At 32.5% G+C, this 72,089-nt stretch overlaps 2 long non-coding RNA genes across 2 annotated transcripts; one reads left to right on the top strand and one right to left on the bottom strand.

The window, feature by feature from the left end:
* Positions 1–7,831: 7,831 nt before the first annotated feature.
* On the top strand, positions 7,832–10,549 carry LOC143043480 (uncharacterized). The gene is made up of 3 exons (XR_012968419.1): positions 7,832–8,001; positions 8,967–9,061; positions 10,351–10,549. It is a non-coding gene; the product is annotated as an uncharacterized LOC143043480 (long non-coding RNA).
* Positions 10,550–28,855: 18,306 nt separating this feature from the next.
* LOC143042417 (uncharacterized) lies at positions 28,856–55,237 on the bottom strand. The gene is made up of 3 exons (XR_012967980.1): positions 55,149–55,237; positions 34,493–34,690; positions 28,856–33,871 (listed from the first exon to the last, which is right to left on the bottom strand). It is a non-coding gene; the product is annotated as an uncharacterized LOC143042417 (long non-coding RNA).
* Between the last annotated feature and the right edge of the window lie 16,852 nt (positions 55,238–72,089).

The raw sequence follows: 72,089 nt of genomic DNA, 5'->3' as shown, positions 1-72,089 counted from the left end.
TGCTATACAACTATACAAACAACTGATCAAACACAAGCTTTGTAACTCACTAATTGCTTTATCTTTTGTTTTGCTTTAATTTACTCATTTGGCCCTATGTTGCTTCTAGCCTTTTTTTTTGCTTGAAGATAAAAGTTATGCTCTATAATAACAAATTTCATTACATATAAGTCTGTAAATAAGGGAAATACACTTGTTGTATGTTGGTTCGAATCCAACTGCAGACGTACAAATGTAAGCTAGTTAAGCTTATGAAATCATTTTTTTTTTCATCATTTTACAAATAACAATGATTTTTAGGATAATAGCTTCTTTACTAATAATTGGAAAAATAACTCGTATATTTTCCTTTAGACTTTTGTTTTTTATTTCAAATAAATAAAGAAACACAATTCATTTAATTGGCATTTATGAAACAAAAATAGAAAATAAAATATAATACATGTATATTGATATTAAAGAATGCTTTCACATTTTGCTTTTCACCTCTTATAGTGTTGAAATCACTATTATTTTCTACATATTGGTGTTGGTGTTTAAACTAAAAGAAAAATATACCAAACTGGACATATTTTTATCCTGTAAAAGTTACTCTCCATCTGCATGAGATAGTAGCACAGACTTATTTGTAGATTTTTAAACAAAATGCATATGATAGAAAAACAAAATCATGTACCATATGTGTAGCATAAATTAAAATGCACAGACACTGCAAAGTCATATAAACTTACAGTTTGGTTAACAAATTTTCTAAAAAGGCTGTAACTTATTTGTTTTCAATAAACAATTACTGTAGTGGTAGCCATAATTTGCCACCTGATGAGTACCCTTGGCAGGGACGAAACAGTCAACCTACATCTTGCGTTAAAGAAAAGATATTACTTGTTTATATATTGATATTTTCAGTAGGTGTTGATTTTTTTTATATATATTATTGTATTTTTGGCTAAAATGAATTATCTGATGCACTCCTACATAATGCATTTTAATCAAAATATCTAAAATCTGTCTTTTTTTTTCTTCAAATATTACAACTTTAACTTTTTGATTCGGATCCCAATTGTTGTTTCAACACATTTTTTTACAATTATGAATAGACTTATATTGCCATCTTATAGTCAATAGGGAAGACTTTTAACTGCAGAAACTGAAATTGAAATACAAAATGGTGCATATTTGTTGGTTCTTAACCTGATTTTAAAGACTGTTCCTAACTTTCTAAAATTTAAGTTTTTGTTACTCCTCAGGTCCATACATGTAGATCATATGCATACTATGGACAGGAAGCTTGAGATTGATTTGGTCCCAATGGTTTAGGAATTAGGGGCCAAAAAGGGGCTTAAATAAGCATTTTTATTTGTTTTTGCACAATAACTTTAGTATAAGTGAATAGAAATTTATGAAATTTAAACATAAGTTTCATGACCTCAAAAGGAAGGTTGAGATTGATTTTGGGGGTTTTGGTCCCAACTGCTTTTGAAAAAAGGGCCAAAAAGGAGCTCAAATACATTTTGTAAGCAGTTGATTTTGGTTTTCGCTCAATCACTTTAGTATAAGTAAATAGAAATCTATAAAATTTAAACACAAGGTTCATGACCACAAAAGGAAGGTTGGGATTGATTTTGGGGGTTTGGGTCTCAAAGATTAGGAATTCGGGGCCAAAAAGGGGCATAAATAAGCATTTTTTTTTGGTTTTCACCCGTTAACTTTAGTAAAAGTAAATAGAAATCTATAAAATTTAAGCACAAGGTTCATGACCAAAAAAGTTAGGTAGGGATTGATTTATGGGGGTTTTGGTCCCAACAGTTTAGGAATGAGGGACCAAAAGGATCCAAAATTAAACTTTCATCTAAAATTGAAATATATTTGCATAATTTGAGATGCTGAATCTAACTGTGTAATTAGATTCTATTTTTTTTTTTATTTTGGTCCTGTTTTTTTTTAAACTGGTCTACATTAAGGTCCAAAGGGTCCAAAATTAAACTTAGCTTGAGTTTAACAAAAATTGATTTTTTGGGGTTCTTTGATATGCCAAACCTAAACATGTACTTCGATTTTCGATTATGGGCCCAGTTTTCAAACTGGTTTAAATCGAGGTCCAAAATTAAACAAAAAATGAATAGATGGATATATACATTGAGGACTAAAAGGTTCAAAATGGAACTTTGTTAGATTACTTCAAAAATTGAAATCTTGGGGTTATTTCATATGCTGAATCTAAAAATGTATTTTGATTTTGGATATTGGACAATAATAGGTAAATTTCAAATTCAATTTAAGACCACATTCATTCTGTGTCAGAACCTATTTTGTGTAAACTATTTATTCACAATCCAAAGTCAGTGCTCAATCAAGCTTGAATGTTGTGTCAATACTTGCCCAACTGTTCAGGTTTCGACCTCTGGGGTCTTATACAGCTGTGCCCTGCAGAGCATCTGGTTAAATTTATACTTATTTTATTATTTTAGCTACTTATAAAAAAGTAGATGTGGTATGATTGCCAATGTGACAACTATCTACAAAAGACCAACATGTCACATACATTTTCAACTATAGGTCACTGTATGGCCTTCAACAATGAGCAACGCCCATACTGCATAGTCAGCTATAAAAGGCCCCAATAAGACAATGTAAAACAATTCAAACGAGAAAACTAACGGCCTTATTTATGTAAAAAAATGAACAAAAAACAAATATGTAACACATAAATAAACAACAACCACTGATTTACAGGTACCTGACTTGGGACAGGCACATACATAAATAATGTGGCGGGGTTAAACATGTTACCGGGATCCCAACTAACTTTAACTAGTTTGGACAAATTTCTAAATGTTTAGCATTAAGATGACTTTTAAATTGGCAGCAATATTAATTTGAGTCAAATAAGGGTCTTTTTTGCCCTTACTCCTTTGAGATATTGAATTAAGTGTTGACATTTAAACGGCTGGATTGACAAACAATGGCATACCATGTATATCCCTTATCTTCAAAAAAACCAGAAATTACAAAGATAATTTTTTTTTTTATTATATTTTCAGATCACAATTATGTTAACCTGATCATAGGAGGTTTATCTAGAAACATGAGAAGCATTACAAGCCTGCATAGATTATACACCCTCTCACTTTAAAAGAACTTACAAAGTAGACTTAAGAACTGATAAAAAAATGATTCATGTTTCAATTAGTGAATTGGAGTGATTCTAATTGCACATGCAAATGTGTGTGCATTTAATACATGTATTAATTACAATGAATTTTATTAATTGTTGTTTTGAAAATTTTGTATGTCTTCTTAAATCTATCATGAACATATTGTTGTTAACAATTAAAATAGAAATAAAGAATACATTTTATCAGTTTTAGCCAAATAGTATGTTAATATGAATGTCCTTCACATTGGTTACATTTTTAAAAATCCCAAAAAGCCTTTTGCTTTATACTACTCATAACTTCAGTAATGTTCAGATAAAACTGATTTAACTTTTTACCTAAGATTTAAGATTTAAGCATATGAATTCAAGGAAATAATTGGTATGAGTCAATTGGACAGCATTCCAAAACACAAAAATCTGAATAAAATACTTCAGTTACAAATAAAGATCTGCAATCAACAAAAAGAAAACAGTAATAACAGTTGTCTTGCAAATAAATTATAATGGGTTAAATGCATCTCAAACTGGATACATGTCCATCATGTCTGTGCTTGATTAAATGGTTGTATATAATGCATAAGAAAGTTCAGTATTATAACCTCTTACAATGACAATTATTTCATGACCCCACACAATGAACTTGCAGAGGGGATAATGTTTTGATCCATGCATTTGTCTGTCTGTCTGTCAGTCCTGGTCTTCAACAACTTGTCATCACAACTCCTCTGAAAACACACTTGTAAGAGAACTCCATGAAATTTTATAGATGTGCATATCAACAGGAAATTGTCGAAATTGTGATTTAATTCTTTTTCTAGAAGTTATTCCCCTTGAACTTATTGGCCTCAATTATACTTCAGCAATAGTTTTTCATTGAAAATTATATGAAACCTCAAAAGAGAATCTTATTAAGCTTTGTAGACAACAAGGACATACTAGGTACATTGTAGATGTTTGTCCAGTGACAATGTGGGGACATGTGTATGTGCTAACAATGGTTTTTGAATTTATTTTGAATTCAATATGGCATGTACAATGTTTTACTAGATGATAAATTTAAGCTCAATGTAGCTTCCAGGTTTTGTTGGCTTACTGAATAAAAAATAGGAGATGTGTTTGTTGCTAGTGAGAAAATATTTTTTTAGCAGTGATAATGGGTCCAGAATTTTTTTCAACTTGAAATAATAACAATTGATTAACAGTACATACATTCATCACTGGCTTAATGCACACAACTCCAATACCAATTATTGATAATGCCAAGAGTATCAGGACATAATTTGGGTGTAACAGCTACCAAGGTATCTGTTAGCTTAAAACCCAGTCCCCAATCATGTATATTAAATAATAGACATTGGTTAATGTGCAGTAAAAGTCAAGATTATATGATACTAGAGAAGGGGTCAAAATGCAAGAATAAAAGTAGAGTAATAAAATCATTGTCATGTTTTATACTGCAAGATTCAGAATTTGAAAGAATTATTTCATATACATGTAGGTGTCTATGTACTGTAAAATGCTTGCACAAGAATAGGCTTCATAAAAGAAAAGCAATATATTTTTCTCATTTGGTAGCAAGAACTTTTATTAGGATAGGAACAACCCTACCAAGCTATGAGAGGCTTTCCCTCTGACAAAGGGTTATGCTGTTATACATGAGGTTTGTTAATATTTGCCATTTACCTTTTTTTAATGGAAGTTTAATGGATTCCTAATGGTATGGATACATTGGGCCCTAAAAAAGAATATGTTTGCTTGCCCTAATCCTACCTACCCAGAAAATAGCTGCCTAATCAAAATCTTTTATTGTCCTGATTTGAAGAAGTTTGTTTTTTTAATCAGATAGGCAGAAAGACTAATAAACATCTGATACTTCAATTTCTTTTTGTTGGAAAAAAAGGAAATCAATGCCTACTTACCTACCCACTGTCTCAACCTTTGAATGTAGGGTTTGGGCAAACCAAAATATTTTTAAGTGTGGCCTTGTAGTAATATATAGCACTTTATTCCAGATTTCCTAACCTTAGATCTTCTTAATTTCTAAATTGTTCTTTTTGCAAAAACTTTGGAACACAGGGAGGGGGTTTTGTTACAATTTGCTGGGCATGTTGGGTTTACGGTTTCAATAAGACTTTCACTTACATGTACTTTGTTCCCACTGGATAATTTGTCTCCTCAGTGGCGGATCGAGAACTTTTCATAAAGGGGGGGGGGTGTATCTGACTGACCTAACGGGAGCCCACTCCAGTCATGCTTCAGCGATTCCCTATATAATCAACCAATTTTTTTCTCAAGAAAAGGGAGGGCAAGTGTGATTTTTGGGGGTTTCTTTTGTATATATGAACCCGGCAAATTGTAACAACCCATGTGGATTACACAGAGCTGCTAAGTGGACAACTACCTTCAAGGACCAGGATCAAAGGTGCTAACCGAGTGATAAAAAACTTGAAAGACTCAAGCCGTGCATGTAGCCTGTCGGCAAAATTCATAGAATTTCTTCTTTTTTCGCTTCAAATATACTCCTCATAGTTACCAGGATTGAAATTTTGTGTTTGCGTCAGATGCACGTTTCGTCAAAGTAATTTTAAATCTTCAATTTGGCGACAATCCTAGTTGAAGGAGATGAAGCGATGAGATGATTCTCATAATTTCCGCCATCGCCACTTTACCTGATTACTCCTAACCTTCCGCATAAAAAATTTCGACAGTCCTCGCTAGGTTGTGTATCACGCAAGGGACTTTGCAGAGAATACCGAATGCTTGTCGGCCATGAGGAAATTTCCTCATGGGGTCGGACAATGTATGGCAGAGGTCATATTAAGTGCAGTATTGCGGAGCATGTATGGAACGGATATGAACTCTGCGCCGGAGATTGTCATATTAAGTGCAGTATTGCGGAGCATGTATGGAACGGATATGAACTCTGCGCCGGAGATTGCCTGGTCCCCCTTTTCAAACTTATCGAACCAAAAATGAAGTGCCCACCACCCATATAATGAAAAATCTGGATCCGTCACTGTTGATTACAAGGCTTATCCTAGTCCAAATAATTATGACGTCTGGCAAGGCTAGTTTAATTTTTTTCGCGGCCACTTCATGTATATTGACATACACTCTTTGTGTATTATATCAACAACATCGGGGTTTTAATGGGGTAACGGTGGGGGTGGTACACAAATCAATGATTTGTCAGTATCAATACAATAACGAATATTATCTTTATCTTGACAACAACTGATAGTGCTTTAACCCAACCCCCCCCCTCCCCCTTTTCCACTTCGGAAAGATGATTGAGTTGTGGTTAGGAAAATAGTTCATACATGCATTGTCAACAGGATGCAAGCTGTATATGCCAAGCAGCTATATATATATATACCGACGGTATTGGTCATAATTGGTATCAAAAATGATGTTTTACCTTTGATTTATTTATTTTCTTTCTTTCAAATTTCAAGATATGTATACTTTGACTGTGACGTTAAACCAAGGAGTTGTATATAAACTTTCCTGCTGGAAAATGCATGCACTATTTTTTCTACCAACAAATCAATCATCTTTCCAAAATGAAAAGGGCCTTAGTAAATAGTTAAACCTCATAGATTTAATCATATTGACTTTATTTTGTTTTCAGTTTTGCTATTATCCTGACACGGTATAAAATTGAACATAACTGCTATACCTCAAATTAAACATCATGGTGCTTTTATGGGTATATGATTACGTAAAATTAATACTGCTGGGGAGGTGGGTTGCATTTGAAATTAATAAAATGAATATTTTTCACATTTACATATATTAAGATTTAATAAAACACTTCGAATTCAATATTGTAAACCTTTCATTTTATACGGATTTCTTTTGTTTGTTTGTTTGGGTTTTTATTATTCGGCTTCGCCGCGGTTGACAATGTTTTCTCGGGGTACCAATCTGCTCTATCCCCCACTCAGCTATGTGTTGTTTTCAATTGTTCAACATGGACTTTGAACACACATTGTACGACGTTCAGATAAATGTATCCAGTCTAGATTTTGTGAGCTGTAATCATTAAGCTAACAATGTTCTGAATAGAAAAGCTGCATGTGCTTTTGACATGAACCGTCTTCGAGCGAGTTTTAATTTATTAATAAGATGTTGCAGCGATTGGAAATCGGCAACAGCATTATGTACCTCGTAATTTATGCCAACAATATTCCTGTTCATACTTTAGAATTTTTTGCTAAGATTTGCGAAAATTGAGAAGAAATACGTATAGCAAAAATTAAAACTATATTTCAATTTTTTTATAGCAGCATTTGCACATGTATACAAACAGTATCAACTGAAATCGAAATAACTGTAGTTCCGAAATTTTGCGCATTTTAAAATGAATTGATTGATGCACGCAGACTTTTTTTTAATCTTCACTATATTATATGTACTTTGCTAATTATTTTATTTTTGATGTGTCGGTAAAGAGTAATTTTCAATCAGCGGATCTCTATTTTTCCCTTGCCGCTTTTTCATTGTTGGAAAGCTTGTAGATCTATTCAAATTGAGTGAAAAGCCACGTGTAACATTTATTTTTAATGTTCGTTCATTTTGGAAAATCAGTTTTATTCCCGTTTGTCCGTGCATAAGGCCCCATCCCAATTCCGATTCTCGTTCATGTGTATTTTCTCTTGCTTACCCGTCTGTAGTCTCGATCACCCAGACGCATTATGAATATAGCGTCTGGATTTTTGTGTCTTTGGATTTCGTTCATAGATGGCGTTTTAAAATTTGGTAATGACCTTGACCACATGTTCCCGGAAGGTAAAAACTTCAGGAATATGAACGATAACATGCGGCAGTGGTTGACCAGACATGTGAGTTTCAGTGTAAAATTAATTAAACGTTTAAACAGCATGGAAACTAGACAATTAACTTATCAAGGTTCATGTTTACGAATGTCTCTTTTAATAGGATAGGGAAAAGGTAGTTTTTACACATAACTCAGAAAGGGGGGAAAGGGGGGGGGGGGTTGTTGTTGCAAACTAATCCTTGGTTGTCAGTACAACCTACTGTTTTTGTACACCTTTATGTACAAAAACAGTAGGTTGTAACAACCAAGGATTAGTTTACAAAATTGCAAAATCCTTGTAGAACAACTAGTATCATAAAATAAAATGTTTGACAGTTTGTATTAGGTATGTAGTTTTAAATATTTTACCTCATGCATCGATCATGAAATCTTAGACTACTATAACACAGTAGTCTCAGCTGAAATCTCAATATAAAAAAAAACAAACTACCACACATTTGACTCTTGGGTCTTGAGGTATTATACTGCAAATCACAAGCTAGGATACTTAATAAAGGATATTTAATAATTACTAATCTGCAGTAAGCACCAAGAATTGATGCTTAAAGGCAAGTCCCTTCTTGTTCTTAATGCAGATGAGTCAAACTCCTAAATTATTTAAAATATATTAAAAGCATATTTTTTAAGATTATAGATTCTGTGTCCAGCCAGCAAAGATCATCAAGGGACGATGCAAGAGAATATGAAATTCTTCTTACAATAAGACAATTTATCCTCATGCTATATAGATTATGCCATTTAGAATGCACTTAATGAAACTAAAAATTAAATTAATACAGGATTACTGTTGTAACAATTGTTGATTGCCATAAAAGGCTGATTAGTATTGAGAATGAAATAAAAAAAATATGACCAACAGAATACAGTATATTATAACTATATATAATCTATGTACATTGTAATCTACGTATAAAGTATCTGCATTGAGTTTCATCTGAAATAATAAAAGACATATTATATCTTTTCCAGGTCAATTATCTGTATTGAATGGCTGGATAATACAAACCTAGTACAAATGTATATAGAGGAATGAAGAGGCCTCACATATAACTGACTGTCATTGGGTAATTTTATTATTTATAAAAAAATTGAGAATGGAAATGGGGAATGTGTCAAAGAGACAACAACCTGACAAAAGAGCAGAAAACAGCCAAAGACCACCAATAGATCTACAACACACTGACAAAATCCTGCACACAGAACCATGCTTCAGCTGCCACCTTAACAAAAATGTGTACTACTCCTGGTAACATGGGGTCAAGGTGATAATGAATGTTATAATACATGTATACTACGAAATATATAAATGAACTAAAATTAAAAATCATACAAGACTAACAAAGGCAAGAGGCTCCTGACTTGGGACATACGCGAAAATGTGTAGGGGTTAAACATGTTTTGCAAGATCTCAACCTATCCAGCTAGCCATTGTAGAAAATCAAAAACAATAGGCACAGTAAATCTCAGTTTAAAGAAGTCATATTTAGTCCTATGTCAGAATAGGAAACAAAACAAACTAAGCAAAATTACGATACATAAATTTACAAAGGACTACTAGCAGTTACTGACATGTTCCTCAGACATATGTGAACTTAACTAAATGTCATACACTATATATGTTTTATCAGTTTTTTACTTCTTTTTTTCTAGCATATGAAATATATCTTGAATATATTGTACCAATGTTTTTTTTTGAGAATATTTTTTTTGTACCCTAATACCAGTAGGACATGAATTACATGTACCAATAAGAAAAATAATTTCTTTGGTTTTATTCCAATACAGATGCATGAAGTCAGACTAAATGTTTTTGAACCTTGCATATCTACTTGAACTTGTTTCTTAGTTTTGCAAAATTACTTTATTCAGTAAAATTTCTAAACAAATGTATAGTTTTGTAGATATTGGTCTCATACAAATTGCATTTTATTAAACTTGGGCAAATTATATTTCAGCAAAAGGCTTTGGCCATCAAATACATGTATTTCATCTCGGAAGAAAAAGAACAACAGTCCTGATGATGGTGACACCGTGACAGGTCAAATTAATCTAACAGGTAACACATACATGACATATTGTTTTAAGGATTTTCCATTTAAACATACATGCATGCATATTGGAACCAGGGAAGACACTTAGAGATCCAAAGTTACAATGTGGAGTGCGGTTAATTCCAATGAAAATGTTAGTGAAATTGTCAATTGGCTTCTATCAGTTGATTATTGATTGACTTTATTAACTTAATATTTCTGTAACAATTGTACATGTAATAACAATTAGCAACTTCGTGATATCCATTACCAAAAATTTTGTGTAGTCTGATTATAACCACAGAATTTACTTTGCTTTTCAGATACTAGTGAAGAAATGAAAAAACAAGAGTAGACACCATTTGACCAACTGTGCTTACAATACTTGTGCAATAGTTGTAATTGATGTCCATACTACATTGTAGTTTCATACATGTATGATAATACATTACAGCATCCACAGAATTATCATCTTGGTCGACAATGCCTCTCATTTCTTAGTAAATTGCATTTGTTATTTTGGTTGTATGATTTTCTAAAAAGACTTTATTGTTATTAATGGAGTAGAATGTTGAAAAAAACAAATGACAAAGATCATTATTGAATGAAATGCAAGTACTTTTTTAAAGTTTTAAATAGACAATTAGTATGGTTTTTGAGCGATTTAAAATAGATATTTCAATTTGTTTCCAGTACACTAATAAGCACTTTATCACACAATCAGTGGCAGATCCAGAAATTTTCATAAGTTGGGGCCCACTGACTGCCTAAGAGGGGGTCCGGCCAACTCCAGTCATGCTTCAGTGATTCCCTATATAATCAACCAAATTTTTTTTCCCAGAAAAGGGGAGGACTGGGCCTCCAGGCCCCCCTCTAAATCCGCCTCTGACAATACCATGAAAATAAATTTGCTGTAGCTATTTGTTGTATTTCGTTTTCATTGTTTATTTTTGACATAAAACCCCCTTAAAAAAATACAATTTGAAACTAGAAACACTTATCCTAAAAATTGCATTTTAATATTAAAACCAAAGCGAATGAAGAAAGAGCACTATATCAAGTGTACCTTAATATGATTCTGAAAAATATTCATTACATTGAATGCTTATAATTATCAGAATAATGAGATATGGTATGATTGCCACTTAGATTTATATCCACCAAAGTTCAAATATTGTGCATTCAATTTGTAGGTCAACTTTCAACCTTCAACAATGAGCAAAATCCATAGCCTATAGTAAGCTTTAAAAGGCTCTTAACATGGCAAAAAAAAACATTGTTTATCTAACTGATATTTCTAAATTACTGAATGTTCAATTGTTATGATGGAGAAAATAAGTGGCATTACAGTTTATCATGTTTCTGTCATGGACACAAAGACCATCTAGAAGTTTTCAAAATGCCTACTTTGGACATTCAAACAACAAGTAGGAATAAAAGAATCTACTTTAGTGTTGAATATATTAAATTGAGAACAGAGATGGGGAATGTGTCAAAGAGACCACTAAGGAGAAGAAAACAGCAAAGGGACACCAATGCGTCTTCATCACAGCGAAGAAAATTTAGCTCACACAGGCAGGCTTTAGCTGGACTCTAAAAAATGTGTACTAGTTCAGTGAAAATAGATGTCATACAAAACTTCAAAACAATGAACTAAAATTGAAAATCCTACAAGGCTATATAACATGTATAAAAATAAGAAGATGTATAATTTCCAATGAGACAACTCTCCACAAGAGACCAAATGATGCAGAAATTAAACGACTATAGGTTACTGTACATCCTTCAACAATGAGCAAAACCCATACAACGTAATACCAATATACAGTTGTATAAAGATGAAGGAACAACAAACATGAACAAACGGCAACCACTGAATTAGAGGCTGTTGCCTTGGGACAGGCACATACATACATACATACATACATACATACATACATACATACATACATACATACATACATACATACATACAGAATGTGGTTGGGTTAAACATGTTAGCGTTATTCCAACCCTCCTCCTAACCTAGGACAGTGGTGTAACAGTGCAACATAAGAACGAACAATAAAAAATCAGTTGAAAAAGGCTGAAGTTATCAGATGGATACAAATAGAAATACTACATAGAGTGGACGGGAACTTGTATATCCCAACAACAAAGGTACATTTGAGTATGATTGCCAATGAGACAACTCAATCAAAGTTCAAATAAAGTGGATGTTATCAATTATTGCCAACTGTACAGTCTTCAACAATGAGTAAAACCCATATCATATAGTCTGCTGTTAAAGGCCCAGACATAAATTATATGAACAATTCAAATGAGAAACTGACGGCCTAATTTATTACAAAACCAAAATATCGAAAATTAAAAATGACATGCATGAACAACAACCGCTGAACTAAAGCTTAAGACATACATATAAGACTGTACAAGGGTTAAATAATACTATTAATTTGAAAGCATGCCTTTTATGGCTTGATTTGTAAATACCCAGCTATCTATCTAATTGCCAACCGCGGAAATTTACTTTTCAGAAAATACACAATTAAGGAGCCCCTGAGATGAACCATGGTTTTTGGTAGGGTTTGTGTTGCTTTCTTTAGTTTTTGTTGTTGTGTTGTGTCCTTCTTTATGACTATAAATACTAGGAAAAAGAAATAACCTAGTAAACTGAATTAGTAAGTCTATCAAGCCTCTAATCCTTGTTGTTGGAGTATTTTTAAGAGTTAGTTAAGTTAAAATAAAATTGCAATGAATAACAATACAGTAGAAAGTACATGTAGGTCAACAAATACTATCTCATATGATGTGGCTATATATGTATACATGTAGATGTATGTTAAATTGAAGGGCATGTAAATAAAATAATCAGATTTTCCTGTTCTTTAAGTTAAAATCGTTCATAGCCTAAAAAATCTGGTGAAATTCTGTTGATTGATGTGCAACTCAGTATATTATATAAAGGCATACGACTACAATTCACACATATGCACAGTACATAAAATCATGAGTTACTTAATCCTGCAAAAATTCATAGAAGAATATTGACAGCAATCGATCAATGCAATACTGTTTTGCTCTACAAAATAAAACAAATTCATTATACATTAATAAATACTGAATCTGATACCTGTGTAAAAAAATGTCTAAAATAATAGTCTGAGGTCTGACACAATCAAATAAGACCTTGTACAGCTGTTGTATACTTGCAGTGTTTTATTCATTTAATAAACAATTTCGAGGGTAACAAAGGAATACAATATTAAAGACTTCAAATCAAAGAGGACTGACAGAAGACCAAATAAGGTACACAAGCTCCATACAAATTTAAAAAAGAATGTTTAGAGAAGGAAGGCATCACAGAAAAAAATAAAATAGCCTTTCAAGACGTCATGATTATTTGGACTAGCCTAGTCCTATAATTTTAGCATCAAGGTAAAAAATTAAATAGTCTTTCAAAGTGTCAAAATTATTTGGACTATTGTACTGCATGTTGGGAAGAACCCTACAAATGAGGACAAGGGGTCATTTTACTGTTGAAGAAAAGAAAAACAGAAAATTAAGATTTTTAACTTAAAAGGGCAAAAATTCATTATATTTGAAACAGCTTTTTTAAAGAGGCCTAGGGTCCCATTATTTTTAATAATAAAAACAAAAGATATAAATCCAAGCCTATTATAAAACTCTTGGACATGTTTTGAACTTACAATATCAGATAGATGTAAATAGTTCTTTCAATGCCAATGGGAAACATTTCTTCAAATAATATAAATATATGCTCATTTGACATAAATTTTGTACTAAAAAGTGGCTTTTACAACAAAAACAAAATTAATTACGTGAAATGTATTACTCATAAAAAGGATAGTCATGCAATTGAGGGTTTTTTCCGAACCTGTTGGAGGCAATGTCTTTTTAATACAATAATTAAATTAAAATTATTTTGAAACTCAGATCACAGGGGTTTGTTACAAACCCTGTGCTCAGATGTTCAACTGTTCAATAAATTTATGTTGCGCGACTTTACTGTTTTTGTTTAAACCTATCAACTTGCAATGATAACCTTCTATTTACCTAGTACTGCTTTTGACAAAACATTAATTACACCATGACCCTTTAACACGTATATGCTAGCTGCATGTTGATGTTCTTTGGTTGAAGTCGTTAAAAAAACAAGCACTCGGTTAAAGAGCTCTTAAGAGCTCATGTTCTCTGTTATTATGTATATATATGCAACCCGACTTTAAATAAAGATTAATCATGGAGGCTGCCATTTTGGATGTTGTGGGTCAAAATATCATTTCGGATACTATCCTTACTTTTCATAGGGTCTACGAATAATCCAAAATGTTCCGAGTCTCTGACAGAAATCTGACATAAGATTTTTTACCATTACGAAAACCCAGACGTTTGATTTGTAAAATTCAAGCGTCTGGGTAATCGAGACTAACCCGTCTCAAGTAATTTCCGACATTATACTAGTATTTCACAAATTTCATGTCACACAGGCAGCAATAAAACTCTGTTGTTTTTCAATATTTTTTAACTATAAATTATTCATTTTAAAAAAGTACTAGTACTTTCATTTTCAAATTTTATTTATAGACCATATCGCGGACGTGAAAGAAAGCACTGTAAAAAAAGGTTTATATATATAATTTATATTTTGATGAGAATAAATAAGGGTCATATTACAGTCATAACAGGAATATCAAATCAAGAATATAAGTATTAATCTCTTTTTTGTTGTTGTCGATGATTAAATACGTCCTAGCCGTTTTCACTGTGACAGGTCAGTTGCTTTAGGAAATTTTATTTATTTGAATGCAAATGATCGCAAATGAATGAACTTGATGATGATGCAAGTCTGTCACTATATTTGCTATGCTTATGGGATTTTAATATATAAAACGACAATATATAGTGTAAGCTTTAATTTGTTATTGTGGGAGTTTATGTGTGTAATGCGTACATGTTTATGATATTCTTATCAATACTACATTCCGTTTTCATGTCCCATATCAACATTCCCGATTGTCAAGTTAAGTCTCTGATCTGTGCCGATTTAAACTAGCCGAGCGTATAGAAAGTAAATGTATGGACAGTTACCCCAAAGTATAAACAAAATACTTCCGAGACCCATTCTTTGTACTTTAAACAGTTTTGTAGAACTTGAAGTTGGTCAACGAGTACGGAACAAGTAAACCCAACTCAAACACTCTCCGGCCATTACGACATGCCAAGTTTCTTTCATTTTCATTGGAGGGAAGCACTATTTAACTGTTACAAGATATTTGATTTTACATTCTTCATTTTTTGCTACATTCTGATGAGATGCATTCAATACTCTTCCACCAAACTGACCATTATTCCGACGTAGCGGAATATATTCCGACATCTTGAAAATATTTGTTCTGGTGTACGGGATATAACTCCCATAGCAACAAACGTCGATTTTCCCGATTTCCGCTAGAGGCGTTCATTTACGTACCTCTCACCTTAACGTCCAGTGGCAAATATTTCATGCATATTTAGAACGAGAACAAATGAACAATAAATACAAAGGATGGAAACAACGTTTTTAATTTAAATATATGAATTGGTACAAGATAATGATAAAACATCTGCATGTCCATGTCCATGTAATTTATATGATCATACCATATTTATATAATTGCAAAATATCATCAATATTAAGTTAATAAAAAATGCACTTTAAAATACCCTAAAGGGACCGACATAATTTTAGTAGTTTGCAATAGAAATAATGTTGAAGATCAACAGATTTTTTTCAAGGATCACCTGGGGAAAAAGATTTTAATAACAGCAATAAAATTATAAAACGCTCTTATATTTGCGAACGCTCAGGTTACTTTTCTAATTTTCATTTTATGTGTACATCTATTCAATATATTTCTCAAGTGAGTCGCCCAATTCAATTTTGATGTCAAACTATGCATTGGTTTGTTTAAATAAAATTGCATGGGGTCTGGTGGCGGATACGGTGAAGTACAGAGTAAACACTTCTGATAAATCTGCAGAAATTGAAACTACATATATCATTTAGTTATATCATAAAGCAAAGAACAAACTATTCATCTGTTGAAAAGATTTGAAAAAAACCTTGTGACATAATTTCAGAGTGTACAGATTATATAATCTTATTCCTATATCTTAGCTCAATTGAAGAGCCTTTTCATTAATCAAACACTTTGCACATTATAACTGAAATTTCCCATAGGTAACAAATGTTTGAACAAAAAATTACAAAGCAATTGACTGGTTTTTATATTCAATTTTTTTTTATCTATATTTCATAACAAAACTATTTGTATTGATTCAGTACATTTAACTATTGCATTTGAACAAATAATAGCATTCTTGTCACAACAGTATCATCTGTAACCATATATCTGACACAATTTAGCTAATTTATGTACTAGAAGTGTTCAAACAAAGCCATATTTGCAATAGTTGTATGTATGCAGATACCAGTCTGAGATATAAATTCACTTAAAATGTTATATAGATGACTACTTATATCTGATTTTTCATAACTTCCAAGCATAGTTATTGTTTTCTATATCAAGAGCTTTAAAATCATAAAATCATATCATTTACAAGTTAAATTATTTGTTTTATGACCCAGGGGGTAGGCAATTTTCTATGTTTTTGCCCCTGTGGCCTCAAATTTCCAAAATTGGTTAAATTCTGAATGTTCCCCTTTTCACCATATATAGGTTGCATTTCTGTAATTATTGACAATGCAATTTTCCATAGGAATTCCTTTTACGGCTCAAACTGTACCACTTTTACTATGAAGTTTTGAAAAAAATCTTATCCTAGAATTGAAAGTTCATATGCACCACAATTTTTTTCAAAGGTCAAAATATAGGGCTGTGCGGCATATTTTCAACGTTTATATGCCCTGAACTTCTCATAGTTTAGACTAACACTAATTTTCTTAACTACCCCTACCTCGAATGAAAGGTTACCACATATTTGAATGTAAACAATATGCACATGTATATTTAATGGTAACATTCCCAAGTTATGTCTCTGTGATATGGAACACAGAGAGCATAACTGGGAACCAGTATGAAAACAAAAAAAATGTTCTATGAATATTCAAGATCTCCCCAAAGGGGCGTGTTTTGAGAAACAGCTGTATTTACAAAGAGCAACCTTTATATAACTGTCATATTGCGAATCCATTATATGCATTCGTGTAAATGAAGAAAAGATTAACAATGATCGGTTTCACTATCTGAGTGAAACTTCATCGCAATCAAGCTTCATCAAGTTATTACATATATTCAAGATTTACGATTTTTGTTAATAAAAAGATGTGGGCTATGATTGCAAATGAAATAAACTATGCAACAGAATCCAAAGGAGTAGGTCCAGTAAGACCCCTTTTCGGCCCCAAAATATAGCAGTTTTACAAAATTGTTAAAATGTAAACTTTTAGTTATTTATTACACAGAAGAATGCTTCTGCTACATAAATATGGGCTGTTTTTGACAATACAATGCACATATATCGGATACTTGCACCATTAAGTCAGGCCAAATTACTGAAATCTTCACAATTCTAGCTTTTTAGTTAAATTTTAGACGGTTTTCGTGTAAAACGAAAGTGGCCGCATTCGTGTTCATCCTTTATATTGAAATGTAAGTTGTATTTTATGATAATACATAACATATATAAAGGTTGAGGATGAACACGGATGCGGCCACTTTAATTTTTGACAAAAACCATCTGAAAAGTGACATTTTTCGGCATATTTGGTAGATTTTTCATATTTGAGCTTGAATCGGATAGTTTTTAATGACTAAATGAATTAAAATCTTTCCCATAAACTATTTGATTCAAATAAAATAGACACTTAAGTGTTAAAAAAGTGGTCAAAATCTTTCGTCAGATGAACCTGAAATTTGAGGCCAAAATCGGTCTTTACCGGACCTACTCCTTTGTGTGTGTACTATAACAACTAAAACCGTAATTCTGCTGTAGCGCACTAAGATCGTATCTGTTATAACAGGAAGGTGCATGGTAACCGTATAGGTTCTAAAGTTCAAAGCAACTTGATATTTGTACATCTAAGGATTTGGCAAACTAAATTTCGTCATCATCATCATCATCATCATCATCATCATCATCATCATCAGCATCAGCATCAGCATCAGCATCAGCATCAGCATCAGCATCAGCAGCAGCAGCAGCAGCAGCAGAAGCAGAAGAAGGAGAAGGAGAAGGAGAAGGAGAAGGAGAAGAAGGAGAATGAGAAGGAGAAGGAGAAGGAGAATTTAAATGAAGCAAAAAATCGGCTTACACCACGAAATTTGTTTCAAAGAATAGTACCAAACATGTGACAAAATGACGGGTATGGAACAGAGGTATCGCAATTACAGATGGATATGTGGATATTTGTCGTTTATATATTTATCAGTGGCAAGTATTTCATGCATATTCAAGACCAAATTTAGTAAGGTATACGACAACGGCGAAATGGTGACAATTTCTTTGTTCAAAATTTATTTACAAGTGTTATTTTTACTATTATCAAGGACGTAAAACTAACACAATATACGTCCTGGCTATTACCAAGGATTTGACGTATAGTTTACTTTAATTACAAATCCTTACTAGTATTTATTGATCAGAATAAAATTTTTAAAAGATCAAACCTGCTAAATTAATAATTAAAAAAAACAGCGAAAGAAAATTTGAAGGAAAGCTGAAATAAATGAAATGTAAATAAAATTTTCGCGAACAATTTTAAACTTTCAATGTTAGGAAAATAATGCTGATTTTTTTCCTGGTCAGCTTGAATTTGTAAGAGTAAAGAATCACAAAAAGTTTCTTGAAATGTAGCGAAGAACTTTTTGTTGTGCTTCTTTCATGTTTAACAAGCGGAACATCATATTATTTATGAAATATAATTCTTATTTAACAATCATTAAATGCGTTTTACGAGTACACGTATGCGACTTTAGAACCAGATGCTCCGCAGGGCGCAGCTTTATACGACCGCAGAGGTTGAACCCTGAACGGTTGGGGCAAGTATGGACACAACATTCAAGCTGGATTCAGCTCTAAATTTGGATTGTGATTAAATAGTTGACACAGCAGAGGTTTCGGACACAGAATGAATGTGGTCTAATGAACTTAAAATATTTTTTTAGCCTTTGAGCAATTCACTATGCTGTTGAATATTAATCCTCTCAAAAAAATGTTTGAAGGAATTTTCTTTTTATTTATGAAATCTGAAATGAGAAAAATTTACCCCCCCCCCCCCCATTTTTTTTTCACATCCCCTTTTCCCTTTTTCCAAAACTGATCTCAATTCAAATTTCTAATGAAGTTTGCAACAATAACTACTCATTTAAATACATCATAAAATATTAAAATGTAACAAAAGGTGCTTGTTATCACTGAATGGTAAAGATTGTTTTAATTTATCAGTTGGTAGTAAAAGTGAATATACATTGTATATTGTATAAAACAATGATTTAAGAAGTTGATTCAACTACTATTCTGGACAAAGAAAGATAACACCAATCAATTGAAAATTTCTATATTTCTTGCTATTGCGCAATACTATGCAATTGAAAATATTTGCCATTGCACAATACTGTGCAATTAAAGATTTCTTGCTATTGCACAATACTGTACAATTGAAAATTTCTTGCTATTGCACAATACTGTGCAATTAAAGATTTCTTGCTATTGCTGAATACTGTGCAATTGAAAATTTCTTGCTTCTTGCTATTGCACAATACTTAATGTAATAATTTTGGATCCTGATTTGAACCAACTTGAAAACTGGGCCCATAATCAAAAATCTAAGTACATGTTTAGATTCAGCATATCAAAAAAGCCCAAGAATTCAATTTTTGTTAAAATCAAACTTAGTTTAATTTTGGACCCTTTGGACTTTAATGTAGACCAATTTGAAAACGGGACTAAACATTAAGAATCTACATACACAGTTAGATTTGGCATATCAAAGAACCCCATTTATTCAATTTTTGATGAAATCAAACAAAGTTTAATTTTGGATCCCAATTTGGACCAACTTGAAAACTGGGCCAATAATCAAAAATCTAAGTACATGTTTAGATTCAACATATCAAAGAACCCCAAGGATTCAATTTTTGTTAAAATCAAACTTAAGTTTAATTTTGGACCCTTTGGACCTTAATTTAGACCAATTTGAAAACGGGACCAAAAATTAAGAATCTACATACACAGTTAGATTCGGCATATCAAAGAACCCCAATTATTCAACTTTTGATGAAATCAAACAAAGTTCAATTTTGGACCCTTTGGACCCCTTATTCCTAAACTGTTGGGACCAAAACTCCCAAAATCAAAGCCAACCTTCTTTTTATGGTTATAAACCTTGTGTTTAAATTTCATAGATTTCTATTTACTTATACTAAAGTTATGGTGCGAAAACCAAGAATAATGCTTATTTGGGTCCCTTTTGGCCCCTAATTCCTAAACTGTTGGGACCTCAACTCCCAAAATCAATCTCAACCTTCTATTTGTGGTCATAAACCTTGTGTTTAAATTTCATTGATTTCTATTTACTTATACTTAAGTTATTGTGCGAAAACCAAGAATAATGCTTATTTGGGCCCTTTTTTGGCCCCTAATTTCTAAACTGTTGAAACCAAAACTCCCAAAATCAATCCCAACCTTCCTTTTGTGGTCATAAACCTTGTGTCAAAATTTCATAGATTTCTATTTACTTAAACTTAAGTTATAGTGCGAAAACCAAGAAAATGCTTATTTGGGCCCTTTTTGGCCCCTAATTCCTAAAATGTTGGGACCAAAACTACTAAAGTTAGAGTGCGAAAACTAAAAGTATTAGGATAACGACGACGACGACGCCGACGATGACGACGACGACGACGCAGACGACGACGCCAACATCATACCAATATACGACCAAAAAATTTTCAATTTTTGCGGTCGTATAAAAAGGTTGGTAGTTTTAAATTTAAAAAGATGTATTTTTATCAGTAAAAAGAATAACGGCCGTCAAAACATTAAAAAAATTATAGAAAATTGTGAACAAATATATATTTGTTAATGGAATCATGAAGTGTATCTCAATGAAAGTGAAAACTTAAGTTTTGGCCGTATACGTTAAATTCGGCACATGCAAAACTGGCAACAAAAAGTATTTCAAAACAGACTTACAACTGAGTTTTTATAATGTCATGACGATTTCTATGAAATAAAATGTGTGAATAGGAATATAACTGATTGTAAAATAGACTTAAAACTCTAAAAAATGACCTGTTTTATGATAAAACCTCCTTTTATTCGTTTAAAAATGTAGAAAGTTTCAATCCCAAACTAAGTGATGCAAGATAATAATTTGTTTTCTATGCAGGATAGTTCAACATAGCACTTGATATACGTCACTTTAATCAGTAATTCAGACTTCAAATGACTTTTGTGATGTGGGAACGTTATTGATCGTTATTACGATGTTCTGACCCTTGGCTGGAATACATATGGTCGTACATGGAAGGTTTTTTTTAGCAAATATCAAATGTCCTTATTGGTCCAAAGTGTTAGATAAAGTGTTATCACATAAATGTGTCTCGCTTTTTGGTAATTTTGATTATGCAAATGTTGACATTAAAATAGCAATACTGAACATGTTACATAAGTTAGGCAAATATAAAGTCAATGAACCATGACTGAGATACTTGGCTAAGCAATCTCCATGTAAATGATAACAACCATGAAGAGGGGGTGGAGCCATATAAACTCCATGGACACAATTATACTAACACATATAAACTAAGCAAGAGTTTCAAAGTCAATACACCATAATAGTTGATATTCGAATACAACATTTTAAAGAACATTTTACCCTCAACAAAAACTATAAAAACCCTATTTCGCGTATCAAAAATAAACTAACAGAACTAGCCAAGGAATTTGTTTTTGTCCCGGCTGATAAAGCTGCTAATAATATCATTATTGTTTGACGTAAATTTTATATAGAGGTTCTGCAAAAGGAAATCACGAATTCACCAACATTCCAACTGACTTCATTTTCAGAAAACGACATCTGTAACAAACATAAACTTTTAGCTACTTCTTTACAAGCAGAACCAAACACAATGAAAGTCCCAACTATGTACTGGCTTCCGAAGCTGCACAAAAAACCTTACAAATATAGATTTATTTCATCTTCAAGCCATTGTTCAACTACTAAATTGTCTGTTTTACTTACTAGTACACTTGGTACAATAAAAAACCTGATAATAAATTGTTCAAATAAGGCCTTTGAAAATAGTGGAATTAATTACTTTTGGAGTGTCAAAAACTCGTTGGAAGTACTTGATAAATTGCATGCATATATTGGTGATTTTGAATCTGTTCAAAGTTTTGATTTTTCTACCCTATATACCACTTTGCCTCATATTCTTATTAAGAAAAAATTCACATCCCTAATTAACTGGGCATTTAAAAAGTCGGAATGCGAGTACATATGTTCAAACTCTTTTAGATCATTTTTTAGTAGCAATAAACAAAAGAACTATGTCAATTGGACATGCTTTGATACTATTTATGCACTTGAATTTTTACTTGATAACATTTTTGTTCGCTTTGGAGATTCCGTATATCGTCAAGTTATTGGAATTCCAATGGGGACTAACTGTGCACCACTTATTGCGGACCTGTTTTTGTATTGTTATGAGTTACAATTTATGACTAAAATTAGCAAAGACCCATCAAAACAACATTTGATACAAAAATTTAACAATACTTTTAGATATTTGGATGATATATTGGCTCTAAATAATGACGACTTCAGTATGTATACTAAAGAAATTTATCCTGTAGAACTTACTTTAAATAAAGCTAATGATAACAATGACCACTGCCCTTTCCTCGATCTTGATATCTATATCATAAACGGGAAGCTTAATACAAAAATTTATGATAAAAGAGATGATTTTTCATTTCCTATTGTTAATTATCCATTTTTAGATGGTGACGTTCCCTTGTCACCATCTTATGGTGTTTATATATCTCAACTTGTACGATTCGCTCGTGTTTGTAACAATGTATTAGATTTTAGCGAGAGAAATTTATGTATTACTGAAAAATTATTACACCAGGGTTTTCGATATCACAAACTGGTCAAAACATTTACTAAATTTTATCACCGGTATAAGGAAATAATTCGTAAATATAACTCAACATGCAGACATCTTATACGTTCAGGTATTTCACATCCAAAATTTTATGGAAATATTCTTTATAAAGCACAAAAATGTCAGTATTCTCCTCAGAAACTAACAAAACCTTTAAATAGACTTATTAAAAGGGGATATAGTTACGATACTGTTGTCAGGTCATTAAAGATTGCATATTTTGGATTTAACATTGATTCACTGATAGGGTCTTTGCATCGGAACTAAACACATTTATTTCTAAAAAAAACAGTTGTTGGCATGACACGGGTTATGTTCTTCTCATATATTTTATGATAGTATGATACTAAACCCCTAACGGGAGGGATTGTACCTGATATTCATATGATGAAGACATAATCTTTCAATCAGTTTAATTGAGGTCTGGAGCTGGCATGTCAGTTAACTGCTAGTAGTCTGTTGTTATTTATGTATTATTGTCATTTTATTTATTTTCTTTTGTTACATCTTTTGACATCAGACTCGGACTTCTCTTGAACTGAATTTTAATGTGCGTATTGTTATTCTTTTACTTTTCTACATTGGCTAGAGGTATAGGGGGAGGGTTGAGATCTCATAAACATGTTTAACCCCGCCGCAATTTTGCGCCTGTCCCAAGTCAGGAGCCTCTGGCCTTTGTTAGTCTTTTATGTTTTTAAATTTTAGTTTCTTGTGTATAATTCGGAGTTTAGTATGACGTCCATTATCACTGTACTATTATGCATATTTTAGGGGCCAGCTGAAGGACACCTACGGGTGCGGGAATTCTCGCTACATTGAAGACCCATTGGTTGCCTTCGGCTGTTGTTTGCTCTATGGTCGGGTGGTTGTCGCTTTGACATATTCACCATTTCCTTTCTCAATTTTACCATGACTGAAGGGATGTGGCAAAATATTCTCCATGGAAATGAGATGTGCTAATGCTGATACAACTCAATACCAATCAACATTGGCCAACAACTAACGGTTCCCCAAGAAATGATCTAATCACAAACTAGTACATGTTTATAAGCAACATTTTCAAAGTCAATAGACCAAGACTAAGGGTCGGAGCCAAATAAACTCTATGGAAATAAGATATACTAATGCTTATACAACTGCATACCAAATATCATTGATCTACCACTAGTGGTTCCCCACAAACTGACCTTATCACAAACTAATACATATAAAATAATCAAAAGTTTCAAAGTCAATAGACCATGACTGAGGGGTCATGGCCAAAAAATCGCCACCGCAATAAGATGTGCCAATGCTAATACAACTGTATACCAAACATGATTGACCTACCACTTGTGGTTCACCATAAACTAGACCTAATCACAAACTAATACATTGGAAACAGCATACCTATGTCTCGCTTTTTGACTCCGTCAAGCGAGACAAAAAACACGACAAAATTCTTTAGCTACGAATCCTATAATAATATTGCGAATATGAATCTGAAGCTTCGGACATTTAACCTGTTGTGCATTGGAATAGAGTGGTAGTCAAATGTTTGTTTACCACATGTAGCGAGCTCTTATCCGGCATCATTGGACATTAATTTTAAAATATTTCTTCATTGCAAAATACACTTTGTCCATATCAATCTATAAACGGGGGACATAATCAACTGTCCCATCAGTGCACCTCTAAGATAAATGTGAAATGAACTCTGTCTTGTCCTGCTGCTTGCAACTCAAAATATCTCTAAACCAAAAGTCAAGAAAAAAAACCCGTCTCTGATCGACAGTATACATTTGCTATGATCATATGAGTCCGGGGCGTAGCTGAGTTGAAATAAAGTGCAAGCATATATCGCCGAGCGAAGCGAGGCGAAAATTTTGTTTGGACCATTTTATGATGAAAATGATAAATACCCTATCTGTTTCTCACTATACCATATTTCAAGAAACGATAGTAACATCCTAGTGGGTTTCGTAATTTGGAAACCCGGGAACAGATAAGACACAAAATGACAAGCAAAAACTTTCAACATTAAAAACTAACTACAGATGAAAAACACGGACCCCGAAAAAATGTGGCGACCTCCGGTGCTCCGAAGGTAAGCAGGTCCTGCTTCTTGCAAGACACCCGTGGTGTTTCTCACGGGGGTCATTTTAAAATCAAATGAGAGGTTTCTACAACAACGGTAGAAGGTCATTTGTAACACAGATACCCTAGGTGAATCAATAGTCTTTTGGACGAAATGACAATGGGAATACGAATTAGATAAAACGTTTTGGCTTTCGTTATCCGCTGCCTTCTTGCTAAAATAAAAATCTAGCTTCTTCATTTCTATTTTTATTTCTACCGGGGTTAAACTTTGTGTCGTGATTGTAGTTGCAAGTACAGACACCGCCAGACACGATAATCCGGAAAGACTAAAGACTATCCGAAATTCAATTTCAGGATTTTTTTTTTTTTTTTTTTTGTGAAAAACATGTGCAAGCAAATGATTTTTTGCGTAAAGGCAGCTACGCGCCTGTCAGAGTGTAGTCTGTGGAATGTTTCCGTTTGTCGTGGTCGTTATGCCCTACAGTCTGGTCTGGATAGTTAATATGACATCTGAACTAGGATTAGCATTTTTGTCGAACTGCTGATGGTAAAAACGTACTTCTGTAAATGTCCTTTTAATTCATTAATAAAGTTTGAATCCCAGTAAAGGTTTACAGTGGCTGTATGATAAGTTAACCTTTAAGAGAGTGTAATTCCTTGCCTTGGTTGTAGTTTATTTTATTACAGTAGATGCAAGCATATGAAAGAGAGACGAAAGATACCAGAGGAACATTCAGAAGCCCTTTTAGGACCTCCCGAACATATCATTTTAATTCGAAATCCTGAATTTAAATCGTTATCACGAATTTTACAATTCGTTATAACAGATTAAAATTTGTGATAACGAATTGGTGGAAATCGTTTTAACAGATTTTGTAATTCGTTAAACGAATTAAATTCGTTTTCACAATTTTTTGTATTTTTTCTTCTACCAAATCCAAGGCTGGACTTAAAATGTCGTCCGTTTTATACCCGTTCATATTGACAACAGTTACTGCATACACGGAGCATGATGTATTGTTTGGTAATAAGAATGCACGAAACTATCAGCCTTGACCTGTTGATCCATATTGCACATGGATTTAACGGGAATACCAAAACAGCAACTTACATTTGTAAAATCAACCCACTTGTCAAAGTTTGAACGAAGGTAGCCAAAGCAAGGATTTCATGTAAAAAATATATTTTTTCACTACATAATCAATGTTAACAAATATAGGGTTTATCATCGGATGTAAGTTAGTTATACACCTATGTATACGGCATATTTTGATTAAAAAAAACCTCCGGCCGACAATGTCTCTTATCCAGATACACCTATCCTTTGTGGTATAGTTATGGATACAAGTTATACTTTGATATGTATCTATTTTTGTGGCGGGAAACACATACTCAGATCACGCACTTAAACAAAAAATCAAGACCAGTAACGCAGATAGAGTAGGAACCTCTTCCTATGTTTGGTTCGTTTGCATATTAATTCAACAATATTTGAAATGGCATAATCTGGCAAAGGACACAGTTCAAAATCAAATCGAAGATAAGCTAAATGAAAACTACACAATGTACAGATTAACGATCTGTTTGTAACAAAGAAAACACACCAATGATTCGTTGTTTGAACAGTTGAATATAAAGACACAAGGCGATTATTGGATATTTATTAAAAAGACAGTAACTAAAAAATAACTTGATTTCACTGAAAAAAAGGAAAGTTAGCTGACCTTGTTAAAGTAGAAAAAGACAATTTGTTTAATAACACAGGATTTAAAAAAGAAAAAGAAAACGGTGTAACTGTTAATATTTTATTATTTCTTATTGAACATGTTAAACTGATATTAATTCATCATTTGCAATGTTTATTTTCAATAGAAATTATTTCTATCAATACTTAGTACATTTGCTAAGAATTATTAATTCAACTCAGCGAGAAAATCCCGCATAAGTATTTCAACTTAGGAAGACCAACACATAGCTTCTGACTGTGACTTTAATTTAAACGAACAAAGAAATCATTATGAATTATGTATAGAAATTTGCCATTATTCAATTTGAAAATCGTTTAAGTTTAAGGAATATATTTCTTTTTAATGCATAAGTGTGGTTTCCCTTCTCGGATTGACTATACATTTTGGTACTTTATTATTAAAAAAAAATCTTATCTACTAAGTAACAGTTAATACTGTTGTCACTTTGACCATTTTCTTGAGTAGATGTGACAACTGTGCAGCGAATTTGTTGTTCAATATCATCTGTTGAAATACTAATATATGCACAGTTAAAGTTTTAGAACAAAATCAAACCTTCTTTATATATATCATTCTTAACCATTTTGACAAAATATTACAAAGGTACGTGCTTACTATTGTATATATCAATACACGTCCATTGTTTGACATAAAAAGTGATAGCTACATGTTTTTTGTTATCAAAATATCTACAAAAATATATATTTAATATAATTTACAAGCTGGTCGTACCTTAATAATAATAAAGACTGAACTGAAAAGGCACATGGGAAACAACTGAAGTTTTATAATTAATAGTTGTGTTCTTTTGCCCTGCCATTCTCAATCCAGTGATCATTTATCACATCACTTCTCCCATACAACTCGAATAAATTAAAGTTTAAATAGTAAAATTAAAAGCTCAAACACAAAAACGAATGCAAAACAACGATTATATTCTTGAACTTTTACAGGTGTTTCCACATGTAGAAAATGATGGATAGAACATTGTGATATAGCTAGCTCAATATCCCACTGACTTATATGACAGTCGAATAAAACTCAATTACGTTGACAAAAAGGTGAAAATGTCAAAAATAGAGGTACACCCATCAACATTGTGTTATAATCTTAATCACTACAACACAAATAAATATACTAACAAAGAAAAATACATAATGGCACATAGACTTAGCACATAAGCAAAAATAAAAGACAGGAATAATTTGCGAAATAATTATGTTATATAACAAGTCAAGTTATATGTAGTCAAAAAATGGTTTCAAGGTTAATCATGCTTAAAATTGATAACACTAGTGACGCAGGTGATGTAAAAAGCTCCAAAGACAATTTGCATCAACTGAGCTAGAAAAATGAATGTCCTACGAAATTATATAAAAACTTGATTATTTTTGATAGGTCATCATTTTATGTTGATATTGACCGTCGGTGTTTTTTTATATAACAAATTACATTCAGTAAAAGTTAAACTGATTTCTATACCAACAATCGTTGAATCTGTGTATTTTCTATTGAATTTTATTTACTATTTGAGGGAGAAAGGGAGTGAAAACTTTATTATCGAATGGTAATTTTGCAAATCCACAAAAAATGTTATGGTTGAACCTTTTGACAACTCTTGTAACATATGTCCGTAGCCTTTGAAAAAAAATAGCTTTTTAAAATAACTTGCGACTGAGTTTTAACGTGTGATTGAATAATATTGCTTACTCCTTTAATTTGTGACACGCTTTTTGTATGTATTCCGAGGTGTCCTTTATTCACATGAATGTTTTTAAAACGGGAGTTTTCTTCACATTTCGCTATCAGACATTATCACCCAAGACTCGCAATAGCTTCAGACTTTAATATTGTATTCCAAATTGCTGGAAAAGTAGGCAATTCAGTATTGTGCATTTTTTGTAATTGTTTTTGAAATTTGACAAAAATCCACTTCCAATATTTTGAAGCATCAGAGTTTGGAGCAATTTCCCAATCAGGAAAATTTGTCTTGTATTCCCTGTATTTTCCGGTTTTACCCATTATGTTCGCATACAGTATATCTGTATTCAAAAGGTGGTTGCAAAAATTCTCGCACAGTTTGTTGTTATCCTCCCATCTTAGACCGTGGATTCCTACTGGTCTATGTTGCAAACATTTATGAGAGTGGCCGTCATTTGTGTGATTTTTATCCGTATTCATGCAAGGTTCCCCACAAAACATGCATACTGCGGTACAACCCCACAATTTGTCCATGATGCTTATGACAGGATTTGTTTTCCATTTAAAGGTATTTGCAGCTTTTTCTTTAAAACTGGCTATAACATCATATTCCATTGCACTAATCTCGTCCTTCAACATTCCAACGAAATTTTGCAAATCTGGTACGTTTCTGTCTTGGACATGAACAAACGTTGCTTTTGATAAAGGGAGACCTTTTGAGTCATTACTGTGTTTGACAAATCGCTCTATCCATATTGCTATACTAGTTTTTGTGCTTTGTGTAGCTTGTAGAATACTTTTTAAAAGTTGAGAGAAAATCTTTGAAATGCGACATTTAGCTAATCTAGTAAAAGAATTCACCCCATCTGTTTCTTCTTCAAAAAGCATTTTGTTTGTCAATTCGATAATCCAATCCTCTGCAAAAGCACGTGGATCTTCAATGAATTGTTTTATCTTAACAAAATCTTCGGTCTCTGCTAGATGTATCAATATATCTTTTAGAAGACTAAATTTCCCATTTGAAAATAGGCTTAGAATATTATCTTGGGCATCGATAGGAAGAAGACCTGATACGTGTTCTACCACTGTCTTCATTATTGCCTCCCGAAAAAATCCTAAGGCAATAAAGTCCTCTGTTTTGCTCTGCACAAGGTTCTTAAATAACCCCCAAGCAGTTCCTTTATATTCCTGCATTTGAGCTTTTGGACTATGTTTTTGGTTGTACGCGTCATTTAATGTGGTAAAAAAAAATGTAGCATAGCGTAGAACATGAGCTAAAATCATTGCACGAAATGGCGGCAGCAGATTGAATTTGTACTCCTTTGCTTTCTTACTGTTATGCTCATCAATATAATTGTGAACAATGTGCACAATTTCAGTTACATAAGATAAATGAAACCTTTTGTCTTGTGCATTAAGTTCTGACAATGTTGTATCGATTTTTCGGAGAATCTTATTTGTTATATCGAATGTTTGACTTTTACATTTGTCTAAACTTTCTTTGTTCAATACATAATATTTCTTATGAATGCTTATATGCTTGTCAGAAATGCATTCAATAGGTATAGTGCACTCCAGCTTTGACATATTTTCATAGTACTGCGCATCAAATGTGTTTGTTTCATCTAAATATGCAGCATCTGACGGAAATTTTTCACAGAGTATAGATTCGATCTGATCTTTGATTGACACAACATCTAGCACATCTGTACTTGCAAATTTTTCTATCCACGTGTACCATTTTTCATCGAACATTTGTTTCAAGTCTGTTTCTTCTGGAGATTTTCCTCGCATTTTCAGAGCTAATTGCTTCGCCATTTCATTTATTTCCATTTCATGCTTAGTTTGCTCACTTACTCGAATCTTTTTAAATCGAATTTCCTCTTTCGTTTTATTTATTTCTGATCTTGACTTCACAATCAAGTCATCGGCTAGGATTTTAAATCTGTTTTGTTTGCTCTGTTTCCACTGAATCATCACGTCTTTAAGGGTATTACCTTCAATGAAGGAATCAAGTTCAATAAGCATAGAACTTACCATTGTTCCAATTTTCGTTGCCAACCGCTTTGTAATAGAGGGAATAACCTTATCAAGGTCATCAGGATTTTTACAGTCTATGAGACTACTTTCAGCGTCAGACCTCATAAATTCAAGGACGGATTTTTCAAGTTCCCATGATAAAGATTGACATTTTCGTTCCATATTATTGTAAGCTTTGAGTTCTAGACTATTTCGAAAACTGAAAACAAAATCATCTTTGAGAATTCCATTCCAAAGATCTTCAATCCGAGATATTGTATCAGTCAAAGTCAGGTAGGTATCTCTTTTTTTTGTAAGATCAAACACTGCATTCCGTACATTTGTTACATTTTCGCTGTAACCTGGATTAGCAGGGCACATAGGAGGGTCACCTCGCCACAGGTCCGAGAAGTACCATACATTAATCTCGCTATCAAATTCAATTACCTGATTGAAAGAATGAATTTCAGCAATATCTTCTTGATCCGCTGCTTCTTTTGTCATTGCATCCAAAATCTCCACAAATTTTTGTCTCCCATGCATCATCTTATCATTCGCATCAATAGCAGGGACATTCTGGTGAACGAATACACAACTTTGCTTTAAATTCAATCTTTTATTTGCGAGTTTAAGACGCAAAAACGCATGGACCGATATTTGTAAAACATCCTTCACTTCGGCCGTATTTTCGCCTTTGATATTAACAATAGTTATGTCACCAAGACCAATGACAAAAGTGGCCAGTTCGTTGTCATGACTATATTTTTGATGTCCAAGTTCTGGTGCGCGAAGACCCTCTGTGTCAATGACTAAAATATAGTCAAATGGAAAGCATGTGTCATCTACATAAACAAGTTGCATGAATACGCCTCTTGTACAGCGACCGGCACTTACAGCAAATTGAAGTCCGAACATTGTATTGAGTAATGTGGACTTACCAGAACTTTGTATACCTAAAACTGATAACGCCAACAGCTTTTTATCGCCTATCATCTCCCTCAAATTAATTAAAACTGCTTTAACCCATAAAATAGGGACATTAGCTGCATCTCCGTCCATAATTTCAAATGGCAGTCCAAGCAATAGCAGTTTTGCAGTTACCATGGGTAATTGCAGTTTTAACTCTTCCAGATGTTTGTCTGTTGTTTTACATGTACACACCGCCTCATATATTTGTCCCATCTCACGGCACAAATGTTCAAATCCAAATGAAGCTTCGGCCAAATGGTATTCGCTTTTATCTAGTTGGTCTCGTAATTCTTTCGTGGCGGTCAAATTCTTCTGACCCCTTGCTGATTTTAGAGCTTGCCAATCAGACTGGTATTTCGAAAGGTATGTCGGAAGAATACTTCTAGATCTTTCGTCAAACAAATGTTTCAACCACAAAACAAATACTTCACACTCTTTTTTGGAAGGTAGCAGTTCGAGCAGTAAATTAAGAAATGTTCTCATAAACGAATGAAGATGTTCACACATGTGCATTTGTTTCAGCCTGATCTGTTTCATTTCGTGATTAAATTGTTCATGTTCTTCCAAACTTTTTAGTTTTGAAGCTTTGTTAGCGTCTTTGTTCTTCTTACTCCATGTCCTCCATAACTCACCCTGTAAAGGAACGACCTGTTCTTTTGCTGATGTAGATGTACATTTGTCGGGTATAAGTCGAATTATCCCGTTTGCCATTTTCCTGGTTTTACTGTAACATTCATTGTTTTCGTCTATTCCTGCACTGCATTTACGTAGCCTTTCCGAAAGAGGTAGATCTTTCATTCCGTGTATGAGTTCTTTAATTCCGTCTCTCATTTCATTCTTTATCTCTGCAATGCTTCTGTCCTGATCTTCGATGGACAAAATAATGCATCTAGTCTGCTTTTCCAATTGAAGATTGATATCAGAGTAAGGTTGTAATTTTGGCTTAACGCTTGTTTTTGACTCTTTTTTTGCATCAATTGCTATAATAACACCTGTTTTTTCTTGTTGGAGTGCAAGTATAAGTTGCTGACACTTTGTATTGTCCAAAGTGTTAGCTTCTGTTGTAATTACAACCACAGAGGATATTTTGGATACCACTTTGACCTGTTCTGCAAGGTTTTCACCATCACCTCGTAGATTTAGGAACATACATACATTTTTAAAAAGGGTAGATTTGCTTGAAGGAAGGTACCAAGCAGATTCAATCATACCCTCGCTCAGAGTCCGTTTGGTTGTACCTAGAGGACAATCTTTGTTGAAAAAAGTGTTATGATACTGATCTGTAAGGATTTCATTAATTAGTTTTGATTTAGAAATCGTTGGGCGACCAAACCGTATGAATGAGATAATTTGACATGGACAGTTATCTGCGGTATTCTGAAACGATCCTTTTTCAGTTTTTCTATCAATAACTAAAGAACGTAAAGGCCACATAGACACCAACAAAGGGTCATTGCCCACTGCAGGGAAAACTAAAGGAATTGCTAGTTGGCACATGAACAGTTTTGCTGAAAGTATTTGTTTGAGCATTGGTGAACTACATTTAAAGACAGCTAAAATAAGGTCTAAAGGATTTACAACATTGCTGTTTTGCTTATTTTGGTCTCCTAGAATTCGATCAAGATAATCTCCAGATACTAATTTTTCGTCATCTGGTAACGGTATGCCATGTATATACTCTTCAAGAACTTTGTCACGACAATTGAAATTAATCATTACCAAGTTTCTTATAAACATAGTAGCAATATCTTCCAAGTTTCGTGGAAATCTTTCAGCTTTAATTTTCATAACATCTGATAGTTGCAATGTTTCTGGATAAAACCTACCTAACCCTATCTTACTTATGAATAACTCAAAGTCAATATAATCAACAGGGATATTTTGTCTTGATTCTACTATTTCCTGTGCTTGTCGTCGATTTTCTGGCATCTCTAATGTTTGCGTAGTAGGCTCTGCGTGTTCTGCGTTAGTCGAAATATTTGAACTATCTGGTGATCCACGTCGGCATACCTCTGAATGTATTGGATCATTCAGGTTTAAATTTCTGTCAGTGAGTGCTGCCCCATTATCTTCAGGCAGCTTGTGTTGGTCATTAAAGTGCACTGGTTGCAGACTCATCTTTGTAGATTTGCCTAATCAAAAGATAAAAGAAAACTACAAAGTTAAACAATTCAGATATTTTAAAGATAACACCATTTGTAGCAAAACTTTAAAATAAAACATTATGGGGATCAGTAAAATTAAGTGTTGTTTTTATTAAGTTGGCCTTAAATCCGGTGTTATCTAGGGGGGGGGGGGTGAGGGGGGGTGGGGAGTGTTGTGGGTCAAAATACCGTGGCTTTATAAAAAATTTCTTATATATTTGATAGCATGTAAACTAAAAAACCGAAAAAATAAGCAATAAAAAGAAATTTTACACAAAGTACAGATTTGAGAGTACGCACATGTACAGTTTCTGAAAGCTACTAAAGAGTAGTTCAAAGCAAATGATAACTTATAAAAATAATCTTGAATCTAACACTAAAATGTCAATCAGTACAAGTACAAATTCAAATAGATTTAGGATAAAGGCATGACTAACAGTGAACATATGGCCTTGTGCAATGTCAAAATATAGGTTGTACAGATTGTAGATGTTTGTTAATAAAAATTATATGCAAAATGCATACATATTTCGTAAGAGTTATACAAAGGTTGAATACAACACAATTTTTTTTTTAACAAAAATGGATACAAATAAAAATGAACTGTACCTTTTATTGAAGATTTCAAGTCAGACTTTTCTGCTTCTATCAGTTTTCTGAGCTTTTCTTTTTTCATTTCCTTCTTACTTTGTTTCTTTTCAGCACGAATTCTTTCAAGCTCTTCTTTCATTTGACGGATTTCTTCATCTTCCGAAGAGTCATCATCCTCACTTGCTGAGGTTAATTCCTTATCCTCTGATTCTTTTTCTGCAACATTGAAAAGTATTAATATTAAAGACTAACTAGAATCAATATATTTCGAGATAAATAACTCCGATAGGAAATGATTTTTATGGATTCTTTAACTAACAAAATATTATACAAAAATTTGAGATTTCATAATATATTCCAACTTCTTTTGAGTATAACATATATTTGTAATGACAGTTTTAAAGGTATATCCAACAATTGAATACAGTTTATAACAGTGCTATGATATATCTCTGGGTACGACGATTAGGTATTCAAATTTAATTATTTTATAACGCAAGGCTTGTAAACTTTTTAAATATTTGAAATTTAACAAGACTCGGTTACGTTAACTGATTATGTAATATTTTTAGATGATAAATATACAAAATATTTCCTTAATTTATGAAAAAAAATGTGTGTTTTTTATATGACGTCATCAGTCAGGGTCTCTATTCTAAATGATGTTACAATAGGACATTCAAATGAACAGCTGCGCCATGAGCGCATGATACGCCCGTCCCGTTCTGAATAAAATCCCAATACTCAGAATAGTAAAATCTAAAATTTTAAAAAATCGAATGGGAGCTTACAACAATAGATATAAACAATTCACCAAAATGTCAGGAAAACAGCATTTTTTTTTAGTTACTATCCGAAAACTTGGATAGCCGTGGTGTAGTGGTTAGCGCATCTGACTACAAACACAAAGGTTCCTGGTTCGATTCCCGTTCCGTTGAGAAAATTTCAGGGACTTAATTTTGGGCTCTCCCTTGAAACCATTTGCGAGAATGGTCTTGAGAAACAATGATAGTCCGTCGGAAAGGGACGATAAATGGCTGAACCGTGTTAAGAGAGAGCCATATCTCTTGCACGTAAAAGACACCATTGTAGATTTCGAAAAAAGGCAGGCTAATGCCGCTACAAGGCAGTACTGGCACATGCCAAAGTTTCTTGCAAATTGGTGAAAGCTTTTTTGAGTTATTGTCAGAAAACTGAAATATCCCAATTTTTGTTATGAATAAAACCACAAATCTCAGAAACGTAAAATCTAAAATTTATAAAAAGAAAACGAAATGGAGCTCAAGTCACTAGATAAAAAAAATCACTTAAGTTTCATGCAAATTGATATAAGCGTTTTTGAGTAAATGAACGACATGTTGACGACAGACGGAAGGACGGACAACGGTATACCATAAAACGTCCCGAAAACGGGCGTATAAAACAAAGAAGACTATATGACGTCATACTCAAGTGTTTACAAATAAAACGGTGGAATTATACGAACCATCAAGTGAATTTTAAAATATAGTCAACCAGTCGGGAAATATAGATGTACCACTGAATCGAGGGTGATACGATATTTATTCACTCGAGAGAATTACATTTTCAAATTTAAAACGTGAGGTTTGCCGAGTGTTTTAAATATAAAAGATTTAACTGTCGAGAGTGGAGAAATATCGTATTGCACGAGATTTGGTGGTGAATTCTGTTTCTCTAATGATTTCCAGACGATATGTAGACGAACATAATCCTTCTTTTCCAATGATCTGCAAAAAGATGTGTATTTTATATTTGACGTCAACAGACATTGTCGCCTTTTCATGACGCCACAATATGAAAATTCAGAAGATAACAATAAAATTTGACGTCATAATTGAATTTTTCCTAATGAAGAACTGAGATCAAACGAACCACACGTTGATAAAAAAAAAAGTTCATGAAAAGGATAAATCGGCTTAGAATTAGAGAAAGGTATATATCTACACACATGGAAAAATGTATTGCAACACCAAATTGAAATTCAAATTAAAAAACAAACTTTTATTTTTTGTGATATAATTTGTTGAAATAGAACTAGATAAACTTTATTTAAATATCACCTGAGTTTAATCAATAAATATCGACTCGATAAGTTCTTATCTGCACATGCAGCTACATGTACTGTACTCGTAAACAATAAAACAGATGTTTTCATCCTCAATGTTTTCAACATTTTAAATAACCAAGTTTATAAAGTTATGTGACTGACACCTTGTAATTGGTCATCCATAACTCATAACTGCAGCAAGATGGCAGATAATCAGCATGAGATAAACAGGTATGTCGCTGTGACAATTGCAGATTTTTTGGTCATCACCATTCCACTATAAGTAGTTTTGAGAATAAAAATCAGGCAGCAAACGATATTAAAGACCTTCCGAGATCAAGAAGACCCCTACAACAGCTGCTAGGGAAAATCAAGCATAATGAAGGTTGGTCTGAAGGAAAACCATTGCAAACAATACAATGCTAAAAAGAGAGTGATGACCATACAGGAGCCTTTAAACAAACAAGAAATGTTCGAGATCGGCTCATCGCTACTGGTTATCGTGCGATAAGACCATTTCGGGGACCATTGCCTATGAACAGACACACAGTTGCCCGTATCCAATGTAGTGCAGAGCTCGCCAAAGTTGGAAATTAGCATCGTGGAGGAAGATCCATTGTTCCAATGGATAAAATTGAGAATGGAAATGGGGAATGTGTCAAAGAGACAACAACCCGACCAAATAAAAAAGAACAACAGCAGAGGATCACCAACAGGTCTTCAATGTAGCGAGAAATTCCCGCACCCGGAGGCGTCCTTCAGCTGGCCCCTAAACAAATATATACTAGTCCAGTGATAATGAACGCCATACTAATTTCCAAATTGTACACAAGAAACTAAAATTAAAATAATACAAGACTAACAAAGGCCAGAGGCTCCTGACTTGGGACAGGCGCAAAAATGCGGCGGGGTTAAACATGTTTGTGAGATCTCAACCCTCCCCCTATACCTCTAACCAATGTAGTAAAGTAAACGCATAACAATACGCACATTAAAATTCAGTTCAAGAGAAATCCGAGTCTGATGTCAGAAGATGTAACCAAAGAAAATAAACAAAATGACAATCATACATAAATAACAACAGACTACTAGCAGTTAACTGACATGCCAGCTCCAGACTTCAATTAAACTGACTGAAAGATTATGATTTCATCATATGAACATCAGGCACAATCCTTCCCGTTAGGGGTTTAGTATCATACCATCATAACATATATGAGAAGAACATAACCCGTGTCATGCCAACAACTGTATTTTAGAATAAATGTGTTTAGTTCCGATGCAAAGACCTTATCAGTGACTCAATATTAACGCCAAAATATGCAATCTTTAATGACTTGACAACAGTATCGTAATTATATCCCTTCTTAATAAGTCTATTCAAAGGTTTTGTAAGTTTCTGAGGTGAATACTGACACCTTTGTGCTTTATAAAGAATATTACCATAAAAAATTGGATGTGAAATACCTGAACGTATTAGAAGTCTGCATGTTGAGCTATATTTACGAATGATGTCTTTATACCGATGATAAAATTTAGTAAATGTTTTGACTAGTTTGTGATATCGAAAACCCTGGTGTAATAATTTTTCAGTAATACATAAATTTCTCTCGTTAAAATCGAAAACATTGTTACATACACGAGCGAATCGTACAAGTTGAGATATATAAACACCGTAAGATGGTGACAAGGGAACGTCACCATCTAAAAACGGATAATTAACGATAGGAAATGAAAAATCATCCCTTTTATCATAAATTTTAGTATTCAGCTTTCCATTAGTGATATAGATATCAAGATCAAGAAAAGGGCAGTGGTCATTGTTAGTATTAGCTTTATTTAAAGTAAGTTCAACAGGATAAATTTCATTAATATACATACTGAAGTCGTCATTATTGAGAGCCAAAATATCATCCAAATATCTAAAAGTATTATTAAATTTGTTTATCAGATGTTGTTTCGATGGGTCTTTGCTTATTTTTGTCATAAATTGTAACTCATAACAATACAAAAACAGGTCCGCAATAAGTGGTGCACAGTTAGTCCCCATTGGAATTCCGATAATCTGACGATATACGGAATCTCCAAAGCGAACAAAAATGTTATCTAGTAAAAATTCAAGGGCATGTATAGTATCAAAGCATGTCCAATTAACATAGTTTTTTTGTTTATTGCTACTAAAAAATGACCTAAAAGAGTTTGAACATATATATTCACATTCTGATTTTTTGAATGCCCATTTAATTAGGTATGTGAATTTTTTCTTAATGAGAATGTGAGGCAATGTGGTATACAGGGTAGAAAAATCAAAACTTTGAACAGATTCAATATCACCAATATAAGCATGCAATTTATCAAGTACTTCCAACGAGTTCTTGACACTCCAAAAGTAATTTATTCCACTATTTTCGAAGGCCTTATTTGAACAATTTATTATCAGGTTTTTAATTGTACCTTTATTTTCGAAGGCCTTATTTGAACAATTTATTATCAGGTTTTTAATTTAATTGTAATTGTTTTTAATTGGAATTCGGTTGATCTTCCTTGGCCCGATCGTAGCCCGGATTTAAACCATATCGGGCATATATGGGACACTATTGGGTGTAAAGTGCACGAAAGGACACCCCAGTTCAAACACTTCATGAAATAAACAATACCCTTCGTCAGGAATGTTTGCTGCTACCTTAGCAACAAATAAGTCGACTTATGGAAGAATCAAAAGACGACAAGAGGAAGTTATCCGTTTGAATGGAGGCTGCATACAAAGTACTTAATATTCTTTGGCGTATAACGATCAACCATGATGTGAACAATCATCTACAGATTAATTTTGAAATGTCTGACATTGTAAAGTTCGACTACAGTAAAAGTTGTAAAATATTTTGTTATAAAAATTTTGGTTAGATAAAACATTTTTTTTTCCATATATATATTGTTCGTTTTAATGCCACTGTTATCATTAACTACGTTTCAATATTATTTTACAAATATTTTATCATATTCCATCCAAAATAAGAGGCTGATTTTTCAAGTTTTAACAAATCAAAGTGTTGCAATACTTTTTTCCATGTGTATATATCAAATAGGCATACAAAAACAGTATATAATTAAAAACCAATTGTTCAGAGAACAATTGAAGGTCTTTCCACCACTAACAATATATTTTGATATGAAAAAATTTCTATTCAGTTAAAAAGTCAATTCCTATGGCTTTATGATGTAAAAATATGAATTTAGGGCAAAGGTCAAAATATAGAACGTATAATTTGATTATGACCTTGACCTCAATTTCAAGGTCATAAACCAAGGTCCTCAAATCAAAAGACCCTAGGTCTGTAATATGTATGGATAATGATTTTCATCACTTTACACATTATTCTAAATATAAAAGTGGAGAAAAATCCCATTTACGGTCAACATACCCTCGCAATCAAAATTTAGTGTTACGACATGTCGCAACTAACAATTTAATAAAAATAATTTGTCGATATCTTTTAAGGTTTTTGAAAATAAGTGAAAATAAGCTGAAATCAAAATTGAGAATATGACCTTGACCTTTGACCTTGACCTCATTTTCATTTTTTTGGACCAAGGATCTCAAATCCGAAGACCCTGGGCCTCTATCACTTATGGTTTACCAGTTAGAAATGCAAATCACTTATACCAAATACATAAGGGGGAATAACTCTCATATGGAGTCTCTGTATAGCTTTGGTCCAAACAGCCAACCTAATCCTGAAGGTGTAACGAGCAATCTGGTAAAATAAATTTGTCCTAATGTTTTACGGTTGCGAAGGAGTAGTGGCCACAAGAAAAACAGTGTTTGGGGAGATAACTCTTACAACATAAAGTATTTTGTTACGCGGTTGTCAGTTTTTGAAGCGTATAAACTATACGATATCATCTTCCAAAAATCTAAGCGACAACTTATAAAACAACCATACTACGCAAAAAAAAATTTGGAGGAAGAAAAAAAAAAATAATTAAAAACCAATCGTTCAGAGAACAATTGAAGGTTTTTCCACTAGTAAAGATCTATTTTGATATTGAAATATGAAAAATCAGTTTAAAATGTTAGTCTCTATGGCTTTATGATGTATTTATATGAATTCAAAGCAAAGGTCAAAATCTAGAACGTCCTTTTAACCTATAACCTTGACCTCAATTTCAAGGTCACAAACCAAGGACCTTAAATCAAAAGACCCTAGGTCTGTAATATGTATGGTTAATGAGTTATATCACTTTAGGCATGATTTTAAATATAAGATGTGAGAAAACTATCATTTATTGTTTACGCACCCTTCCAACCAAAATTTATAAGTTACAACATGTCGCAACTCACAATTTAGTAAAAATAATTTGTCAATATCTTGCACGGTTGTTGAAAATAAGAGAAAATAAGCCAAAATCAAAATTTAGAATATGACCTTGACCTTTGACCTTGACCTTATTTTCATTTTTTTGGACCAAGGAACTTAAATCCAAAGACCCTAGGCCTATATCACTGATGGTTTACCAGTTAGAATTGCATATTACTTATATCAAATGCATAAGGGGAAATAACTCTCATATGGAGTCTCCGGATAGCTTCGATTCAAATGAATATCCTAATTCTGAAGAAGTAACGAGCAATTTGGTAAAATAAATTTGTCGTAATTTTTTACGGTTGCGAAGGAGTAGTGGCCACAAGAAAAACAGTGTTTGGGGAGATAACTCTTACAACATCAAGTATTTTGTTACGCAGTTGTCAATTTTTAAAGCGTATAAACTATACGACATCATATTCCAAATATCTAAGCGACAACTTATTAAACAACAATACTACGCAAGAAAAAAAATTAGGCGGAAGAAAAAAAAAAAATAATAATAATAATAATTAAAAACCAATTGTTCAGAGAACAATTGTAGGTCTTTCCACTAGTAAAGATCTATTTTGATATTGAAATATGAAAAATCAGTTTCAAATGTTAGTTCCAATGGCTTTATAATGTATTTATATGAATTTAAAGCAAAGGTCAAAATCTAGAACGTTGTATAAACCTATGACCTTGACCTCAATTTCAAGGTCACAAACCAAGGACCTTAAATCAAAAGACCCATTGTCTTTAATATGTTTTGTTAATGAGTAATACCACTTTACGCGTAATTCTAAATGTAAGATGGACAAAAACTCCCATTTCTTGTGTGCGCACCCTTTCAACCAAAATATACAAGTAAGGACATGTCGCAACTAACAATTTAGGAAAAAATATTTGTCGATATGTCATACGGTATTTAAAAATAAGTGAAAATAAGCCAAAATCAAATTTTTTTGGACTAAGGATCTCAAATCAAGAGACCCTAGGTCTCTATCACTTATGGTTTACCAGTTAGAAACGCATATCACCTATATCAAATACATAAGGGGGAATAACTCTCATATGGAGTCTCTGGATAGCTTCGGTCAAAATTAAAATCCTAATCCGGAAGATGTAACGAGCAATTTGGTAAAATAATTTTGTCGTAATCTTTTACGGTTGCGAAGGAGTAGTGGCCACAAGAAAAACAGTGTTCGGGGAGATAACTCATACAACGTAAAGTATTTTGTTACGCGGTTGTAAATTTTTAAAGCGTATAAACTATACGATATCATATTCCAAATATCTAACCGACAAGTTATTAAACAACAATACTACGCAAGAAAAAAAATTAGGCGGAAGAAAAAAAAAAATAATAATAATAATAATCAGAACAAAACCTATAGGTCTTTCCACGGAAAGGTGGAAAGACCTAATAATTAAAAACCAATTGTTCAAAGAACAATTGAAGGTCTTTCCACAAGTAAAGATCTATTTTATTATCAAAATATTAAAAATCAATCAAAAATGTCAGTTCCTATGACTTTATAATGTATAAATATGAATTTAAAGCAAAGGTCAAAATCTAGAACGTCCTATTAACCTTTGACCTTGACCTCAATTTCAAGGTCACCAACCAAGGACCTCAAATAAAAAGACCCTAGGTCTGTAATATGTATGGTTAATGAGTTATATCACTTAAGGCATGATTTTAAATATAAGATGGGCGAAAACTCTCATTTATTGTTTACCCACCCTTCCAACCAAAATTTATAAGTTACAACATGTCGCAACTAATATTTTAGTAAATATAATTTGTCGATATCTTTTAAGGTTTTTGAAAATAAGGGAAAATTAGCCAAAATCAAAATTTAGAATATGACCTTGACCTTTGACCTTGACCATATTTTCATTTTTTTGGACCAAGGACCTCAAATCTAAAGACCCTAGGTCTCTTTCACTTATGGTTTACCATTTAGAAATGCATATCACTTAATTCAAATGAAAATGGGGAATAACTCTCATATGGAGTCTCCGTATAGCTTCGGTCCAAATGAATATCCTAATCCTTAAGATGTAACGAGCAATTTGGTAAAATAAATTTGTCGTAATCTTTTACGGTTGCGAAGGAGTAGTGGCCACAAGAAAAACAGTGTTTGGGGAGATAACTCTTACAAGGTTAAGTATTTTGTTACGCGGTTGTCATTTTTTAAAGCGTATAAACTATACGATATCATATTCCAAATATCTAAGCGACATCTTTTGAAACAACAAAACTACGCAAGAAAAAAATTTAGGCGGAAGAAGAAAAATAATAATAATCAGAACAAAACCTATAGGTCTTTCCACGGAAAAGTGGAAAGACCTAATAATAATAATAATCAGAACAAAACCTATAGGTCTTTCCACGGAAAAGTGGAAAGACCTAATAATAATAATAATAATAATCAGAACAAAACCTATAGGTCTTTCCACGGAAAAGTGGAAAGACCTAATTAAAAACCAATTGTTCAAAGAACAATTGAAGGTCTTTCCACAAGTAGAGATCTATTTTATTATCAAAATATTAAAAATCAATCTAAAATGTCAGTTCCTATGACTTTATAATGTATAAATATGAATTTAAAGCAAAGGTCAAAATCTAGAACGTCCTATTAACTTTTGACCTTGACCTCAATTTCAAGGTCACCAACCAAGGACCTCAAATAAAAAGACCCTTGGTCTGTAATATGTATGGTTAATGAGTTATATCACTTTAGGCATGATTTTAAATATAAGATGGGCGAAAACTCTCATTTATTGATTACGCACCCTTCCAACCAAAATTTATAAGTTACAACATGTCGCAACTCACCATTTAGTAAAAATAATTTGTCAATATCTTTCACGGTTGTTGAAAATAAGAGAAAATAAGCCAAAATCAAAATTTAGAATATGACCTTGACCTTTGACCTTGACCTTATTTTCATTTTTTTGGACCAAGGAACTTAAATCCAAAGACCCTAGGCCTATATCACTGATGGTTTACCAGTTAGAAACACATATCACTTATATCATATGCATAAGGGTAAATAACTCTCATATGGAGTCTCCGGATAGCTTCAGTTCAAATGAATATCCTAGTCCTGAAGAAGTAACGAGCAATTTGGTAAAATAAATTTGTCGTAATCTTTTTTGGTTGCGAAGGAGTAGTGGCCACAAGAAAAACAGTGTTTGGGGAGATAACTCTTATAACGTAAAGTATTTTGTTACGCGGTTGTAAATTTTTAAAGCGTATAAACTATACAATATCATATTCCAAATATCTAAGCGACATCTTTTGAAACATCAATACTACGCAAGAAAAAAATTAGGCGGAAGAAAAAAAAAAATAATAATAATAATTAAAAACCAATTGTTCAGAGAACAATTGAAGGTCTTTCCACTAGTAAAGATCTATTTTGATATGGAAATATGAAAAATCAGTTTAAAATGTTAGTTCCTATGGCTTTATTATGTATTAATATCAATTTAAAGCAAAGGTTAAAATCTAGAACGTCCTATTAACCTATGACCTTGACCTCAATTTCAAGGTCACAAACCAAGGATCTTAAATCAAAAGACCCTAGGTCTTTAATATGTTTGGTTAAAGAGTAATATCACTTTACGGGTAAACCTAAATATAAGATGGGCAAAAACTCCCAATTATTATCTGCGCACCCTTTCAACCAAAATATACAAGTTAGGACATGTCGCAACTAACAATTTATGAAAAATTATTTGTCGATATGTCATACGGTATTTGAAAATCAGTGAAAATAAGCAAAAATCAAAATTTAGAACATGACCTTGACCTTTGACCTTGACCTCATTTTCATTTTTTTGGACCAAGGACCTCAAATCTGAAGACCCTAGGTCTCTATCACTTATGGTTTACCAGTTAGAAATGCATATAACTTATATCATTTACATAAGGGGAAATAACTCTTATATGGAGTCTATGGAAAGCTTCGGTCCAAATGAATTGCCTAATCCTGAAGAAGTAACGAGCAATTTGGTAAAATAAATTTGTCGTAATCTTTTACGGTTGCGAAGGAGTAGTGGCCACAAGAAAAACAGTGTTTGGGGAGATAACTCATACAACGTAAAGTATTTTGTTACGTGGTTGTAAATTTTTAAAGCGTATAAACTATACGATATCATATTCCAAATATCTAGGCGACAACTTATTAAACAACAATACTACGCAAGAAAAAAATTAGGCGGAAGAAAAAAAAAATAATAATAATAATAATAATAATAATCAGAACAAAACCTATAGGTCTTTCCACGGAAAAGTGGAAAGACATAATAATAATTAAAAACCAATTGTTCACAGAACAATTGTAGGTCTTTCCATTAGTAAAGATCTATTTTGATATTGAAATATGAAAAATCTGTTTAAAATGTTAGTTTCTATGGCTTTATGATGTATTTATATGAATTTAAAGCAAAGGTCAAAATCTAGAACGTCATATTAACCTTTGACCTTGACCTCAATTTCAAGGTCACAAACCAAAAGACCCTAGGTCTTAAATATGTTTGGTTAATGAGTAATATGACTTTACGCGTAATTCTAAAATGTAAGATGGGCAAAAACTCCCATTTATTGGCTGCGCACCCTTTCAACCAAAATATACAAGTAAGGACATGTTGCAACTAACAACTTATGAAAAATTATTTGTCGAAATGTCATACAGTATTTGAAAATAAGTGAAAATAAGCCAAAATCAAAATTTAGAATATGACCTTGACCTTTGACCTTGACCTCATTTTCATTTTTTGGGACCAAGTACCTCATATCTGAAGACCCTAGGTCTCTATCACTTATGATTTACCATTTAGAAATGCATATCACTTAATTTAATGGAAAAGGGGGAATAACTCTCATATGGAGTCTCCGTAAAGCTTCAATCCAAATGAATATCCTAATCCTGAAGATGTAATGAGCAATTTGGTAAAATAAATTTGTCATAATCTTTAACGGTTGCGAAGGAGTAGTGGCCACAAGAAAAACAGTGTTTGGAGAGATAACCCTTACAACGTAAAGTATTTTGTTACGCGGTTGTAAATTTTTAAAGCGTATAAACTATACGATATCATATTCCAAATATCTAAGCCACATCTTTTGAAACATCAATACTACGCAAGAAAAAAAATAGGCGGAAGAAAAAAAAAAAAAAATAATAATAATCAGAACAAATTCAATAGGTCTTTTCACGGAAAAGTGGAAAGACCTAATAAGTAAAAACCAATTGTTCAGAGAACAATTGAAGGTCTTTCCACTAGTAAAGATCTATTTTGATATTGAAATATGAAAAATCAGTTTAAAATGTTAGTTCCTATGACTTTATGATGTAGTTATGTCAATTTAAAGCAAAGGTCAAAATCTAGAACGTCCTATTAACCTATGACCTTGACCTCAATTTCAAGGTCACAAACCAAGGATCTTAAATCAAAAGACCCTAGGTCTTAAATATGTTTGGTTAAAGAGTAATATCACTTTACAGGTAAACCTAAATATTAGATGGGCAAAAACTCCAATTTATTGTATGCGCATCCTTTCAACCAAAATATACAAGTAAGGACATGTCGCAACTAACAATTTTGAAAAATTATTTGTCGATATGTCATACGGTATTTGAAAATTAGTGAAAATAAGCCAAAATCAAAATTTAAAATATGACCTTGACCTTTGACCTTGACCTTATTTTCATTTTTTTGGACCAAGGACCTCAAATCTGAAGACCCTAGGTCTCTATCACTTATGGTTTCCTAGTTAGAAATGCATATCACTTGAATCAAATGAAAAAGGGGAAATAACTCTCATATGGAGTCGCCATATAGCTTCGGTCCAAATAAATATTCTTATCCTTAAGATGTAACGAGCAATTTGGTAAAAAAAATTTGTCGTAATCTTTTACGGTTGCGAAGGAGTAGTGGCCACAAGAAAAACAGTGTTCGGGGAGATAACTCATACAACGTAAAGTATTTTGTTACGCGGTTGTAAATTTTTAAAGCGTATAAACTATACGATATCATATTCCAAAGATCTAAGCGACAACTTATTAAACAACAATACTACGCAAGAAAAAAAATTAGGCGGAAGAAAAAAAAAAATAATAATAATAATTAAAAACCAATTGTTCAGAGAACAATTGAAGGTCTTTCAACCAATAAGGATCTATTTTGATATGAAAATATTAAAATTCAGTTGAAAATGTCAGTTCCTACGACTTTATGATGTATAAATATGAATTTCGAGCAAAGGTCAAAATGTAAAACGTCCAATTAACCTATGACCTTGACCTATATTTTTAGGTCATAGACTAAACATCTCAAATCAAAGGACACTAGTTCCTTAATATGTATGGTTCATGAGTATTATCACTTTACACATAATTCTATATAAAAGAGGGGCAGAAACTCCCATTTTTTGTCTACACACCCTTTCAATCTAAATTTATAAGTTACGACATGTCGCAACTAACAATTTAGTAAAAATTATTTGTCGATATCTTATAAGGTTAATGAAATTAAGTAAAAATAAGTCAAAAATCAAAATTTAGAATTTGACCTTGACCTTTGACCTTGACCTAATTTTCATTTTTTTGGACCAAGGATCTCAAATCAAAAGACCCTAGGTCTCTATCACTTATGGTTTACCAGTTAGAAATGCAAATCACTTATATCATATACAAAAGGGGATAACTCTCATATGGAGTCTCCGGATAGCTTCGGTTAAAATTAAAATCCTAATCCTGAAGATGTAACAAGCAATTTGGTAAAATAAATTTGTCGTAATCTTTTACGGTTGGGAAGGAGTAGTGGCCACAAGAAAAACAGTGTTTGGGGAGATAACTCTTACAACGTAAAGTTTTTTGGTACACCTTTGTCAATTTTTAAAGCGTATTAACTTTACGATATCATATTCCAAATATATAAGCGACATCTTTTGAAACATCAAGACTACGCAAGAAAAAAGTTAGGCGGAAGAAAAAAAAAAAAAAGAATAATAATAATTAAAAACCAATTGTTCAGAGAACAATTGTAGGTCTTTCCACTAGAAAAGATCTTTTTTGATATTGAAATATTAAAAATCAGTTTAAAATGTTAGTTCCTATGGCTGTATGATGTATTTATATGAATTTAAAGCAAAGGTCAAAATCTAGAACGTCATATTAACCTATGACCTTGACCTCAATTTCAAGTTCACAAACCAAGGACCTTAAATCAAAAGACCCAAGGTCTTTAATATGTTTGGTTTATTAGTAATATCACTTTACGCGTAATTCTAAATGTAAGATGGGCAAAAACTCCTATTTATTGTCTGCGCACCCTTTCAATCAAAATATACAAGTAAGGACATGTCGCAACTAACAATTTATGAAAAATTATTTGTCGATATGTCATAAGGTATTTGAAAATAAATGAAAATAAGCCAAAATCAAAATTTAGAATATGACCTTGACCTTTGACCTTGACCTTATTTTTATTATTTTCGACCAAGGACCCCAAATCTAAAGACCCTATGTCTTTATCACTTATGGTTTACCATTTAGAAATGCATATCACTTAATTTAAGGGAAAAGGGGGAATAACTCTCATATGGAGTCTCCGTAAAGCTTCGGTCCAAATGAATATCCTAATCCTGAAGATGTAACGAGCAATTTGGTAAAATAAATTTGTCGTAATCTTTAACGGTTGCGAAGGAGTAGTGGCCACAAGAAAAACAGTGTTTGGGGAGATAACTCTTACAACGTAAAGTATTTTGTTACACAGTTGTAAATTTTTAAAGCGTATAAACTATACGATACCATATTCCAAATATCTAAGCGACATCTTTTGAAACATCAATAATACACAAGAAAAAAAATTAGGCGGAAGAAAAAAAAAAAAAATAATAATAATAATAATCAGAACAAATTCAATAGGTCTTTCCACGGAAAGGTGGAAAGACCTAATAATCAGAACAAAACCTATAGGTCTTTCAACCGAAAGGTTGAAAGACTTAATAATCAGAACAAAACCTATAGGTCTTTCCACGGAAAGGTGGAAAGACCTAATAATCAGAACAAAACCTATAGGTCTTTCCACGGAAAAGTGGAAAGACCTAATAATAATCAGAACAAAACCTATAGGTCTTTCCACGGAAAGGTGGAAAGACCTAATAATCAGAACAAAACCAATAGGTCTTTCAACCGAAAAAGTAATTTGTAGCACAAAAGAAAAAAACCCTGATACGGAACACATGACATGAGAATGTTTAAGGGCATACGATACAGTTACAGGGGAGGTAATGACGTTGCTAACGTAAAATGTTATTTTCGCGACGTCAAACTATGACATATCGGGAAAAGATGCATTTTTCGACTGATTTTTATCATGCAAACTGATTTAAATTGAAAACAAGTGCATGGACCCCTATTTTTTAAAACGACATTTTGTTTCATTTTGCAGGGAGGTTATGTGGATCAAATTTGATAAAACTGTAAATAGTACAATTTTTTTTTTTATTTTGATAAATAAACAACAAAAAAATACGTTTTTTTCTCAATTCATGACCATTTGATAAATACGAGTTATTTCTGAATAAAAAATGCATAAATTTTAGGATACTTATAAAATGTAGAAATTACAAATTATTTAACAAAAAATATTTTGTGTTTATCTTTTAAAACAAAAAAGTTATGGCTTTCTTTCGAAAGGGAAAATACGGCCACAAATCCGAATTTAGAGCAAATATACAAAATTTCGACCTCATTTAACTCAAAAAGTACATGTAGCACATGAAGGTATATTTTTTATAGCATATTTGATTTATCAGGCGAAAAATAGCCTATATGGAAATTTTCATCAAACTGTAAATACGGGATCAAAACTGTATCGTATGCCCTTAAGGAACATGTAGTATAGTTAATAAACCAATATTAATAAAGTGACATATATCTGAAAAATTAAAACAAACGGGATAACCTTTATTTATCATATACTTAGCATTGATATGATAGCTTTTGCATATGTGTAATGAGCGGAAGTATACAAGCCATGATACTTTCCCACCGGGCTGATAACCCATATCAGGGGCATCTAGTGCACAAAACCCATAATAGTGCCTCTCGTGAAGTTAGTTCTGGTGTTTCCGGTATAGATTGTTTACTTTTCCATTGTGACGTCAGATATTTTTTTATGGCGATGTCAAAATTTCGGGAACTTTTTGGGGATAGTTTAGTACTTGCTAATGAATGCCATTGACAATTATGAATCATTTTAAAGTACAACAAACATGGAGTAATAATGATCATAAAACTCTTCTAAATTTTCAATGTTTCAAAATGTCTCCATAGGAAATGTAACCATAAATATATATGAAGGTAGTGATGCTGTTGTTGGACAATTATAGTATATTTGATTCATAATTTAACTTCTTTATAAAGTTTTTGACTCTTTTAGTTATTGCATTTGTTTATTTGCCTTACATAAAACTATTGTCGGAAGTATATGATAAAGCCATTAATACATGGCCTTTTCCATATCAGCCTGGGTATCATCCCTCGACCCATATCAGCACCTCTACTCCGTCTCGGGCTGATATGTGGGTCTGGGGATGATACCCAGACTGATATCGAAAAGTCCATGTATTAATCTCTATTTATATGGTGATGTTGTTTCCCTGTAAATGTAGATACGACCCAAATAAACTTATCGATACTTAAATGCGTATTGACTATTCTAAAATATTTCTATTTCAACAGCTGTATTTTGATATTGTTATTATCAGTATTTAAGAGGGGCGAAATATACCAGAGGGACATTCAAACTCATAAACCAATTATTCATAGATTATGCTTTGCTGATAAATTTTATGATTTTAAAGTGTTTAGTTTTCTATTATAATTTGAATCATATAAGATATATAAAAAATAAATTCTCTCTAAATATCATAGATTTTAGGATAATAGGCAAAAATGATAAAGTTTGTCATTTATGGGCCATAACTCCGATATAAGAATTTTGACGTATGTGAACAGATGGTAGAGCTCACCATTCTGAGCATATTTGCTCCTACATTTGTAACTGATTTTCTTTATGTATAACGATTCAAAAAAAAAAAAATAGACACCTTCCATTTTACCCCTATGTTCTATTTTAGTCATGTCAGCTATGTTGATTGGTAGACGGGATTATCTGACACATTTTATTTTAACTAGATACCCTAATGATGATTGTGGCCAAGTTTGCTTATATTTGCCGCTGTAGTTTCAAAGGAGACAAACCAGATGCTCCGCAGGGCGCAGCTTCATACGACCGCAGAGGTTGAACCCTGAACGGTTGGGGCAAGTATGGACACAACATTCAAGCAGGATTCAGTTCTAAATTTAGATTGTGATTAAATAGTTGACACAGCATAAGTTTCTGACACAGAATGAATGTGGTCTAATGAACTTAAAATTTTGTTTTGCCTTTGAGCAATTCACTATGCTGTTGAATATTAATCCTCTCAAAAAAATGTTTGAAGAAATTTTCTTTTTATTTATGAAATCTGAAATGAGAAAAATTACCCCCCCCCCCCAATTTTTTTTTCACATCCCCCTCTCCCTTATTCCAAAACTGATCTCAATTCAAATTTCTAATGGAGTTTGCAACAATAACTGCTCATTTAAATACATCATAAAATATTAAAATGTAAAAAAAGTGCTTGTTATCACAGAATGGTAAAGATTGTTTTAATTTATCAGTTGGTAGTAAAAGTGAATATACATTGTATATTGTAAAAATCAATGATTTAAGTTGATTCAACTACTATTCTGGACAAAGAAAGATAACTCCAAATGAAAATTTCTTGCTATTGCGCAATATTGTGTAATTGAAAATACTTGCTATTGCACAATACTGTGCAATTGAAGAGTTCTTGCTATTGCGCAATACTCTGCAATTGAAAATTTCTTGCTATTGCACAATACTGTGTAATTGAAGATTTCTTGCTATTGTTGAATACTGTGCAATTGAAAATTTCTTGCTATTGCACTATACTTAATATAATAATTTTGGATCCTGATTTGGACCAACTTGAAAACTGGGCCCATAATTAAAAATCTAAGTACATGTTCAGATTCAGCATATCAAAGAAGCCCAAGAATTCAATTTTTGTTAAAATCAAACTAAGTTTAATTTTGGACCCTTTGGACTTTAATGTAGACCAATTTGAAAACGGGACCAAAAATTAAGAATCTACATACACAGTTAGATTTGGCATATCAAAGAACCCCAATTATTCAATTTTTGATGAAATCAAACAAAGTTTAACTTTGGACCCCGATTTGGACCAACTTGAAAACAGGGCCAATAATCAAAAATCTAAGTACATTTTTAGATTCAGCATATCAAAGAACCACAAGGATTCAATTTTTGTTAAAATCAAAAAAATGTAGACCAATTTGAAATTAAGAATCTACATACACAGTTAGATTCGGCATATCAAAGAACCCCAATTATTCAATTTTTGATGAAATCAAACAAAGTTTAATTTTGGACCCTTTGGGCCCCTTATTCCTAAACTGTTGGGATCAAAACTCCCAAAATCAATCTCAACCTTCCTTTTATGGTCATAAACCTTGTGTTTAATTTGATAGATTTCTATTTACTTATACTAAAGTTATGGTGCGAAAACCAAGAAAAATGCTTATTTGGGCTCCTTTTTGGCCCCTAATTCCTAAACTGTTGGGACCTAAATTCCCAAAATCAATCCCAACCTTCCTTTTATGGTCATAAACCTTGTGTTTAAATTTCATAGATTTCTATTTACTTGTACTAAAGTTATGGTGCGAAAACCAAGAAAAATGCTTATTTGGGCTCCTTTTTGGCCCCTAATTCCTAAACTGTTGGGACCTTAACTCCCAAAATCAATCCCAACCTTCCTTTTGTGGTCATAAACCTTGTGTGTTTAAATTTCATTGATTTCTATTCAATTATACTAAAGTTATTGTGCGAAAACCAAGAAAATGCTTATTTGGGCCCTTTTTGGCCCCTAATTCCTAAAATGTTGGAACCAAAACTCCCAAAATCAATTCAACCTTCCTTTTGTAGTCATAAACCTTGTGTTAAAATTTCATAGATTTCTATTCACTTTTACTAAAGTTAGAGTGCGAAAACTAAAAGTATTCGGCCGACGCCGACGACGACGACGACGACGACGCAGACGACGACGCCAACGTGATACCAATATACGACCAAAAAATTTTCCATTTTTGCGGTCGTATAAAAAAGAAGATGTGGTATGATTGCCAATGAGACAACTCTCCACAAGAGATCAAATGACACAGAAATTAACAACTATAGGTCACCATACAGCCTTCAACAATCAGCAAATCCCACACCTTATAGCCAGTACTTTTAGAGGAGAAATTTTTGTAAAAGTTAACGGACGCCAAGAGATGAAAAAGACTGACTTGGCCTTTTTGTGCCAGTTGAGCTAAAAAGATACAGATACAAAATAACAAATTAAAAGTACACAAAACACAAAATATGAAAAATAAAGACTAAGCAACACGAGCTCTACAAAACACTTGGGGTGATATCATGTGCTCCGGAAGATTAAGCAGATCCTACTCTACATGTGCCACTTGCCAATTTTGAGAAACACATGTTTGTATTCATGGTAGGGTCAATACATATATATTACACCTTTTTTACAAAATTACTATCAATACCTGTTTTCCTAATACAGTATGATCTTAATATTGAAACGATGGCAATTACTACGGGGCGCCGAATGGGACTCTTGTGGTTTTGTACAAAATTCAATTCTGTCATAACAAAATCATTTTTGTCTTACAAAACTATGTGATACAGACTTGTTTTATGAGAACTTCAATTTTGTGATGACAAAATTCATTTTTATAGACAAAATTCGTTTTTGTCATGACAAAATTCATTTTTGTAGACAAAATTCATTTTTGTCATGACAAAAGTCAATTTTGACGAAAGTCAATTTTGACAAAAGTCAATTTTGTCAAAAAGGTATGCAAATATAAACCTATTTGCATACAAAATTGACTTTTGTTACCTGATATGGAAATTAAAAACACAAAAGTCAATTGTGTGAGACAAGATTCAATTTTGTGTGACAAAATAGACATTTGTGAGACAAAATTGACTTTTGTGAGACAAAATTGACTTTTGTGAGACAAAAATGACAATTGTGAGACAAAATTCAATTTTGTCAATTTTGTGATAATAAAATCGACTTTTGTGAGACAAAATTCAATTTTGTCAATTTTGTCTCACAAAAGTCAATTTTGTGACGACAAAATATAATTTTGTAACGACAAAATTCAATTTTGTAACGACAAAAGTCAATTTTGTGACGACAAAATTCATTTTTGTGAGAGAAAATTGACAAAATTGAATTTTGTCTCAATTTTGTGTGACAAAATTCAATTTTGTCTCAATTTTGTGAGACAAAATTCAATTTTATCAATTTTGTCTCACAAAATTCAATTTTGTCAATTTTGTCTCACAAAAGTCAATTTTGTCTCACAAAAGTCAATTTTGTCTCAGAAAAGTCAATTGTGTATGCAAATTAGTTCACAGAATCCAAACTTAACTTATTTGCATACAAAATTGACTGTTGTCGCCTAATTTTCAAATAAGGTAACAAAAGTCAAGTCTGAGTGTGTAACAAAAATGAATTTTGTCATGACGAAAGTGACTTTTGTCCACTGAAAGATAATTTTGTATGACAAAATTTTAAATTTGTAGTATGCTACAAATTTTGTTAAACTGAACTCATTTGTTGAACAAAAGTCACTTTTGTCAGTACAAAATTGAATTTCGAGTACAAAACCACAAGAGTCCCATTCGGCGCCCCGTAATTACACCCGTGATGATGCTGTATGTAAAATATTTAAAGACCGTACATTTTCTACAAACGACGAAAATGCAAACCTGTCCGTTCTTTTAAATAGTTTTATCAATGACATTCGTAATAACAACTCTTCCTGAAAACTTCAATAGGATTTTTTTTTAATTATTTTTTCGAGCAATCAGCTTAACATGAATCATGGACATTGTATATCTAAAAATATACAGCAATATTGTGACTAGCCTCAAAATAGAATTATAACCAAATTATGCAGAATATATACATGAATAAGAAAGGATTTGGACCAGAATTATTTTACTCACAAAAATGGTATTGAATAGGACATGAATGCCGTTCCTTGTGTGCATAATAATAGTGTTAACATACCATAATGCTCATCTGCAGATGAAGCCATACTGCTTATTTGGTGTGTTATAAAAGATTCAATTCAACATGTCAGCTATTTGCGCTTTTTTCTGTAAACAAAAAAAAAAAAAAAAACAGATTTTAAAAAAAATAAATAAATGAATTAATGAATGGCTGTTATTTATTTTGAATTTATTGAACCATAAAATTAATTTTTGACTCTTCACATTGAATAATCCGCTTCGCGGATTATGTTAAATGTGAAGAGTCAAAAATTAATTTTATGGTTCAATAAATTCAAAATAAATTATTGCCATTCATTATAAATAAATTTCTATCAATAATAAGGCTCAAAGATGTATATTAATACGAATAACAACGTACACAGATGTTTGCGTATGAATACACAACGTTAGAGTGGGCGTGTCGCCATAAAAATTGATAACATTGAAAATAAAGCTAATTCTTTTAACCAATCAGAAGACAGTAAATACACCAAATTTATTTATTAAACAATAAAAGAAAAAACAGTATACGTAAACATTAGAAAGAGAGCAATGCAAAACAAGTAAAGATAGACCAAATGCATTTTAGCGTTCAATTTTAGCTGGAATATTGTTATATTCAGTACATTTAGCTGTTGGGTACTAGTTAAACTTTTTCACATTAATTTACTACAAATGGAACTTAACCATTTACATACAAGAACATATATGCAGTCTTGTCATACCATGTTATTAAATCGAAATCGAGCCTCCATTTCAAAATTAAATTTTTAATAGTAAATGATGTTATACTGGTTATCGTTAGCTGTTGCATTATTTAACTGCAGTTTTCTCTTTAATTTGTGTCAAATGAATAGCTTTGTGTTGCTTACAGTTAATGTAAATCGCGTGGTATGTTGCTAAGATATTAAACACATGTATATGGCTAGTGTCATGATTGTGGAACTCATTTAAAAGACAGCAATGTATACATGGTAGGGTGCACTACATGTATATCTGATAGATTACACCATTTTTTTTTTTTTTTAGAATATTACCATTCTTTCTTATTTTTCTAATTCGATACGAATTTAAGACGAAGTATACATAATTACACGCTTCTACCGGAATGTGGGATAAACAACGTACGTCAGTTACACGAGTTACATGCATCTCCACTACTCAAAGAGAGGGAAAATAGCCATTAGGCATATGAAATACAAATAACTTCGTGTGGTCTTTCATAAATCAAAACAAGTATTCCTGTGCTATCTCAAACTTCAAAGAATCAGAATGACTCCAATCAGAAATCTGAGTATCCTATTGTAATCGGTAAAGCGGATATATAGGTACTAACCAAACGGGCGTGATCGATTTTGACCTGACACAGTTAGAAAATCTTTGCTTTGTTTGCATAATATCAATATGTACTTCAATCTAAAGACTAAGCATAATTGTTGTTTCAAAAAATAATTTGGTTGTAGGTTAATGATTAGAGAAGTCTCACTATTTTCCCAAAACAATAGATATAGGAAGATGTGGTGTGAGTGCCAATGAGACAACTCTCCATCCAAATAACAATTTAAAAAAGTAAACCATTATAGGTCAATGTACGGCCTTCAACACGGAGCATTGGCTCACACCGAACAAAAAGCTTTAAAGGGCCCCAAAATTACTAGTGTAAAACCATCCAAACGGGAAAACCAACGGTCTAATTTATATAAAAAAAACGAGAAACGAAGAACGCTTACTAAAACAATGTGCAAATACTTGTCAAAGAAGTTGGCGCTCGTCTCATCCGATATGATTCTATATTCCTTGCAACTCTTTTTCTGGTAGAAGTCAGTAAATACACCAAATTTATTTATTAAACAATAAAAGAAAAAACAGTATACGTAAACATTAGAAAGAGAGCAATGCAAAACAAGTAAAGATAGACCAAATGCATTTTAGCGTTCAATTTTAGCTGGAATATTGTTATATTCAGTACATTTAGCTGTTGGGTACTAGTTAAACTTTTTCACATTAATTTACTACAAATGGAACTTAACCATTTACATACAAGAACATATATGCAGTCTTGTCATACCATGTTATTAAATCGAAATCGAGCCTCCATTTCAAAATTAAATTTTTAATAGTAAATGATGTTATACTGGTTATCGTTAGCTGTTGCATTATTTAACTGCAGTTTTCTCTTTAATTTGCGTCAAATGAATAGCTTTGTGTTGCTTACAGTTAATGTAAATCGCGTGGTATGTTGCTAAGATATTAAACACATGTATATGGCTAGTGTCATGATTGTGGAACTCATTTAAAAGACAGCAATGTATACATGGTAGGGTGCACTACATGTATATCTGATAGATTACACCATTTTTTTTTTTTTAGAATATTACCATTCTTTCTTATTTTTCTAATTCGATACGAATTTAAGACGAAGTATACATAATTACACGCTTCTACCGGAATGTGGGATAAACAACGTACGTCAGTTACACGAGTTACATGCATCTCCACTACTCAAAGAGAGGGAAAATAGCCATTAGGCATATGAAATACAAATAACTTCGTGTGGTCTTTCATAAATCAAAACAAGTATTCCTGTGCTATCTCAAACTTCAAAGAATCAGAATGACTCCAATCAGAAATCTGAGTATCCTATTGTAATCGGTAAAGCGGATATATAGGTACTAACCAAACGGGCGTGATCGATTTTGACCTGACACAGTTAGAAAATCTTTGCTTTGTTTGCATAATATCAATATGTACTTCAATCTAAAGACTAAGCATAATTGTTGTTTCAAAAAATAATTTGGTTGTAGGTTAATGATTAGAGAAGTCTCACTATTTTCCCAAAACAATAGATATAGGAAGATGTGGTGTGAGTGCCAATGAGACAACTCTCCATCCAAATAACAATTTAAAAAAGTAAACCATTATAGGTCAATGTACGGCCTTCAACACGGAGCATTTGCTCACACCGAACAAAAAGCTTTAAAGGGCCCCAAAATTACTAGTGTAAAACCATCCAAACGGGAAAACCAACGGTCTAATTTATATAAAAAAAACGAGAAACGAAGAACGCTTACTAAAACAATGTGCAAATACTTGTCAAAGAAGTTGGCGCTCGTCTCATCCGATATGATTCTATATTCCTTGCAACTCTTTTTCTGGTAGAAGGCCACTGTGTGTGTGTAATACGAACATAGCTGTTTCAATAATTGGCATTGAAATCTTTCCTACATATTATGTTATTTTTCTATGTTTTATGTTATTTTTTTATATTTTATTCCGAACAGAATCGTTGTGTACGGTGTATAGCTGAGCACGTGAATCCTTCTGTACAGTGCATATTTAAGTGAATATACGTACAATGTACATTTGTATATAGCTTTTCCAAAAGTGTTTATTACCCAAAATGATTCATAGAATGAGTTATCACAGGTAGATTTATGATTGGTAACTATTACTTTTGCCCTGTATTAGCTTTCATACAGATAACAGATGTAAATGGCTCGACAACAGTATCGAAATTGAAAGTTGGTGTTAACATACACAACTTTTCGCGAATGTAAAGGTATATTATTCTTATTAGAATATAAAAGTTGTCTTATAAATAGGAAAAAATCGATTCGAAAATTATTTAGGAGCAGGAATTTCAGATGTTGATTACAATGTAGTACCTATATCCGCTGTACGGATGATACACGGTGATTGTGAGTAAGTCTGAATCTATTACCACTTTTTTGTTTGTTTTAAGATTAACCTTGACACGTCACACAGGAACAACTATACAATACGACTAGTGTTTATTTCAACAGAAAGTAAAAACGCATAATCAACAAATTTTTAACCAGTGACAATGCTGCTTCTAGTTGTGTCAAACTCGTTGAAATTAAACCAGTATACTAGACCCGACAATATTTTTTTGAAAAACCGTAGTATTTAATGAAATGCACAGTGAAGCTTAAATTTGAAGGTAACGAATATTTGAACTGCATGTAAATTTGTGTGTTGAACTAGAAAGACGTTGGCATGTCCCGTTTTGTATGCAATTGCAAATTTTAGGATGATTTATATTCATAGAAAAGGGAAAACGATCGAGACAGGAACTTTTAAAATAAAATTATAGAGTTTTACTTTCAAATACAATCACGCAGAAATAAGATTTAAAAAAAAAAGACTTGTATAAGCGATCCCAATTTTATAACCGAATTTTCAATATAAACCAGCTAAGACAATTTCAAGCTCGATATTTGGTTTATAATTATTAGAACAATACACACATTTAAAACCAGGTGCTCCGCAGGGCGCAGTTTTATACGACCCCAGTGGTTGAACCCTGAACAGTTGGGGCAAATTTGGTCACAATATATTGATTCTGTCTGAATTTGGATTGTGATCAAATTTTTGACATAATAAAGGTTTTTGTCACAAAATTAATGTGGTCAAAGATTTAACAAATCTATTGCACAATACTGTGCAATTGAAGATTTCTTCTTGAAACTTTTCAAAATTCGAAATTTAAAAATTTTTGAAAAAAAGGAAGCCATTCAAAAAATGGTAAACAAAAAAATCCCCCCCCCCAACTTTTTGAAACCCCCTAGAAGCAATAACCCTTAAACTCAATCCCATGCTTTCCATTGCAGTATTGAACCTTGTAGTACAATTTCAGAGAGATCCATACACTTAAACACAAGTTATTGTCATGATTGTTTGGAAACTAGAAACATGCTTCTTTTTGGCCCTTTTTTTGCCCTTAATTCCTACATATTTTGGGCAATTAACCCAAAACTTAATCCCAGCCCCCTTTTGTTATATGGAACAACGCGTTAAATATATTGATTTCTTTACGCGTTAAAACTGTATTTATCGCGTTAAATGGGATTTTATCGCGATACATGTTAACGCGTTACTTTATCGGGTTTTTGACATGATCGGCCGTTCATAGTATGATAAATACAGTTTTAACGCGTTTAAATACTTTTTAACGTGTTATTTTATTATTTAACGCGTTAAGCACAAAACTGCAAAAAATTACCGATTATACTTTCTTCTTTCGACATAACTACGATTTAAGGCGTAAGATTTTACTCGAAACTTACTTAATGAAATGGCCACATGTGTCATAATTTTGTCAATTAACGCAATAAAGTTTATTAATTTTCAGCACATTTTTGATATCATCGTCATTAATTACTTATAATGAAGAATTAACGCGTTAAATGAAAGTCCTTCGCCTGTGAGTGAATTGGTTGAGTTTATACACCAATAAATTACTTTAAAACGGCGTTTAATCCTATAATTAATCGATTACGCTTACGCATTTTAAAATTTTACATAATTAGGAAAATTGGTTACACACACTCATATTCTTTGTTACGACACTGTATAGTATAATAGCGTAGTTGTAAGAGTGGTGACGTTACAGAAGACATCGATAAAGTCGCCGAATATTTTTTAAGTTCCCTGTAAAAATGAAACACTCAGACGATATAGCTTGAAAAGTAGCATGGTTGCTTAGGGCTGTCTTTTCAACAATGGATGCGTCGTCTATTTTTTAATCACACTTTCGATCTTTTTTTTAAAATTCTGTGGACAAACGAAGTAAAAAATCCTGATAAAAGTAAAAATATCTGTCGATTTTGATGATATTCCAAATATATCCCTTGTATTTTTGGCGTGTCATGCTGTTAGATTCAACAGCTTGTATCCGAAAAACGAAAACGGTCATCCCCATTTTTTTCTATTCTACACTCTGATGTATATTCACAAGCAAAATCCACATGTAAAATTAAAAAAAAATTCTATGAAGTAGTTAATATTCATCACATGTACACACTTCGCCTTAATGTTGAACCGATGGAAATAAATTTACTCCCGTGACAATGCTTGAATGATGTCGAATACAGATTAATTTAACATTTAAAGATTATACAATTAAACGACGAAAATGTACGTTCATTTTATTTTTATCAATGACTTTATTTAGTAACATTTATTTAGTAATAATAACTCTTCCTGAAAACTTGTCTGGATATTAACGACAAGTAAATGGATTTTTCGATAATTAAGCGCTAAGCTTAAAATAGATCTCGGAAATTTTAAAGCTAAAAAAAGGGAGCAACCGTAGTCATCAAATCGTAAATATAGTAGATCATACCTGTAAAATGGAAATTTTCGATAAAGTGACGTGTTGTACTATGTGTTCTATTTTAGAAATTACGTAGGTACAAAAACCATTGCGTTAAAATAAAGTAAATATCACGAAACTTTTGAGGCGGTAGTTAATACAAACTAGTATATAAATCTATTGAATTGTTGTGCGGGTAATAGCAAGTTTTTTTTATCCCTTCGCATACCAACTAGTGCCCTCGGCTTAGCCTCGAGCAATAGTTGGTATCTCAGGGACAACAAACTTGCTATTACCCGGACAACCAGTCATTTTTGGTGTTTTTATTATACTGAACAACACAATCATTAAGTGTTTATTTTACCAAACTAACTAACTAAGTTACTTTATAAAAGTGAACATATATCATGTATATCATCTGAAAGAAAAGAACTTGCTGGACAACATATATTGAACGCTTGAAGGTTGTGTTTGTCTACACGAATTCGAGATTTTACTTTGAACAATTAACTTGATTTCCTCTTCCATTTTTTTATAATCTATCATTATCATTCACCTTTCTCTTCTGTATTTAGATAGTGTCTTCCCACTAAATAATTTGGTGACCGTAATTTAATTAGGAAACGTAGATATAGTGAAGTCGGCCCTAAGACTTGCATAACGATATTTACAATGATCGGAATTTTAAAACAACGGAAGTTATCTAAGCTTCCGATACCATGAACAGCTTAGTTCTCTTTTTCTATATTGTTACATCACCTAATGAATGTACAGGAGCAACACCGTTAATGCATGCGAGATTAACATCGGTTTTTGGTGGCAATCGTGTTGCTCCGTCTCCAGTATTTATTGTTGTTTGTCATAGTTTCCAATGATCTGGTCATTTTGTTTTTAACTTTGTGTTTTAACGTCCATTTAGTATCTCAAGCCTTACTTTTTAAATTAAAAAATCTTATAATTGTCTTTTTAGTTAAATCTCCATTTACCATTTAATTTCTTTTGTTTATGGTATATATTCATTAAACATGTTAAACATGCTGATATTTAATGATTTAACTTGTCTATTCAATTATTTACTTGCAAAGATTTAAGACGTCGGATCTCCAAGTAGCAGCATTTAAAAAAATAGTTCGCTCTCAAATGCAAAAGACTGTAGCTCAAACCGCTAAGTTTCAATGATTTATGCAACAGTGTTGAAACAGATATTTTCTTCAAAATGTTATTTGTGCATTTAGAAACCCCTTTAATTATTTAGGAAATAAAATTACATGAAATCTATTTGCGAGACGTTTTATAAATAAGGATTTGTCATTACACATACATTTTTATGAGTACAGTCAACCGTTCTTTTTACTTAATAAGACCATGAGGACAATGGATGAAAAAAAAGGTGAATTTTGTATGACATATTCGTCAATTGATATTGGTTTTATATGTTAGTAGTGCATACACAAACATTATAACGATATGCCAAAGTTTATAATTTTGACATATCTCAATAGTTTTCTTTTATCTGAATGTACATTTTCAATAAATTTTTGTTTTATAAATGTCTTACTTTAAACACACAGGTTAAGTACAACTGTTTGTTTATAGTTAGACATTTATAAAACAAAAACTTATTGAAAATTGAAGTATATCAACATAATCATACAAAATATAATTGTCGTAAAAAATAGAGAAACAGACATATAGTTACTCGTGAATTATCGGATTTATCCAATCTCAATAATTGAATTATCCTCACCGATCGAGGCTCGGACTTTAAAATTGAAAATTTATCCATCAAGATTGTATAATTCCGATAATCCACTGGTATCAATGTAAGAATCTGTATTTATATATATAGGTACTATATACAATAATAAGGTTAAGACTCATACTTGAAAGTTAACTTACCTCATACATATATCAGATGTACATTCCAAACATCATACATCATTATGTTGTTAAAAAAATTGCATTGAATGTCGTCTTCGGCTTTTATATCAGAAATTCACGTGATCTCTTACAAATACGTCATCATTCAAAATTCACTATAAAATAATACTAATTTTAATTAATATCAATGTGACAGTGACCAAAGTTTGTATAAAATGTGATTATAGATTATTTTATTTTTTTCAATCGATTTGTGCTTCTTAATTAATAACTCTTTGGAAACATACTGGGTCAAAACGAATATCCTGAAAATAGATATTTCGAAAGTTTAGTTTTTCCAGTTAAAAAAAGAAACTTTAAATTCCCATTTCTAAAAATACACAACAGTATTGATAATTATAATAAATCCGATAGCTTCTGAAAAATGCATTGGCCTTGGACTTCCCGATCGAGTAAAGAGATAATTTATTACAACTAAAACATGTAAACGATGAACTTGAATAATTGTATCTCATTGATTCTAAAATAAAAGTTATATATATCGATGTACACATGGAAATTCAGGATAGTTTTTGAAACCTCGTTGTTAATTTTCCATGTCTGAAGGAAATGCTAGTTGATAACAAGTTTGGTTAAATTCAGCCCCGTAGTTTCAGAAAAGATTTTTGTAAAAGTTAATAGACGACGGACGACAAGTGATGAGAATAGCTTACTTGACCCTTTTCTTTTTTTCTTCATATTGTGACATCACCGAATAAATGTACATGTATATTAGCAACACGCAAGTGTCAAGTGTGGAACCGGACTTGCTTAGCCGTCCATGCATGTGAGATCAACAACGGTTGTTGGTGGCAATCGTGTCCAGTTCAGTCTCCAGTTTTTAATGTTGTAGTTTTTGGACTGATTCGCGTCTTATAGTTGTTTGCCATAGTTTCCAAAGATCTGGTTAGCAAAGGGATGATTTATTAAAACTAAAACATGTAAACGATGAATTTGTTGAATAATTCTATCTCATTGATTATAAAATAAAAGTTATATATCGATGTACACATGGAAATTCAGTATAGTTTATGAAATATCGTTGTTTATTTTCCATGTCTATAAAGGAAATGCTACCAACACCTATATATAGACGATATATCTCCCAATTCATACGATATTGCAAACACTATTACCTACTGCTTACTAGAAAGCTTATTCCTTGCCCAGCTTTGGCTTCAATTTTTGGTCCCTTTTGCCTATAGCTCTTCATATTTTGAATAAGCTTTGGATTTCAAATAATTTGGCCTGAAGCATCACTGAGGAGACATTGATTGTCGAAATGCACATCTGGTGCAGAAAAAATGATATCATTTATAATAGTAGTGTACTTAAAAACGAATGTTTTCTATGATACATTCTTCCAAATTTCCGTAAAATTATCAATTCAGGGGCAGCAACCCAAACAACAATTTCAGGGCAGATAAATCTTGAACTGATGAACATGTTGACCCCTTGTCAGATTTAATTTGCTCTAAATGCTTTGATTTCAGAGATATAAGCCAAAAACTGCATGTTATCCCTTTGTTCTATTTTTAGCCATGTCGACCATCTTGATTGGCGGGCGGGGTCATCACACACAATAATCCAACTAAATACCCTAGAGATGATTGTGACCAAGTTTGGTTATATTTGTCCCAGCAGTTTAAGAGAAGATTTTTTGTAAAAGTTAATAGACGACGGTCGACGGACGCCAAGTGATAAGAAAAGCTCACTTGGCCCTTTTCTCTTTTTCTATATTGTGACGTCACAGAATGAATGTACATGAGCAACACGTAAGTGTCAAGTGTGGAACCGGACCTCCTTAGCCGTTCATGCATGTGAGATTGACAACCATTTTTGGTGGCAATCGTGTTGCTCAGTCTCCAGTTTTTAATGTTGTAGTTGTGTGGACTGTTCTTGTCTTATAGTTGTTTGCCGTTGTTTCCAAAGATCTGGTCAGTTTGTTTTTAACTATGAGTTTTAACGTCCATTTTATATCTGACGCCTTACTTATTAGAAAATCTTATTATTGTTCTTTAAGCGACATCTTCTGCTATCATTATTTTGTTGATGATATATTCATTAAACATGTGAATATTTAACTTGTCTATTCAAGTATATATTTAAGACGTCGGATCCGCAAGTAGCAGCATTCAAATATTTCGCTCCCCCAACAAAAGTCACTCATACCAATGGAAAAGCGTGTAGCTCAATCCGATAGGTTTCATTGATTTATCCTGGCAACAGTGTGGTTACAGGTCATTTCTTCAAAATGTTACTTATGCATTTATAAGTCCATTTAATATGATACATATATTATTTAGCAATTTAAATTAGACGACATCTGACTAGCGTTATAGACTCTCGGTTAATTGATTGATTGATTGTTGGTTGCTTAACGTCCAGTGGCAAATATTTCATGCATATTCAGGACGAGAACAAGTTCACAAGAAATACAATAGGTAGGTTGTTGTAATAGAGGCCATCAAGGATGATGGTCGGGGAAATTTGGACTGCCACTGGAAAATGAGGGTATATTGTATAGGGACAGAAATTTTGCCTTGCAACAGGCCACCTACGGACCCCTCAAAGAGTTGTTGCAAGGGTTCTTAACGTGTAAAGAGCGTGGCACTCTCTTTACACGAGGCATCGAATTTAACGTCCCCTTCTGACGGACGTGACTGCGAACTTGATACATCCCGCACAGCCAAACGGACGCCCCACTTCAGCAAGCGTTTTACTGCCGGTCGGGAGAAGACCAAGTGACCATATTTCTATACCCCAGTCACCCTTGGGGTATGACTCTCGGTTAAAGAAATAGGGATTTGTCATTACACAGTTAGGCAACAACCATTTGATTTTCTTGGGGGGGGGGGGGGGGGGGGCTATGGATTTTTTCCCCGGACAAATCTATTTTCTTTGGCGACAAGTCGAAAACAATTTTTTCTTTCAATTTTTGCATTACATATGGTGGCAGCTGGGGGTGAAACAAACAATTTTTTTTTCTCGGGGTGAAAAACAAATTATTTTTTTCTCCAAAAACTGGAAACCAACTTTGTTTTCCAAAAATCCATAGCCCCCCCCCCCCCCCCCCCCCCGAAAATCAAATGGTTGCCGCCTTAGTACAGTCAACCGTTATTTTCACTTCATACCACGAGGACAATGAATGAAAATAGTACGCTAGTTACATGTATATGGGAATGACTTGTGTATGACATATACGTCAATTGACATGTTAGCAGTGCATACACAAACATTATAACGATATGCAAAAGCTTATAATCTCAATAGCTTTCTTTTATCTAAATATATAGTTAGTTAAACCTGTGTGTTTATAGTTAGACATTTATAAAACTAATACTTATTGAAAATTGCAGTATATAAACATAATCATACAAAATTATCTGTCGTAAAAATTAGAGAAAACAGATTCGTACATAGTTACTCGTGAATTATCGGATTTATCCAATCTCAATAATTAAATTCTAAATTCTAAAGTCCTCACTCATCGAAGCTCGGACTTTCAAAATTGATAATTCTCGATTGTACAAATCCTATTATCCACTGGTATCAATGTACGAATCTGTATTTATATAATATCGAACATTGTTGAGTTGATCGATGTTTAGACGAGTTGTGTATATATATATGACTCAGACGTACTTATAAATATAATTATTTTCTGTGACTGTATATTACATTAATTTGTAGGATCCTTTACTATAGATAATTTAGCTGATCTGTTACAATAACATCTTCATGCCTTATATATCATGTACTGTAGTACGCCGCTAGATTAAAACTGACGAGGAAAGGTAACACACGGCCAGCGAAAGCTCTTTTTTTTGAGAGCCAAGGTTGTCGTGTGGTCTAGCGGGACGGCTGTAGTGCAGGCGATTTGGTGTCACGATATCAAAGTAGCATGGGTTTGAATCCTGGTGAGGGAAGAACCAAAAATTTGCGAAAGCAAATTTACAGATCTAACATTGTTGGGTTGATGTTTAGACGAGTTGTATATACATTATGTACACAGCCATTTATCACCATCATTGATGGCGATCCGATGGATACATCTCTTGTAGAGTTGACACTGACTCAGACGAACTTATAAATATAATTATTTTCTGTGACTGTATATTACATTAATTTGTAGGATCCTTTACTATAGATAATTTAGCTGATCTGTTACAATAACATCTTCATGCCTTATATATCATGTACTGTAGTACGCCGCTAGATTAAAACTGACGAGGAAAGGTAACACACGGCCAGCGAAAGCTGTTTTTTTGAGAGCCCAGGTGGTCGTGTGGTCTAGCGGGACGGCTGCAGTGCAGGCAATTTGGTGTCACGATATCAAAGTAGCATGGGTTCGAATCCCGGCGAGGGAAGAACCAAAAATTTGCGATAGCAAATTTACAGATCTAACATTGTTGGATTGATGTTTAGACGAGTTGTATGTACATAAATTTTGACTAAAGTAAACTAGTTGAACGTGGCTTGGTACTTATACATCCCTCAAAAAAGGTTTGAACGTAGTTTTCAAATTGAGGCATGTATAAGTACCAAGCCACGTTCAACTAGTTTACTTTAGTCAAAATTTATTATTATATTTTACGGCCGTTTGTTTTAAACATCGCAGACTCTAATGTAACTACACTACCGTTGTCAAATCTGAAATATTTAGAAACTTAGACCGTTCAATGCTGTTTATTTGGAATTCTTATTGACGCAATCTTTCTTGTAACATCATAATTATCGACACCGTTAAAGCTTTAGAATTGTGCTAGTTCATATCGCACATTATTATTTTTATTTAAAGCATATATTTGAACTCTCTGATGTAATTAGTCATATAACCTATGTCATGTTCAACAAATTTTTAGAATGGTGCAAGCGTCTTAACTGATGTTCGGTTTGCCTTTTTTATAGTATAAATTTCAAGATTTAGTAAAAGTTTAATCTAAGAAGACTTAAAGATGATTCATTTAACATCAGAATCTGACTGACGAAGGATATTTGTTATCCGAAATATTTATAAATAATTACATTTATAGTTCCTTTTTATGTTATTGGTGTTGTTATGTACACTTTTTAGGCGTTTATATATATATGAGTCTGAAAGATTGTGTATATATACGAGTCTAAATTGAAAACTACGTTCAAACCTTTTATGGTTCCTTTTTATGTTATTGGTGTTGTTATGTACACTTTTTAGGCGTTTATATATATATGAGTCTGAAAGATTGTGTATATATACGAGTCTAAATTGAAAACTACGTTCAAACCTATGATTGCGTTGGATAAAAACCGCAATTTTTATACGTGTGCATGTAAAACAAATTTCGTTGTAGAAGGGTCTAAAAACAGCACAAACAACATTTCCCAAAAGACCAAAAAGTGAAAAAGTATATTTAAACAAAACGCATTTGACTAACAGGTCGAACAACTGATGTTCTTTAACCCTGCTGACTGCCATTGGCGATTGCCAAATAAAATTGATCACAAGATGTACCAAAATGGATCTTAATATAAATTAAATACTAAACAGATAAAAATTAACTTGTGGCCACGATTTTATGCCACAAACATATGGTGTCAATATGTTTTTAGTACACCAGATCCGGATTTCGACAACAAATGTCTCTCCAGTGATGTTAGGGATCGAAACGGTATTTGGAAGGCCATATAAAAAGTACCCTCATAAAAAGTACCACACATATATATATATATAAGTACGTCTGAGTCAGTGACAACTCTACAACAGATTTATCCATCGGATCACCAGAAATGATGGTGATACATGGCTGTATGTAGAATCCTTTACTATAGATAATTTAGCTGATCTGTAAAAATAACATCTTCATGCCTTATATATCATGAACTGTAGTACGACGTGGAAAGGTAACACCCGGCCACCGAAATTAATGAAGCCCAAGTGGTCGTGTGGTCTAGCGGGACGGCTAAGGTGCAGGCGATTTGGTGTCACGATATCTCAGTAGCATGGGTTCGAATCCCAGCGAGGGAAGAACAAAAAATTTGCGAAAGCAAATTTACAGCTCTAACATTGTTGGGTTGATGTTTAGACGAGTTGTATATATATATACAATTTAATAAGGTAAAGCCTCATACTTTAATGTTACAAAACATTCAAAACATCATACATCATTATGTTGTTTATAAATTGCTACTGAATGTCGTTTTCAGCTTTTATATCAGAAATTCACGCGATCTCTTATGAATATGTATCATTCACAATTCACTAAAATAATACTAATTTTAATTAATATCAATGTGACAGTGACCAAAGTGTGTATAAAATAGGATTATAGACTATTGCATTTTTTTTAATCATTTGTGCTTCTTAATTAATAACTCTTTGGAAACATACTGGGTCAAAACGAATATCCTGAAAATAGATATTTCGAAAGTTCAGTTTTCCAGCTAAAAAAAGAAACTTAAAAAATCCATTTTTAAAAATACACAACAGTATTGATAATAATAAATACGATAGCTTCTGAAAAATGCATTGGCCTTGGACTTCCTGATCGAACAAAGGGATAATTGTTTATAACTAAGCCATGTTAACGATGAATTTGTTGAATAATTTTATGTCGTTGATTCTAAAATAAAAATCGGTGTACACATGGAAATTCAGGATAGTTTAGGAAATCTCGTTGTTAATTTCCCATGTCTATGAAGGAAATGATAGCAAACCTATATATAGACGATATATCCCCCAATTGATATCATATTTCAAACAATATTACCTTCTGTTTACTAGAAAGTTTATTCCTTGCCAAGGTTTGGCTTTCCTTTTGGGTCCCTTTTTGCTTATATAGCTCTTTATATAATGAATAAGCTTTGGATTTTCAAATTGTTCGGCCTGGAGCATCACCAAGGAGACATAGATGTCGAAATGCACATCTGGTGCAGAAAAAATGGTACCGTTTTTATTATTAGTGTACTTAAAAACGAATGTTTTCTATGATACATTCATTGAATTTGTTAAACTAGTCATGTCTTTCGGAATTATTAGTAAACCAATGTTAAACTTTTTTTTACATAGATTCATTTGATTAAGGGAATCGCATGAACTCCAAATGAAACAGTACTAGGTAGATATAAAATATTTGTAAAACTTTTGTACACGAATTAAACTTATATTCCTCGTAGCATTGTTGAATAATTACTTTTGAACCACATTCCTCTTACTGAAGTCTGACTGATATTAACATGCAACAGAGTACAGTAGTAATTGAGTTCGTGAACACCTTTGAAATCTAAGTTTTTTTAGGGAGTTTCTTACCAAGGGACTATTATTATATAAGACATTTCACATTCGAAGATTTTTATTTTGATTCCTTGTTACTTTGGAATATAAACAAAATGGGTTTCCGATATAAATAGATCAATCAATAAATTATGATACAAATTCCGATGCTAGTGAAGCCTACGGTGATTAAATAACGCTATACGGATTCAATAATTGTTTTTCATCAAACACGTCTAGTCTCCGTATATCGGTAAGCGATCGGTAATGATTTAGGAAACATTTATGATAAAACATATTGTATAATCAATAAATTAGTGTTGTCAACGGTTAACCGGTTAATCGGTCGAACGACCGAATACCGAATACCAAAAACGTTAACCGGTTAACCGGACTTTTTTTCAATTTCGATAGATTTGATATAAATTTGTGTTGAAAATCAAATCATTAAATAGTTATGTTTTATTTAAAAATTGTCGTCGTGGTAATTAGTTTGACAGATCAATTGTCCAGTATATTGATTGCTATTGTTAATCCTAAAAACATAAAATTAATTAGAGTTCGGGGCAAGATCTTTAAGAAACATAATTAGTAAACATTTTTTTTTAACAGTAACTTTAAATCAGTAATGAGATTTAATTTTACTAATTACTTTATTATTTCGTTTTCGATCTAATATTGTGTAAACCTACATTTAAATGTGCAACCTCCGTAGTAAGTCTAACTTTCAATTCAAAAATTGTGAATGTACTCAATGTATACGTGAAAGTACGAGTAACATTCTTAAAGAAAAAAGCAAACACAGTGAAGAAACAGGTCGTACAGCATGTACAATGACTTATAGTTGTTAATTTCTGTGTCATTTTGGTCTCTTGTGAAGAATTGTCTCATTGGCAATCATACCACATCTTTTTTTTTTTATAATTAATCATTTCAAATTCAAAACACACCCCATTATTTTCGGAGACAAGAGAAAAGGAAAGAATAGTATGTTTCAGACATTTGACATATTCAATTCTACGAGATTAAGATTTTTTTGGGGATTTTTTAATCTGAAGTTGGTACAAACGCTAAATTTGATACGGTGTATTTGATTATTAAAAGTCAAACTTCGCCAGGAATCCTCACAGACAAGCCTTATAACATGTATAATGCTAAAGGAAAAACTTCAAATCTAAAAGCGTAGTTATGACTTTGATGAAAGGTTGTCAATTTGACACTTATACCACATCTTATATCTATGTGTAGGGTTCTATTGATAAGGCTTTCAAACACCAACTTAAATTACCGGTTAACCGGTTAATCGGTCGAACGATTATCCGAGTAACCGGTTAGGCAAAAGTGTACGATTTGACAACACTACAATAAATACAAAATAAGAACTATGCACGAAATGTTCAAACAGTTAGAAGAGCACTGTTCAATTCATAACACATCCATGTATATTTTGCTATTAAATAGAAGGAACAAAAATGAAAGCGCTAGCACTAAAATAATTATACTTGAGTGTTTCGTTCTAAGTTTTCCAATTACAGCAGTATTCGTTCATTTATATTTTTAAATTGTTTTTCGATTTTAGATTACGATGCTAGATTTTTAATGTTTGCAAATGACATGCCACTGTTACGCTTTTCTACATGGCATTGAAATAACTACAACGCAAAGTCACA

The sequence above is a fragment of the Mytilus galloprovincialis genome, chromosome 8, assembly GCF_965363235.1.
Source record: "Mytilus galloprovincialis chromosome 8, xbMytGall1.hap1.1, whole genome shotgun sequence".
NCBI classification, from domain to species: domain Eukaryota; kingdom Metazoa; phylum Mollusca; class Bivalvia; order Mytilida; family Mytilidae; genus Mytilus; species Mytilus galloprovincialis.
Note: the sequence above shows the minus strand (reverse complement) of the source record. Positions and strands in the feature narration are given on the sequence as shown.